This window comes from Eschrichtius robustus, chromosome 2 (assembly GCF_028021215.1).
Source record: "Eschrichtius robustus isolate mEscRob2 chromosome 2, mEscRob2.pri, whole genome shotgun sequence".
Taxonomy (NCBI): Eukaryota; Metazoa; Chordata; class Mammalia; order Artiodactyla; family Eschrichtiidae; genus Eschrichtius; species Eschrichtius robustus.
Genome location: NC_090825.1, coordinates 110,558,543 through 110,627,906, shown reverse-complemented (window position 1 = coordinate 110,627,906; position 69,364 = coordinate 110,558,543). Strand labels below are relative to the sequence as shown.

The following is a 69,364-nucleotide window of genomic DNA, read 5'->3' as shown; positions in this document are numbered from 1 at the left end:
CTCTTTCCTCCCTGGAGCGCCTCGACTCAGCTTGAAGCCCCAGGTATGTGGTACGATCTCGACCGCGGCTTCCTCTCCCCAAGTGCCGCCAGCATCCCGCGTTTCCTGACCGTGGCACAGAGCTAGAGTCTACGGAGACTCTACGTGTGGGCGGGAGCGAGCTGAGAGCAGACGCTTCGCGACGTGAGCTGTGGTGCTGACAGGCCGGGAGAATGGGGTGCCGGAGGGAACTGGGAGAGCCACGGAACTTACCAAAATGCCTGCCCTTCTAGACCTGGTCTGGAGTGGTGGAATTCAAGACACGGCCCAGGACCTAGAAACTCAGTCCGGCAGGGAGACTGCCGTGCAGGCAGCGCGGCAGTCTCCCTGCCGGACCATCCAGGAGGGGTGGCCTGGACAACCTCTCCATAAGAGAGGTCAGACGTGAGGTGGCCTTTGGGAAAGATATTATTTAATTCCTGATCATTGTTGATCATTTGAGGTTGTCTGCCTTTCTGGTCACCTTACCTGGATCTGCTTCCATTGCCTTTGTGTGATTTTACCCACTGGAAGCTGTCTTCATGGATTTCCCTAAGAACCTCTAATTAAAAACCTGGGTCTGCTTTCTTGCCTGGTCCAACCTCTCTCCTGAGGTCCAGACACACATCTCAACTTACCACCTGCTTGCCAGACTTGCCACAAACACTGCAAAGCCCACAGGCCCCAGACTGAGCACTGGATCCCTTGGCTAGTCCCCGTCTCAGCTTCCTCATTCCTGGGACCGGCACCTCCACCTCCCCAGCCCCTAGCTCTGAACACGGAAGTCATCCTTGTCTCCTTTTCCTCTCTTTCTCTTTGATTCAGGTGATAAGTTTATCGCAAATGACCCCAATACCGCATGACCTCAATCTGGTGGTTTTCTAGCAGGGATTCCACGCTGCTCCCCCTGCCCTGACGGGGCTTGGCAAAAGGTTCTTTGAGTTCTAGCCTCTGGACTTACATTCAATGCAGGCACTGGCTCTGCAGCCCAGCCCACAGCTGACACTAATGCTGATGCTAGGGCTCCTGGCGTGTGGCTACTCCCAGCCACAAGGCCTGGCTGAACTGCAAGAGGCTCCCTGCAGCCAGACAAGTGTGAAAACTCTTTGCTCTTTGGGCTGAGGCCCCAAAACACACTAAAGGAGCTGGACCCTCCTGGCATAACAGGTTCTACAAAGGGCACAGTGTGAGCATCCTGCATGGGTATCAGGTGCTTGGGTTACCACTGCAAAAGCATCCTCGAGACAAGTTAAGGTCAATAAGAAAATGTACACACATTTTAGTTATCCATTTGAGCTGTTTTTATTTGGCGAACTCAGAATCCTTTAGCAGTCAGTAACTCACAAATAAGATAGAATTTTCAAGGCCTTTTTTGAGGAAACATCTTTGTATTAGAACAGTTACCCATGCCTATAGATGCAGCGAAAGTCAAGAATGGGTGGCATGAGCCAGGGTAAACAGTGCTCCCAAGCAGGGCTCAGAAGGATAGGAAGAGAGAGAGCTATTGTCTGGGTGGCTGGGGGGGGTTACCAAGAGGAGGTGACTGTCCTCCCAGGGGCTGCTACTCAGAGCAGCTTCTTGTCTTTCTGAAGTTCAGGGAGTATAAACTACTTTGCAAAAATGGTCCCCAAGCCTGAGTGAAGACCAACCTGCAGGGCTGGCCTTAGTGGGCACAAAGATGCCTCCAGGTGTGTGATGTCAAGATGTTCTGGTACCAGGTCAGCTGAGATCCCCTCCTGGGAATGTTGGAGGTACTGCTTCGCCCTTTTAGGAAACATCATATTCTCCCACCACTAACCTCCCTACCTGCCCTATCCAGCAATCTGTAGCATCTGGGGTCTCAGGGAATGGGGTAGAGGGTGATCCTGAGCTCCAAAAAGTGTCTGGAGGCTCACATAAGTCTGTTTTTCAGTTTCCACCCAACTGTGGGCCACCCTCCTCTGCAATTCCAACCAAGCAGCTCAGGGAAGGCAAGCCCGCCCCCCACCCCACCCCCAAAGTCCCTATAGCCCATAGAGAGCCCTCAGTTCTCAAGACTCAAAGCTGCTTTCACCCCTGACCCAGGCACACCCACCTAGCTCCTCCCCTTGCTCCCCCTCCTGCCACTGGGGAAGTATTGATTTCTGGCCATTCCTGTTCCAAGCTGTGCTTGCCTGCTCTTTGATTCCTAATAACCTGAGTAACCCTGGTCAGTGTCCATGGGTGGCAACTGCCTCACCCATTCTGTCCCCTTTCTCAAAAAGACTAATAGGGAGAGAAAAGTGGGTAGAAGCAAAGAAGCCCTCAACCTTCTCCACCCAAAGCCACCCCCATCTACTCCCTGAAAGGCTGCTCCTTTCCTTGTCATTCAACAAATACTTAACATCGACTACGTGCCAGGCACCGAGGGTACAGAGATGAGTAAGTGCAGGGCCTGTCCTCAGGAAGCTCAGGGGTGGGAATGGGGAGAGGGAATCAAAGCAAGCCAACAATCACAATGCAGGGCGATGAGTGCTGTGATGCAGGAAGCTCAGGACACTGCAGGGATCCCAAAGGGTCAGGCGACCTCTAAGCTGAGCCCTATAGGAGGAGCAAGAGTGGCAGGACAAAGAGGGGGTGAGCCTGTCATTCCTAGACAAAAGGCAGAGAGTCTCCCAAGCAGGGGCCGTATTATCCTGGAATCTGCCAGTATTTTGAAGAGGTGGGGGCGATTGTTTCCCATAGTGGAGGCTGGGCTTTGTTGGAGGCTCAGGCCCCTGGGGGCTGGGGGTGAACTGGCTTTCAGCGGGGTTTGCTTCTAGGAAATTGATTCTGGCTGCAGTAAGCTTGGAGGCAGGCCCAGATTCCAGGCAGGGCTCTCTGCCTCTTACCAGCTGTGTGCCTCTGGGCAAATCATTCCCCCTTCAGAACTTCAGTGTCCTCATCTGTGAAATGCAGACAGCAGTTGTGCGGTTCAAGATAAATATTTATTCAAAGCACCCGGAACATAACTGGCCCAGAGGGAGGGAGGAAGGCTGTGAAGCTGCCCCTGCCACCTGACCTGGGTCTTTCCCCCTCCTTTCTTGTCTCCCCTGTGATCTCAGATCGTTCTTGACCATTGTTTATCAGGGAAAGATCACATGGAGAAGCTAACAAAGCAGCCAGGAAGCAGCCAGGGTGGGACAGGGTTGGGGAGGGCAGGAGCATGGGTACATTCTCAGAGCTCCAGGAGGTGCCAGGGTAGAGGCCGGGGGCTGCGGGCCAGAAGAGCCCCAGCGGGGGATGTGCTAGTCGCCAGTTCCTTCCCCTGAGCTAAGGCCCTCAATCTCCAGAGTTGTTCCCCTGGTCCTACTGCCCTTGCCATTCCAGACTAGGGAGGTGGGGGGGGCGGTGCCAGCGCTAATAAGGGTCGTGCGACTAGGGAGGGGATGTGTAAGCATGTCTGTGTTGAAGGTGCCAGAAGGTTGTCCTAACCCTAACCCGGAGCGCCTCACCCACCACCCCGTCTATGCTTTTCCAGGCCCCACAGAGCTGGCCAGCCTCCGCCCGCGTCCGCGCAGCCATGGAGGCTCTGGGTCCTGGAGGCGACTGCGCTTCGCCGGCCTCGTCCACTCGCAGCCTGGACCTGCGGCGGCTGTCCGCGCGCGCCGACTCGGCCTACAGCTCTTTCTCCGCCGCCTCCGGCGGTCCTGAGCCGCGCACGCCGTCGCCGGGGACCCACCAACTTCCCTACCTGGACTGGGACTACGTGCGCGTGGTGTGGGGCGGCCCGGCCCCCGCCGCCGGGCTTCGCACCTCCCCGCAGCCCCGGCCCGCGGCCGCCGCACGCAGTAGGCCTCGTCCCCCCGAGATCCGGGGGACCCCGGGGCCGCTCAGCCGCCAGACCACCCCGCTGCTGTACGCGCTGGCGGCCGAGGCGGAGGCCGCGGCGCGGGCAGCCGAGCCGCCCAGTCCGCCCGCGTCGCGGGCCGCCTACCGCCAGCGGCTGCAGGGCGCGCAGCGGCGAGTGCTCCGGGAGACGTCCTTCCAGCGCAAGGAGCTCCGCATGAGCCTGCCCGCCCGCCTGCGGCCCGCGGCCCCCGCGCGGCCCTCCGCCGCGCACCCGCGCTCCGCCTTGCTCAGCCACCCCGGCGGGGAAGCGGAGCCGGCGCGCCCCGGTGCTCCCGCGCCGGGAACCGCCGGCAGGGGACGCCTCGCCAACCAGCAGCGGAAGTGGTGCTTCTCAGAGCCGGGAAAGCTGGATCGCGTGGGTCGGGGCGGTGGACTGGCGGGGGAATGCTCGGGGGAGGCCTGCCCCAGCTCTGGCCTCGCCAGGCCGGAGACCCGGGAATGGCAGCAGCGGACGCTGGCAGAGTTCGAAGGTCACCAGATCAGATGGCTGCCTGCGACCCAGCCCCGAAGCATAGAGGACCCGAAACCCCGGGCCTTGAGGCTCAGCAATGCCTATAGGCCTGCCGGTCGGAGTCGGAGCGCTTCGGGGGAAGTCTTGTCCCCCTGGGGAAGTCCAGGAGGGGTCATGCCCATTGCCCAGGTATGGAAGATAGGGGCTGCAAGCTTGGCTTGGGGGCATCCAGAAGATTGAAAATTTGAGCAACATTTCATCCAACTGCTTGCCTTTCCAGGCTGTTCCCCAAGGAGCAGAAACCCCCAGACCATTGTTTCAGACCAAACTTTCCAGGTGAGAGACATGGACCACTCTGGGGACTGAAAGCTGGGGGGAGGCAGCTTTCATAGCTCTTGCTCAAGAAGGAAGAGGGCCTCCCACTCACCCTCACTTTGAGCCTTCTGTCTTTTGCAAACCACATCCCCTAATCCCACCCCCAACACCCTACTGTCCCTCTGGTGCAGAACCAGAATCTTCCTTCCTGGTCCCTGTGGTCAGTGTGGGGTCCCTGCTTCCAGGTTCCTGACTCAGAAGGAAGTTGCAGTGGTGTGTTCTGCAGAGGGCCTCCAGAGAAGTCCCTCTGACTGTGAGCAGAGGGCCTCAGAGAACTGCATCGTGTCTGCCCGGCTCCCATCCCTTCCTGATGATGAAGTTTTCCTGGAAGAAGCCCCGCTGGTCAGAATGAGATCACCTGCAGACTCCCATGCTCCCCTGGGGCTCCCAAACAGGTGAATTCCCTCAGGCTTTCAAGCAGTGAGATACCCCCTTCCTACACACATCTACAAAATGCTGGAGGGGCAGGGAACCCTCTCCTGGCTGGTGGCTGGGAGCCAGGGGGGTGAGGTGGGGGAGGTGGATGGCCCTTGGAGGCCACCACTTATCTTTGGCCAGAGCTTTTTCTGATTTAGTGTCTCTTCCACTTCCAGTGTCCATGCCTCTGACCAGCAGTACGGAGCTAGCTTGGGTCAGAGGGCTGACCAGGCTATAATCCCCTCAGAGCAGCCCCTCCATGAGCACCCAGAGACTGCAGGGGCGGATGACTGTTGGCAGGGGGTAAACGGTTCTGTGAGTGTCTCCAGGCCTACATGCTGTAGTCCCCCTGGGACTGCAAATGATGACATCGCAACCTTTGACCCCACTGGACTGCTGACCACTGATCCCCCCACAGCTGCAGAGACTGACCCCCTCAAACCTCTCCCAGGTGATGCCCTGAGACCTCCAGGCAATGATACCCCGGGGCCTTCTGACCACACTGCCCAGGCTTGGGGCACTGGCCAGACTGGCTCCAGGTCAACATGGCCCAGTCCACGCCTCGAGGAGCTGGTTCAGGAGCTGGCCAGATTGGATCCCTCTCTGAGTGACACTCTCACCTCCTATCCCAGCCCAGAGCCATCCCTGGGCCTGCTGGATGGGCTGATTCCTTTAGCCGAGGTCTGGGCTGCAATGAGGCCAGCCTGTGGAGAGGCTGGAGAGGAAGCAGCTGGTACTTCTGAGTCAGGGTGAGTGAGGGGTACCAGGGACTCAGGGGATTCTAAGCCCCTGCAGCCTGGGGCAGGACGACCCAAGGAACTCTGGTTTTGTCCCCAGCTCTTACCTACTTAACTCCACCCAGCGCCTGCCAGCTTCTCAGGAGGAGACAAGGCCTGAAAACCTTACCACCCACGCTGTGCCTGACGAGCCATGCGGCCCGGGTCTCCCCGAGCCAAATTACAGCATCCAAGCCAAGAAAGTGAGTGTGGAGGGGCTATTAGAGGCTGGGCTAAGTCAGGGCTCTGCCTCCAGACTTAAGTACCCACGCCCTCCCTGCAGGTGGAGCTGGCGGACCTTCTCCAAAAGACGCTAAGGGAGCTTCAGGCCGAGCAGGAGCAGCTGCAGGCAGCGGCCCAGGCTTGGGCCAGGCGCGGGGCTGCCCTGGAGGCCGCGGTCGGCCAGGCCTGTGCACCCCACGAGCTCGAGCGGTTCAGCCGGTTCATGGCCGACCTAGAGCGCGTGCTTGGCCTCCTGCTGCTGCTGGGCAGTCGCCTGGACCGCGTGCACCGCGCCCTGGCCCGGGCGGGCGCAGACGGCGACCCTGACGAGCAGGTAACGGGCTTGGGCTGGGGGAGGGCGGGGCGGTGAGGGGCCTGCGGGCTCCGGCTGGAAGCTTCCCGGGAGCGGCGGCGCCCTCGCCCCGCTCACGGCGCCCTCGCCCCGCGGCTCCAGGCCTCTCTGCTGCAGCGACTGGGGCTCCTGCAGCGGCAGCAGGAAGACGCCAAGGAGTTGAAGCAGCATGTGGCGCGGCGCGAGCGGGCCCTGCGCGAGGTGCTGGCGCGCGCACTGCCCGCCGACGAGCTGCGCGCCTATCGCGCCCTGTTGGTCGGCAAGGCCGCTGTTCTGGCCCAGCAGCGCAGCCTGGACGAGCGGGTCCGCCTCCTTCAGGACCAACTGGACACAGTCAGGACCGACCTTGGCCGTCGTCCTCCGACTCCCAGGCCGGCCTGGCCCCCAGGGACCCGTCCTCCGGATAAACCGCCCTTCCCCCCTCCCCTCATCTAGTTACAGGGGGTGGGGGTGAGGAGCATTGCCCCTGCCTCTCACCCACGTGAGTGGGATGACGCTGGTTTATTCGGTGCTTTTCCCTTGGGGTGGGGAAGACCCAGGCCCGGCCTTCCTGGGGTACTTTTTCCAAGTGTTCTCATGTGGCCTTACCGAAGTCTTGCGGATTATTTGGTAATTAACTTACGAATTTTAAAGTCTGCAGTATTTCCCCTTTTCCGTCAGGGTTGGTTGGAGGGAGAGGAGACAAGTCAGAGGAGCACTTCAATTTAAGATGCAAAATGGCCATTTTTTTCCCTCTCAATAAAAAGTTGATATGAGAAGTGTGCCTATCGCCTGGAGCCTGGCTTGGAGGAGGGATCTTGTTTGCAAACTACAGACGCCTGCCAGACTAGAGCAGAAGAGAGATTTGTTGGAGGACATCACTCAGGCCTGGGGATCCCTAGAAAGACTGAAGAAACAGGCTTGAAAACTGGAGGGGCCAAGCAGATGCTGTCACCAGTAGTCCCTAACTATTCTGGTGACTGCATTATTACCACGAAAGCCTAGGCCTGATTGGCTGAGGCCAGGTCTCTTTTGCTGGTTTTTACCCAAGCCTCCGACATGAGTAGTATAGTGGAAGTGGGGGACTGCCTCCCTTCAAGACTCAAGGGATAGGGAACTTCCCCAAATGGAAAATGGATTCAGATGCTTTGCTGCCTAAAAACCCTGATGAATGTCAAGTACACTTGGACATTTGGGGACATTCATTCCAAGACCCAGAAAGAACTTTCTTCCTCTTCCAATTATGTTGGATAATTGGATAAACTGAATTTATCTGCCTTTCCTTTAGAGTCCCCACTAGGTCACCCAGGCTTAAGGAGGGCAGTTGGGGGGATGGGAGCTGAAGGCGAGTCATGGGGGACCTGGAGACCTATTATTGTGGGATGGTGCTGAGGACTTGCAGAGGCAGCTTTTCTTGTGTTCTGGAGATGCCAGTTTGGGGAGGGGCTAAGGTTGGGAGTTAAGGGCTAGAGTGGTATGAAACAGGACACACACTCCCCTCTGTTTGTGTGTCAGTCCTGTGTACATAGAATCAATGTTCAGTTCTCAAATATACATTGAAAATCTGCCTTAGTATTTGTAGCTGCTAAGGCCAGGGACAAGAACATTCTTCATGTAAATGTTCAGTGTATTTTTGGAAGCTGGGCACATTAATAGGCATGTGTATGTGTATCTAAGGCCAACAGACCTCAAAGTGAGAAATCTCTGCTTCTGGGCTCGTTTTCTGATGCATATTGTCACTAAGTGCAACTGGTTGGGAATTTTAAATGGTCGTATTCATACCAAAAGCATTAGTTATAACAGTCGCGCTATTGAGCACAGAACAATGCTCACATTGTGCCTTTTTATAAAAAACATATGGGGCTCCTGCTGATTCTAACATTATGCTTTGCTTTTCTCCTTTGAACGCTGTGGGCGGGGCCTCCGCTCCAATATCCTCTGCCTAGCAGGGCAGCTTGCTTCGAGACGCGTTCTGGATGGAATCTACTTATTTCTGGCTTTTGCCCTGTACAGTCCCCATTGCATTCTCCCATTGTGATATACTTAGAAACACACTTAACGTCGTCCATTAGGCCAGTGGAAATGGTGTATTTCAGACAAAACACTCCCAGCCCGGGATGGGCATGAGAAGCAGCGTCTGCCATTGTCTGGTTAAACTGCACTTTGGTTCTTTGCTGGTTTTTGCCATGGGGAAATATGAGGCTTCTGTGCTTGTCTCTACCAGATGGAGAGGGCCCACAAAAGTAGGGCCACAACCCCTGCGCCTGTCCTTGCATTTTGCCTCCGTCTCCTTCCTGCCCCAGTTTATCTCCCTTCCACACCCCGTTATTCCTTCAGAGGGCAAGAATGAGCTCAGCATACGCGTTCGATATTGGCACCACAGACTAAGACTAGGGGTGGGGTGGGGGCCAGTACCAGAAGTCCGGTGAATTCCACCTTCCTGGACACTGCCAGCAGAGGGCACTGTTTTCCTCATGATGAAAGCTTCTAGCCACGCTTTACCACCCGCAGCCTCCCCAGCTACCAGGCCCTCTGGGCCAGCCACAGGGACGTTGCCTTGTCCTGAGCAGTGTCCCTGTTGGACGTGAAGGCTGGGGCTAAGCCTTTGTGTCTGTCGGAAAGAAATCCCGGCCCGCCAGTTATGGGAAGGTTGGCTCCCTTTCCTTTGCCACTAGGCCTTCGTTCGAAAGTCGTTGGCTAATGAGGAGTGGGAAGGGGGAGGCTGGGGGTGTTGATCTCGAGGATCAGTGTCAAAAAGAGCCTTACGTAGTTCCCCACGGTGGAAAACAGGGTTTCTTGGGTCTCTGTGGGGGTTTCTGTCCGCACCTCCCCAAGCCGCCCGCGCCCGCCGCCGCCGCCTGCTGGTCCCGCCCCCAGCCCTGAGGCCTGCAGCGCCCCGCCCCGATTGAGCAGAGCGCGGTTGTTGCCTGGCAACTGGCAGCCCCGGGACCTCCCTCCTCTCCTACTCGCCTCATCCCGCCCCACGCCGTTCCTAATATGGATGTAATTAGTGCACTTTTTACCTTCTGACTGTAAATTGGAAACAGTAGGGAAGCAAGGTTCCGTGGTGCCCAGACCGACGCGCAGTCTGGCTGGAGCAGCCTGCTCCTCACACCACGTACCTCGGCGAGCGGCTGGCGTGAACCTCAGGCATCCTCACGGGAACAAATTACCTTGCTGTTCAGTCACGTGTAATTCAGAAGCTTACGAGGACATTTAGGTCAAATGTGGTTGAGGACCGCAGAGAGAAGAGGTGAAATGCTGTAAAGCAATCCTCCCAACGACCCCGTAGCGTTACTGTCACAGCCTAGCTACAGTTTAGACGGACAGTCATGATGGGTGTTTACCTGTTGTCTTTGAAACTTAAGTCAGCACTGACTTCTCACTAGGAGGACTTTTTCCTCCCCTTCTTGAGGAGAGGTCCAGACATCTCTCTCTCTCTCCTCCTCCTCTTCCCCCTCTCCCTCTCTCTCCCTCTCTCACTATCTCTTCCTTATTTCCTCTTTCCTGTAGTAATATCTGAGGCCACCTCTGCTCCACAGGTTCAAGTCCAGGGGTGTGGCAGTTCTGGAAAGGTGACTCCAGCCACAGAGGTTCAAGGCAAAAAGCTATCTGGAGAGAGACAGAGTCTATTAAACCATTTTAAAAGGTCAAATAATTTCTTCCAGGAAAAGGCAAAGAAAAGGGGGGAAATATGGGTCCGGGGTAGGCCCAGCTTTAAAACCGTGTGTGGAGGGGTGCTTCCAGTCCAGAAGGCTGAATGACTGCTTGTTTAGGACTGGAAGTTGGGGGCAGGGATGCTAGAGGAATGTGCATTAAGAAAGGCATTGTGATATTTTAAATAAAGCGATATTTCCCTTTTGTGGGGAAACATTTTTCCTAGTAGAGTCAATGTTGTTGTTTATATATACAAATACTAACATGGTAAAAGAATGGTGATCATGTAGAACAATGTCACGAATCAGAGATATTTGGTTTTGGAATGCAGCCAGATATCCCTTTGGGACCAACTCGGCACTCCTGGTAATATTTCAGGATGGTGTTGCAGTTCACAGACGACTTTACCTACTCATTCCCTGTGTTCCTTCCTCCCCACAGCCTGTAGGATATGTACTGCCAGTTCCACAGAGAGGGAGATGGAGCTTGGAGACTTGGGTGACTTGCCTAAGGTCACTAAATGAATAAAGAGCTGAGATGAGACCACCTTGCTTTTCTGCAACTGGATACTGTAATGGAAAAGAGCAACAGGATGCCATCCTGACTGTGAGAGTTACTAGCTGTGAGGCCTGTACAAGTTACTTACAGTTTCTCTAAGCTTCAGTTTCCTCACTTTAAAAATCAAGATACTAACAGTGCATACCTTGTAAGGTGGTAGTTAATACCTGCAAAGTGTTTACAACTGTGCCTGGGACTTAGTAAACACAGGTCATATATGTGTTACCCATACCCTGGTCTCTATTAGGTTAGTAACATGTGCTCAAGAACAACCTCCAGGGACTTCCCTGGTGGTCCAGTGGGTAAGACTCCACGCTCCCAATGCAGGGGGCCCAGGTTCAATCCCTGGTCGGGGAGCTAGATCCCACATGCAGGCTGCAACTGAGAGTCTGCATGCCGCAACTAAAGATCCCGCGTGCCACAACTAAGACCCAGTGCAGCCAAAATAAATATTTTTTAAAAAAGAAAAAAGAACAGCTTCCATCCTCCTTAGAGGAAATGTACAATTGTATTAAAAAGCTTGCTGGGGCTTCCCTGGTGGCGCAGTGGTTGAGAATCTGCCTGCCAATGCAGGGGACACAGGTTCGAGCCCTGGTCTGGGAAGATCCCACATGCCACGGAGCAACTAGGCCCGTGAGCCACAACTACTGAGCCTGTGCGTCTGGAGCCTGTGCTCTGCAACAAGAGAGGCCGCGATAGTGAGAGGCCCGTGCACCGCAATGAAGAGTGGCCCCCGCTGGCCGCAACTAGAGAAAGCCCTCGCACAGAAACGAAGACCCAACACAGCCAAAAAAAAAAAAAAAATTAAAAAAAAAAAAAAAAAAGCTTGCTGTGGGGGCTTCCCTGGTGGTGCAGTGGTTAAGAATCCGCTGGCCAATGCAGGGGACACGGGTTCGAGCCCTGGTCCAGGAAGATCCCACATGCCCCGGAGCAGCTAAGCCCGTACGCCACAACTACGGAAGCCTGCGTGCCTAGAGCCCACGAGCCACAACTACCGAAGCCCGCACGCCTAGAGCCCGTGCTCCTCAACAAGAGAAGCCACCACAATGAGAAGCCCACGCACCGCAATGAAAAAGTAGCCCCCACTCACTGCAACTAGAGAAAGCCCGCGCGCAGCAACAAAGACCTGGTGCAGCCAAAGAATAAAAATAAAAATAAAAAGCTTGCTGTGGACATGACTCATACACATCTACATCAGCGATTAACTCTTGCCCCATTAAGAGGAGTGATTCTGTTCCCTGTGATAATTTTAACCAGGTAAATTACCTTAACCAATGAACAACTATTTTTTTGTCAGTTGTTGGAAATATCCTTCCACAGGTGTACCTCCTGTTAGTCAGATATTGTTCTTGAAAACTTCCCATATGCATATCAACTGTAATTTCCTACTGACTTACAGTTTCAGAAAGTTTTAGCCTGCAAGGAAAAAGCAGTGGTTTCTAACACCTGAATTTTAGGCTTATTGATCCTAAACTCTTGCCAAATGTTTTTATTTCACTGGGCAGGCTTGCAGCACACCCTCCTGAAACACAAAGATTCTTCTGGCGGTTCAAGAACCCTCCTCTGATTTAAGTGTGCCATAAACATTAGTTATTGTTATTACCACTTTGCGGGTTTACATTTTGTCTTTCTCAAAGCTGGTCATCCCTGTGTGTGTGACCTTTGTTACCCGTCTCAGTCAAGCCTCTCTTTTACCATGAAAAATCTCTAATATTTTATCCTGTCCTAGACCTTCAGCTACTGAGATTGCTTTAATTATTACTTCCTGTCTTTTTTTTTTTTTTTTTGCAGAGGGAGAAGACTTAATTTTCACTTTGAAATAATTTATGTAGCTTAGCTAGAGTTCCAAGCAAGGAAGGTGGGAGAGGTCAGATCCGGGCCTACATTTACCTACAGTTTTTGGCTACCATATCCATGTTTGGTTGACTCCTTTATTTTGCAGAGAAATCCAAATTCTTTCAATAGTAGAATGCTTGAAAGAGGCAGAAGGATGAGGAGAAAAGAAGTGAAAAGAAAAGCAAAATACAGTAGCAAGTGCTGTAGAATGTTTAAGGGAAGTACATCATCACACAAGCAGGAACAAAATGGGAGACTATTTCATTGCTTAAATCAGAACATTCCATGAAAGACTGCCTTAAATAATTTCAGAGGCCTCACTGATACATATATGGGACGGGAGCCCCAGTACCCTGTGCCACAAAAACTATTTGGTATAACTAATGACATGCAAACCCAATTTGCAAAAGCAGAGCATTATTACAATATGATATAAAAAGGTTGGTTGAGCAAATAGATTCCACATCTTTAAAATGGCAAAAGAGCCATTTTAATTACACTGTGTTGAACCTGAGAAATCTTGGCAATACTTAAAACCTTCTCAATTACAAATAGGAGCAAAGATACAGATGAATCAAGCCACCCCTCTCTAAGGTCACTGAGCAAGGAGATTCTGCATTTGCTATTTTGGAATAAGTTGTTTGCTTTCAGATGGCTTCTTAAAATGGATATCACATACCTTTTGCTTGTACGGAACTTTCATATAAAATAGTTGCTCCTTAATTGTATCTGTTACTATTTAACCAGTGATTTTTCTAGTGTTATGCTATGACATTTTTTTCTTTGAATGTTCACCTACTGCACTGAAAGGCTCAGCCGGATTTGAAAGCCACAGATTCAGAAATATGGCACAATGGTGCATTTCACAAATAAATCACACTTTAAAAAATTAAATATTCATGCCATATCAAAGTAGCCAGCCACCAGTGCCAAAGACACACGTTTATATTTCACCATAAAGACAACCACAAATTAAAAGTATTTGCCAAAGTATCTCTTTTCTCTCATTGTTAAATCACTTTTACTCCCAAGATGTACTTGTTTTCTAATATTTAGCATTCTCAGTACAACTGAAATTAATTACATTCACAATGGTCACATTCTGTGTTCAAGAGTCTCTGGAATCTTGATTGCCTAAAATGAGGTAGATAACCATTCAAGGGTTTTGTTGGTTGGGACTAATTTCCTTTAGATCTTGATCATCTTTTTTTTTTTTTTAGAATTCCAAAATATTTAGCAAAAGATTGAAAATGTCTGAGCATTTTGGAAAAATATACTTTCAAAAGGTTTTTTTATGAAAGTTGTTTTACCTCATTTCAATTTAAAAACAGGATAAAAGCATCAAATTACAAAAGCACTACATATCTTAAAGCTGACAATCCATCATCACACAAAGCTCTAATTCTGGCTTGGGAGTATATAGATGCAGAGGCATCGGGTTAAATCATTCAGGGGCCAGACCAGCTGCTGCCCCTTAACCTTTGATACTATATTTCAAATTTCCTCTAAAGTTCAATCCTGACTTCTGTAGTTCTTCATAGGAGGCTCTCACTGAGATCTTGAACCCCATCTCTGGAGAAAGATCAAGCTTCAGACAGAAGCTGGAGGCGTAGGCCCACTTGGGTAAAACAGGCTGCAGTGGACAAAGTTGGAAACAAGATGGAGCCGAAGGTGTCGGACCGCCGTCTTGCGCAGGCTTAGACTGTGAGAGGCAGGCCCGATTAGAGCAACTAAGCCGTAGCCTCGGGAACCGTCAGGTTGCTGGGGGTAGGCTGGGCACTAGACCAGCCAAGGGCCCCGGAGTGGGTCGACGGGAGATTTCTGAAAAGACCTGCAGACTACTGCGGGTTTTTGTCTTTTTACGAGGAGCCATGGGCGAGGCACCCAAGAATTTGCTTAAGGAGCCCGACTTCCTCATGCCTCGAGCCAGATCCTGGAGCATCAGGTCGTCGGCCAGGACGCCCAGAAACGCGCTGGTGGTGGAACTGAGGATGGTGGCGGCCACCTGCACCGGGCGCCGGGCCGCAGAACTGCCACTACCACCACCGGTCGCATCGGGCTCGGTAGAGCTTCGCAGGCCGGGGTCGCCAAGTAGGCGGCGCAGAGCATACGAGGCGCCGGACGGCAGGTACTGGTAAGCGCGCCTCCCGCTGTGGTCACGCACGTGCACCTGCGCACCTAATCGGACCACCAGCAGCACCGCTGCATCCTCGTGGCCATGCAGAGCCGCCAGGTGCAGCGGCGTGTAGCCACCGTGTGAGCGCGCGTTCACGTCGACCCGCGCGCCTCCACGCCGCGCGATCTCCACCAGCTGCTGCACCATCTCGAGGTCGCCACTCTTGGCGGCCCAATGCAGGGCCGTGAAACCAGACATGAAGTCGCGTTTGGCCGCCAGGCCGAGGTCGCGCAGCAGCAGCCCGTGCAGCTGGTGGGTCCAACGGCCCCCGGCAGCCCGCACTAGCCACTCGTGTTCGGCCGGCTCCAGAGGTACGGCGGACGGCGGCGGTGCGGCGGGCACCTCCTCGGTGTCGGGGCTCAGCAGGCGAGGGCCGGCGCGCGACAGGCGCCTCAGGTGCGGGGAGCGGCCGGGGCCCAGGCTGAGGCCCAGGCCGGACTCCTCTACTGAGAGCCGCCGCAGCAGCAGAGGGGAGCTCCGTGGGCTGGGCTCCTCCGACAGCTGCCGACGCAGGCCCTGCTCCTCCGCCCGGATCCGGAGCGCCGCGGGGCCCGGGACGCAGCGCACCGGCAGCATGCAGGGCTTTTGCGGCAGCGCGCGCGGAGGGGGTGGTGGCGGCCCTTTTGAAAGCCCAGGCGCAGGTTCCGGGTCTGGCGGTTCTGCATGGGGCAAAGCTGCCTCCGACGGTGCCATGGACGGTGGGGCCACGTCTGCAGAGAGTCCCTCGGAGGGCTGGGCCAGCTCAAAGGCTGTAATCTGGGGGTCCGAGGGCAACCCTGACTGCCGGGCTGGGGCTAACAGCAGCCCCTTAGTCAGCTGAGTGGGCTCAGAGGCCGGAGTCCCGGGGGTGTCCTGTGGCACTGATGGCGGAGCCGGGTCCTCAGGTGGTTCCACCGCCCTCTGCGCCGAGGCCAAGGATGGAGCCCCCGAAGCAGCGGTTTCCCCCTGTGAGACGGTGGTGATCTTCGACGGCGGGGCTGATGCCCCCGGGGTGCTCGGGAAGCAGGAGGGAAGGGGCTCTGGTCCCTCCCGGGGCCGCGGCTTCTTCCTCAGCACCACAAATTTGACGCCGTCGAGCTCCTTCACCACGGCCACGTCGTTGACAAACTGCTTGAAACGGTCCCTGCGGGCGGCGCGGCCGCGTGGGTCGCCGGCATCCAGCAGCGGCTTGAAGCGGCTCAGCAGCTCAGAGTTGCGCACCTTTCCGCCGTTCTCCTGCAGAAAGCCCAGCACTGCCGCCTGGCTCACCCCGGCGGCCGCAGCGGCCGCGGCCGCGGCCAGCGCCATGGTCGGTCCGGTCCCGCAGGGGAGGCGGGGCCTCCCCCTCCCACCGACCAGCTGCTCCCGGTTGCTGGGCAGGTGGACGTCGCGGCGCCAGCTGGGACGCACTGGAGCTGGGGTTCCAGGAGTCACGTCCGCCTCGGCCAGGCTCACCTGATCGTTTTCAGCGAGGCGTAACGGGCGTGTCCCTGACGCTGGACCTCGGTCATGCCTGCGCCGCGGGGCCCGGCAGTCTCCTGGAAAAAGGAGCTGGGGGCCGCGGCGCGCGCTCCCCGCCGCCGCCCCGCGGGGCTCCCAGTCTTCGGGGGTAGGTTTCTGCCTTTATATTCTGTCCAATGGGCGCTGGGCTCCATCCCCCGTGCGCGGTGCTCGCCTTACCGGTGACAGCTGCCACCAGGGACGCGGTGGGAGTGGGGGAGCGGAAATTCTCCACCGCCCCTCCCAACTCGGGAATTAAAGGCGCAGTGCCAGGCTCGGCTCCGGGTTGCTAGGTGGGTGTGTTCCCCAGGGATGCCGCGGTCGACCGGCGAGGCAAGGATTTTTATTCCTTTCAGAAATATTTAACCACCACAAAATACCGGGCGATTGCTTAAAAGCAATAATTTATTTAAAGATCATCAATACCTCTTGAATTGTTGATTGCGTTTCACATAGGAAAACGGCTTCATGCAACTTGCAGTAAAGACAATTTGCTGTGCGTGGCAATGCATGTCACCCGAGGTTTAGCATTTTCTTATGATAAAATAATACATTTTCACATTGAGTTTGGGGAATAAAACCACAGGAAAACGTAAAGAAGGAAAAATATCACTTGAAATCACCATTAACATTGTGACTATTTTTCTTCTCCCTCCCCCATACACATGCATATACATGTTTATGCTTTAAAATATGAAAGTAAAATTGGAATCATGCTATGTTTTTAAAAGTTCACTTACTCCACAAGTATTTGTTGCTCACCTAGTTTGTGCCAGTACTTTTTCAGACTGTGATACATCGATTAGCAAGACAGATAAAAACCCCTGACCTAATGGAGCTCCCATAGCGGGCTGGGGGGAAGGTGGGGAGGGACAAAGAGAAGTGATATGGTAATCTGAAAATTGTATAATATGCTAGAGAAATACTATGGAAAAAATAAAGCAGAGTAAAATAGAGGGGCAGGTTGCAAGTTTGAACCCTGTGTTTAGGGGGTAGGACTCACTGTGAAGGCCACAATTAAGCAAGGACTTGAAGAGATCAGGGACTTAAGTAGCTACGTAGGAGAAGAAGCTTTTTCAGCAGAGAGACCAGCCAGGGCAAAGGTGGGATCAATTTCTTAATTTACAAACACAGTACTACAAATATATAATCAGAGGCACCGTAGTACTTAAAGAGAGCAAGACTCTGGAATCTTGCTCTCTTGCACTTTTTTTTTTAATTAATTTTTATTGGCGTATGGTTGCTTCACAATGTTGTGTTAGTTTCTACTGTACAGCAAAGTGAATCAGCTATACGTACACATATATCCCCTCTTTTCTGAATTTCCTTCCCATTTAGGTCACCACAGAGCACTGAGTAGAGTTCTCTGTGCTATACAATAGGTTCTCATTAGTTATCTAGTTTATGCATAGTATCAGGAGTGTATATATGTCAATCCCAATCTCCCAATTCATTCCACCCAAAATGCCACACTTGAGTGTTAGCTCTACATTGAGCTACTTGCTTGACCTCTCCGTGCCTCAATTTTCTTATCTGTGAAGGGGGAGAATGACAATAATTACACTTACCTCAACAAGTTGTTGTGAGGATTCTGTGAGAAAGTAAACATAAAGCACTTAGAACAATGCTTGGCCCACAGTAAACATTCAAATTATTGGTAGTAGTATAGCCACTACTATTATTCTTACTCATTGAAAAAAAAAAAGAGAGAGAACGGTCTTCCCACGTGACGCAGTGGTTAAGAATCTGCCTGCCAATGCAGGGGACACGGGTTTGAGCCCTGCTCGGGGAAGATCCCACAAGCCGTGGAGCAACTAAGCCCGTGTGCCACAACTACTGAGCCTGCGCTCTAGAGCCTGCGAGCCACAACTACTGAAGCCCGCGCGCCTAGAGCCCGTGCTCTGCAACAAGAGAAGCCACCCAATGAGAAGTCCGCACACCACAACGAAGAGTAGCCCCCGCTCGCCGCAACTAGAGAAAAGCCCCCGCGCAGCAACAAAGACCAAAAGCAGTGAGCGGGGGCTACTCTTCGTTGTGGTGTGCAGGCTTCTCATTGTGGTGGCTTCTCTGGTTGCAGAGCACAGGCTCTAGGCGCGTGGGTTTCGGTAGATGTGGTGTGGGCTCAGTAGTTGTGGCTCATGGGCTGTAGAGCGCAGGCTCAGTAGTTGTGGCACCCGGGCTTTGTTGCTTAGCGGCATGTGGGATCTTCCTGGACCAGGGCTCGAACCCTTGTGCCCTGCATTGGCAGGCGGATTCTTAACCACTGCGCCAGCAGGGAAGCCCAATTTCTGTCTTCAGTTCTGTTTCCAGAATGCATTCAATTTAATCTTCTTTGCAACCTCGTTTTATACTATATTGTGAGCATTTGCCCTAATGACAGTAACTATTCTTTAAAAAATATATGATTTTTTTAATGACAGCATCACGTATATATACTAATACACTTTAATTGTTTTCTTACATTTAATAGTCTACATTGTTTCTGGTTTTTAATTCTTATGGATGATGTTGCTTATATATAAAACTTTGTGCACATTTCTGATTATTTCCTTAGGATAGAATCCTACAAGTAGAATTACTAGGTCAAAGGGAATTAATTATTTTTAAAACTCTTGGAAACTTTTCACTAAGTTGTTTTCCAGAAAAGTTACAGCCCCATGAAATTCCCTTGTCTTTCCCTCACTGGCATTGAGTAGTATCTTTTCGTTTGTCATTTTGAAAGTCAAAAAATTTGTATCTCATTCTAATTTCCATTTATTTTATTACTAATGAAGTTAAACTTTTCCCCTCGTATTTATTGTCTTTGATTTGTTCTTTTGTGACTTGCCCTTTTCCCCATTTACCCATATTTTCTTGTTGATATGTAGTTATTAACCCTTTATTATATATGTTGTAAATATTTTCCCATTTTGTCGTTTGTCCTTTAATTTTGTTTTCTGATGACACTTTCATTTTTAGACAACTAGTTTTTAATTGCAAATATTGTATCCTTTTAGCTTAAGACTATAAGTGAAAAATACGAAGGTACATCTCCCTTTTAAAGAACTTTTAGCACCAGTTTACCCTGTAGCATCAAGCAGTCTACAACAGAATGACAACAGTATCCTTGGGGAAAGTCCTTGTGTTTTTACCATAGAATTATAAATGTAATCAGCTATCATTTCTCTTTAAATATTACCCCTTCTTTAAACCCAGCTCAAATCCCACCTCGGTCAGGTCTTCTGCAACTGCCCCAGGTGTATCATCCTCTTCACTCTTCTGTAATTTATTTCAATGAACATCTATTGGCTATCTTTGGGTGCAAGGCAGTGAGCCAAGTCTTCTGGGAAGAAGACACAACCTTCCTTTGAACAGCTTACTGCTTAGTGGAGAGAAAAACATAACTAATTGTGTTACATGTCCAAATGAAATGAATGCTCTTTGTGCTTTCTAGCAGGTAGATTCTAAGAGAGGCACCTGAGAAAACCTTCAAGAGACAGGCTGTGAGAACAAGATGGGGAGGGCTTGGAAGTTGGACTGTGAAGGCTGAATTCAGGGTAAAGAGTGTCTAGTGTGTTTTCTATTTAGGGTATGTGTCAGAGACACAGAAGAAGATAATGTTTGAAAAGTAATCTGGGGTCATAGATGGAGGACCTTATATGCTAGTTTGGACTTTATCCTGTTTGCAGTAGAATGCCATGGAAACCTTTCTTCTTTTTTCTTTTTAAAAAGTAGCTTTAATTATTTCCTGATTATAACATTAATAATGATGTTTTCCCAATTCTCAGTAGTTTCCAAAATATGGAAAGAACAGATCACATGTTAGAGAGAACCACTCTTAATATTTTTTGGTTTATTCTCTGAGGTTTTCTATTTACATCCATAGATATATAAACAGCCATATATACTGTTCTACACAGATAGAATTAGACCACTAATTGTTCCATAACCAATGCTCCCTTAGCCTGTTGTAACCAGTGCTGATGTGGTGAATGGGTGGAGGAGGGGGCTCTGGAGAGGTGATGACAGGGTCCCTGTGAGAGATGGTGAGGGCCATCCAGCTAGGGCAGAAAGACAGGGATGGGTGACAAAGGAGTTTCAGGAGGAGAACTTGCATTATATTGCCTGTTTTCATTTTTAAAGTCACATTTCCTTCGTTGCCATTTTCATGTCAATAGCTACTTTTTATATTTTATTTTCTTAGCTTTTTCAGGACAAATTGTTGGGTCCCTTGGAAAAATCATTTCCATGATCTCATAGGTAGTGGAGCCTCAATGAACTTGGAATTTGTTACTGCCCCCTCTCCCCAAGGGGAGGAGGGAGAAGATTCCCCTGTTAAAGATCATTATTGATTTTTGTGGTTTGAGCTCCTTCTGACTATGATCACTAAGAATAGGCAAGAGATTAAATACTTTGCTTGTACTGAATTGCTGGTACAAGCAAAGTTTACTGACAATGCTTAACAGGCTTCAGGCTCTGAGCTATACAAAGAAATGTGCCCAAGGTCACAGTTAATAATTGGCTGAGCCCAAACTCAGACCCCAACCTGTCTGATTCCAAAGCTCATGCTCATTCACTGTGCAAAATTGGATCACCAGTACTTAAGACTGATGTTCTGTATGTTTAATAAATAAAGTAGGGAAGAAGTCGTCAAATAAAAATCTAGCTTAAACCTTTATACTTGTGCATCTGAACGTACTCTGCTTTAATATTTTAAATGATTAGTTTATAGTTTGAGGAGACATTAGGATGAGGATGCCAATGACATCCAGTTCCCCAGGCTGCTTTTAAATTTTGGTGCCTTGCTGCCAGTGAGGCCATCGAATCAATTCTTCCAGTGACCCAGAAGTTTGCCAGTAAACATTAGGAAAATCAAACATAAAATGTATATTTATAGCAAGGGTAAAATTCTATAATGTGTTTTGAACATGGGAGAAAGCAACAAGGACATTTTTTTCCTATCTCAGTAACTTAAATTTGGAGGAGGTCAGGGAAGACGGCCCTTTGCATTTTTAAAGGCACATTTAAAAAAATATATAAAATTAAAACCCTTCATAACTGTATTATATTGTGTTATGTTACATTGTTATATTATGTTATATTGCATTGCCTCTTCCAACCCACAATCTGCTCTGAACCCCATGCCTGAGCCCCATAGAGAGCCGTAGTGGAGGCTTTATGTTTCCAACTGTCTTGTCCCTGTCATGGTGGTGTGAATAGGCCCCTTCCATTAGGCTTAGTCCACCACAGCCTGTCTCTTCTGCCCCCGGCAGGCTCACCAATGCCTGTAAGGAAGAGGAGTGTCTGGGTCCCCACCAGGCAGGAGCACCAGGGACAGAGGGGGATGGGCTACCCAGAATGGCTGTAAAGGGACTTTGTCCGGATATCAAGCTTTTGCAGTCCTGACTTCAGGAACAAATCATGTTTTGTTCTTGCTTACCAGCCCAGGGGAAGCAAGAGGGCCTCTTTTTTCTCATGCCTGTGACTTGTTAAGCCAGTCCTCTCTGAGGTCAAAGGGACTTTTTTTATGTCTAAATCTTGGTGACAAGTGTCAGATCCTTTGCCTCTGCTATAAACTGAGTTTTCATATCTGTGATTCATTTTTCAGGCTTCTTATCTGACTCCTCAGACTGTTGCTTGGTTGCTTGATAGGGAATGGGAGACTTGGTCCGTGAAGACTTGGAGAGCTGTGTCCTGGTCAGGTGTAGCACAAGAGGATGCCCTTTGCTGCCTTTAGTCATCCCTTCTTGGCCTGTTTTATTCTCATAGACAAGTTTTGACTTAAAAAATTATATATATTTTTAAACCCCCGGAGAGACCTTTTGGGGCTTTCACCTGGGTCAATGTCTACATTAGGACGGCTTAGTTTGAGAGGCCTGCAAAATGTTGTTTTAAACATTTCCTTAATTGTAAAGTAGAGTCCCTGCTTGGGTCAGGGTGGACAAATCAGCAACCCAGAGGCCGGCCTTCCATTCTATTATGGTTACCCATTCAGATGGGCTTGGAGATGACAGCACCAAATGTTTGGATATGTGAAATCTACCAAGAGCATCTGGCTTTAGAGATGGACAGGTGGAAATAGCTCAACTCTTCCCTAAACTCTTGTTGCACTAGCATACCGTGTTTATCTTGCCTTCCATGTGGCAACATGGGTAAAGGGAGAAAGAATCCTTAGATATCAACTTATCCAACTTCCTATTCAACGTTTCTAAGAGCTCATTACCAGAGAGCTCAAAATACAATAATTTGAAGTAAGTTATACGAAAAGACTGAGAGTTATATGTTGATGGAGACCCTCCCTTCTAGAGGGAATGTGTTGGGGGGAGGAGTCTAGCTGAGGTCTGTGTAACAGAGGGAACAGCAAGAGGTGATGTGGGCAGGCAGTAAAGGGCTAGTTCCAGGTCCTCAGAAGATCTGCTTGCTTGCCACTTTGAGACTATCAGCTAAGTAAATATTGAACAGTTTTATTAACAGCCCTCAGAGTAATAATTAGTGACACTGACTGAACAACGAGCAAGAAACAGGAAGATGAACTGTACCTCTGAGGCTGTGTGGTCTGGGGAAGAAGTCATTAGCAGTACTGGTTTTACCTATTTGATTAAGCGTCAATAAAATACTAGCAGCGCTAACTGAAAACAAGGATGATATAGGTCTCTTTTCATCTACCTATTCCCACAATGGCTCAAGCTCCCAGGAGCAAGATGCTGTGTCCTCATCAGTTAGGATATAGCTCTATGTTCAATTAATATTGATAATGATAAAATGTCAGCAGTTTGTCACTAATAGTGACTTTCATTGCTTTGATTTTTCTTTTTCAGAATGGGCTAGAGGGCACTGTCTACAGTAACTATTCAGTAGTTATTCGATATGTTCAATAACTACTGATAATGACAAAACAGTAACAATTTGTCATGTGGTAGTGACTCTCATCACTTTGTTCCTTCTCAAAAATGGTGTCAGTAAACAGCTTGGATATGTTACAACAGGTTACCGTGGTTCAATAGCCCCACAATTTCAGGAGCTAAGAGTGAGGCCATGGAGAGGTCTGCCTTCCTGGACTTTTCTAAATGTACACTTCTGGTTACCTTCTCAGATGTTGATCAAATGGAGGTGAGCACAGCATAGTAAGCAACAGAAACATCTATGCTGACCCTGCAGGACTTCAATTCCACATAGAATGGCTGGAGCAAAAGCAAGGAACAAAAATACAGAGGAGCGTGGGGCGCTCAGCCAGAGGAAAGCTTCTGCTTTCCCAACCAGTCTCTGAAACACAAACTATTGAGAGTTTCTCTCTCAGTGGAAAAAGGATGGAGTCTGCAACTTGGCTCTTCATACATGGCGCCGTGTTCCTTCCTCTCTTCTTCCTCTTCCATCTTCTCTTCTTTGGCAGAGATGATAGAATTTCCTGGACAAAATAATCCTTTCCTTTTTAAGTGGAAAATTTTTGGCAAAATGTCACAATGTCCTAATGTCCTCAGAGCTCAACATACTGGGCCTTAGAAAGTTTCCAGGGCAGAGACAATAAGACCACAGTCTGCACAGAGCCTTCTGTGTGGCTGCGACAGCGAAGACAAAAACAGTCATGTTCATGTTGTTGTTTAGGATTGGGCTTTTTTGCTGCTGCTTCTCCGTGGTAGTGTTTCACTATTCAGTCTAAATTTTTAAAGAACATTGTGTATGTCTCCATTAAGACAAATTGTTTACATCTCAAAGTTGACAAATTCTATGTCCCCTTTGTTATTTTCCATTCAGAAGATGTAGTGGGTTGAATAGTGGACCCCACCCCCGCCCCAAAGATATGTCTACATCCCAGAACCCGTGAATGTGACTGTATTTGGAAAAAGTGTCTTCGCAGATGTAATTAAATTAAGGATCCCAAGATGAGAACATCCTGGATTATCCAGGTAGGTGTTAAATCCAGTGACAAGTGTCCTTATAAGAGACAGAAGTCACAGAAGAGGAGAAGGCTATGTGAAGACCGAAGCAGAGATTGGAGTGATGCAGCCAAGGAAGCCAAGGAATGCCTGCAGCCCCCAGAAGCTGGAAGAGTCAAGGAAGGATTGTCAAGTCAAGGCTCCCCTAGAGCCTTTGGGGGGCTACAGACTAATGACACCTTGATTTTATTTATTTTTTTATTTTTTATTTTATTTGGCCACGCCACACAGCTTGTGGGATCTTAGTTCCCCGACCAGAGACTGAACCTGTGCCCTCAGCAGTGAAAGCGTGGAGGCCTAACCGCTGGACCAGACCACTGGAGAATTCCCGACACCTTGATTTTTAGACTTCTGGTCTCCAGAGCTGTGAGAGAACAAACTTCTGCAGTTTTAAGCTACCCAGTTCGTGATAATTTGTTATGGCAGCTCCAGAAAACTAATACAGAAGGATAGGAGGACATGGGACATTTATCCAAATATTACTGGAATGGAAGATTCCATCCTGAAGTAGCATTCCTCAGGTCCCTAGGTCTCAGATAACCCAAGGCTATGACAAGATCTGGCCTAGGCACGTCTCAACTAAAACCCATGGCTGTAGCTGCGTGTTGGAGAGTCCTGATGTGTACATCAAATTTTGGGAGCAAAAACTCCTTGACAGTATAAACGTATCCAGACCCAGAGGAAGGCTCCTCATTCTGTGAGGTATTTTATGTGGCAAGATGGTAGACCAGCAGGGTATTTTCACTCTGCTGGGGAGGTGTGTTTCTTGTTAGTTCATTCACTGAACTCCTGGTTTCTGTCTCCTCCACCCATGACAGACTTTCACTTTCCCAGAACCCGCCACCACCTTGCAGTGCCTGCATCCCTTTGGAGTCATCTGCAGTGTGGCATTCCATGTCGTTATCACCAAGCTAAGAGTGCTGGCAAACAAGACGAAATATCTTCATACTTCTAGTTTAAGAGATAAAAATATAAAGATAATAAGTGACAGTTCCTCTCTACTATAAACTGTAGCCTGGTGGGGAAGATAGACATATAAACAGACATATAAACGGAGATCTATGGGAGGATGTGCTTAGGGCCAGACAGAGATCTCCTAGCCTCCTGGGGCACCCAGGGGAGGGAGCACTTCTCCTTGGGAGAAGCTAAAACCTTTCTGAGAAGACAAGATATTTGAGCTAATGACCAGGAACTCTGCAGGCTGAGAAGGGAGAGGTAGGCATTCTCAGAGGAGGCATCAGCATAAGCAAAGGCATATAGTATGTTTGTGAAATAGCAGGAAGCTCAGGGTGTCCAGAGAATGGGGCCGGTGGTGGTGAGAATGGAGGTGAATGAGCGCAGACACAGACTGGAGAAGGTGATTGGGGCCAGACTATTAAGGGCCTCACACAACCCCAATAACTCAAACCAATATGTCTAAGCTGAACTGGTTATCTTCTTCCCTAACCCTCCTGTCCCTCCCCCATAAAAGGGACCATCAACCACCCCGCCGGGCATGCAGCGTGATTCTTCCTCACCCTCTTTAGTACTTCTTCAATCCATCCAGCTTTCTCCATTCCTATGCCAGGCTGCCACCATCTCCAGCCTAGATGTCTGCAACGGTCCTCTCATCCCCTTGCACTCAATGTCCTTGCTCCCAGTCGGCCTCATCTCCATTCCATTCTCTATCTGCAGCCAGAGCAAGCCATTTAGAACACGGATCTAATCACATCACTTGGCTGTCTTTGTAAAACGCTAAACTATTTTAAATGGCTTGCAAGACCCTCTACGATATAGCTTCTAATCAATGCAACACATGCACAGAGGAGCTTATAATGGGAAGCACTTGTACCCTGACAAGGCATTCCCCATCCCCAGGCCCTCTCCCTACAGAAACTCTTTCGGCTAGTTCTGGGTTTTGGTACTTCTGATGGTTACATCCACATCCCAAGTATTATGCTTGTACTGAAGTCTCCTGATTTATCAGTCTTGAATGTCTTAATATAATAAATAAGGGTTTAATTGACTTCTATTACTTTTTTTCTCCCTTCTCCATCCCCAGATTATTCCTAGTTCCTTCTCAGGTCTGTTCTGAAACCTCAAAAAATATACTTAAGCCCTAATTTCTTTCTTTATCAATCTAGGGCAGATTTACCCCTAACTTACCACTTTTTGTAAGATGGGAACATTAGCGCTCCCACCCTACCATCCGCCTTCCATTGCCCAGCCATTCCTTGCCTATACCTTGACTTATACATTTGCACTTTGATGACATTTATATTCCATTTAACCATAGTGAAATCTTCCATAAGTGCTTTCTAAGTTGATTCTAAAAGGCAAAACACTTTTTATTTTATAATAACCCTGAAAACCCATTCACTGCAACTCACCTCTGTGCTATGTTTTATTTTGCTTCATATTTGAGTCCTGCCTTTTTGTCTATTTTTATTTGTTTGTTTGTTTTCCTGGGAGTATAATTGCCTTTCTTCTTCTTCTTTTTTTTTTTTTTTTAATTTTGCATTCTGTGGGTTTCCCAGGGCATCAGTCATACTCTCTATCCTATTGGATCACTCCCCGCAAACTCTCTCTGAGAGCCCTCTGATCAGCCTGGCTGGTGGCTCCAGGCTTGCTGCACAGCTGTCAGCCCGTATCCTGGGACTCTCCTCGACTGCTGTCCTGGCTTGGATGCACTGTTTCTGACTGTCATATCTTTCTCTTTCTCTTGGTACCTGCTGAAGCATGCTATCAAGTAACTTTCTAAGAAAAGATGCTTAAGCAGTAATTTTTTCTTACCTTTTTGTTGTGGAAAACTTCAAACACGTATAAAAGGAGAGAAAATAAAATAATGAACCCTCATATACCCATCAACCAGCTCCAGTAATTGTCAACTGATGGTCAATCTTATTTCACCTATATTCTTAGTTACTTCCTACCACTCCCAGATTATTTTGAAGCAAATTCCAGGTATCATATCACCAGTAAATATTTAAGTATATATCTTGAAAGGTAAGGGTTCTTTTTTTTTTTTTTTCCCAGCCATGTCACGCGGCTTGTGGGATCCTAGTTCCCTGACCAGGGATGAAACCCGGGCCCTCAGCAGTCAGAGTGCGGAGTCCTAACCACTGGACTGCCAGGTAATTCCCAGGTAAGGGCTCTTTTAAAAACCATAATCACTATACCATTAACACACCTAAAAATTAGCTATAATTTCTTAGCATCATCAAATAATCAGTCAGTGTTCAAATTTCCCTGATGTTTGCTGGTTTGAATTGAATCCAATTACAGTTGTTTGATATGTCTGTCTCTTGAGTCTTGTTTAATCTACAGTTCCCCTGTCTCTTTTTTCCTTACAATTTATTTGTTGAAACAGAACTTTTTTTGTTTTTCTTGTAAAGTTTCCCACAATCTGGATTTTGCTCCTTGCATTCCTGTTGTGACATTCGACATAGTCCTTTACCTCCTGTACTTCCTGTGGATTAGTAATTAAATCTAGAGTCTTGAGCAGATTCAAGCTTGATTATTGTGGATGCACCTTCATGGGTGGTAGCCTGTGCTTCCGAAAGGAGGCACATCATGTCTGCCTTTCTCTCTTTTATAGCATGAGTGAGCAGCCATTAATGATCCTTGCCTAGATCCATTATTTTATTGGGGATTACAACATGGTGATATTTTGTCACTCCTTCATTTACTAGCTGGAAGGTTTCTATATTAGAGAGAAATTTCCCCCCATTTACTATTTAGTTACCCTGAGGTTTCTATGGGAAAGGTTGAATAAATTCCCTTTCTTTACCATTTGTCAAAATAATGGGTCCCTAGCATCTTCCAAAGACAACCTGTGAGCTTTACAATTTTTACTCATGAATTTAAATGTATTTGATGAGTTTCAATTCATTCCAGTTATTATAGTTAACAATGCTCACATTGTCTCTTATTTGCCAGTGGAAACTTTGTTCAGTTGGCTCCTAACCCTCTTGACTTCATTCTTCCTTGATATCTGAAATAAGATGTTTCAGTTTCATCTTGTATATTTCCTATCCTAGACCTGGAGTAAACAATTTCTCATTGTTACTGGATTGGTCATTTTTCTAGCTCTTTTCAGTAGACAGGGCTGGAAATACATTTTTTAAAGAGAAAAAATACTTCATAAATTCATACTAAAACTTCTAAATCAAATTGAAGACTGAGGAATTTTACTTAACCTCATGGATCTTATATCTCCTTTCTCTCACACTCAACACGAGGTAAACATTATACCTTTTAAAATGTCTGAACACTTCTTTATTCTCCCTTTCATTGAATTGACAGCTTCGCTTGTTATAGAATTCTGGGTTGAAAATAGTTCTCCCTGAGAACTATTGTTCCATTTTGTTCTAAGCAACCAATGTTGCTAATGAGATGTCTAATACCATTCTGACATTTTTCTTGTGTGTGGTCTCCTCCTCCTCCCCCCTCCTCCTCAAGGAGAAATCCTTTCTTTGCAGATATCTTCTCCTCTTCTTTTCTGTAATGTAGCAGAAAGAAATATACATAAAAAATTTCCTTACAATTATTGTAAATTGGAAAGAGATGGTAAACACGGAGTGGGAGGCTCGGCATTGTCCCTCAGCACTCTTCTTCCGAGCTTTAGCTCCTCTCAGTTCCTGGAATGGGTCTCTCTTTCTCTAAATTCTCTTTCATAATCTTGGGATATTCTCCTTCCCCACCTCACAGTCCACACGGACTTTGTGCCTGGTTAACTCCTGTTCATCTTCCATCTCGACCCCTTCCTCGACATGGTCTCCTCGGATCCTTTGCTAGATCAGGTGCCCTCTTACTTGTTCCCCTCACAGTCTGTACTTTCCCCATCACCACACATCCCTATCTACAGTCATTGCTTGTTCAGTGCCTGTCTTCAGACTCTGAGCCCCTTGAAGGCAGGAGCTCATCTGCCTTGTTCAGGGTTGTAATGCTGTTTCAGAGAAGTTCTCTGTGGGCAGCCAGGAGTCAATGTGTGGCCAACGTGGCTCCTAGCAAGCTATCTGGTGGCAATGTGGGTGATGAGCTGGAGAGAGCCGGGTCAGGGAGACCAACGAGGAAGCCACTGCGAGAGCCCACAGGAGATGAAAAGCTCTGGACTAGGGCAGTGACAGAAGGGTGGAGAAGAGAGCTTGGTTGAGGAGATGTTTCTAAGGCAAAATCAGGATTTGGTGACCCTACAAACAGAGATGAAGGAATATGAGTATTCAAAGATCATTCCACAGTTTCTGTCTTGTGAGAAGAGGAAAACAGTGTCACTGTTTGTTGCGACAGGAAGATTAAAGAAGGGGAAGGTGCAAGTTGAGTTTGGACAAGTTGAGGTTTTAAGTTAAGAAGTGTTTGTGTGTCACTTGGAAGGTAGCTGCGAATGAGGATCTGGAGCTCAAGAGGATGTCTGGGCTGGAGACACAGGAGTGAGTCATGAGCTTCTAGATGATGGATGACGTGAGGGTGTGGGTGAGCCCATCTAGGGAGAAGGTGTAGAAGAGCAGGAACGAGCGGGTGGAACCCTGGGGAATCTCAGTCCTGAAGGGGCAGGTAAAGAGCAATCCATGGAGGGGAAGAGGAAAGAATGGACAGAGAGGCAGGAGGAGAGGCAGGAAAGCCAAGAGAGGAAAGGGTTTCAAGAAATAAGGACATAAGGAAATGGCTAAATTGTAGTGTGGCCATCCCTTTGGAACACGAATGAAGAAGAGATGTATGCACTGACCAGGAGCAAACTGCATGCGTGATATTTGTTAAATGAACCCAGCCACTTTGTTCATTCAACCAACATTTATTGAGGAACTACTAAGTGTCCAGGGACTGTTCCAGGCACTGGGGATTCATTAGTGAGCAAAACAGTCAAAAATCCCTGTCCTCGGGCTTCCCTGGTGGCGCAGTGGTTGAGAATCTGCCTGCCAATGCAGGGGACACGGGTTCAAGCCCTGGTCTGGGAAGATCCCACATGCCGCGGAGCAAATGGGCCCGTGAGCCACAGCTACTGAGCCTGCGCGTCTGGAGCCTGTACTCCGCAACATGAGGCCGTGACAGTGAGAGGCCCGCGCACCGCGATGAAGAGTGGCCCCTGCTTGCCGCAACTAGAGAAAGCCCTCGCACAGAGACGAAGACCCAACACACCCAAAAATAAAATAAATAAATAAATTAATTAATTAAAAAAAAATCCCTGTCCTCATGGAGCTCACAGTATATGGGGAATACAGATGACAAATAAGAAAAATGAAATACATGGTATATTAGGAGGTGGCAAAAGAGAGAGGAGAAAAAACAAAGCAGGGAAGAGAGATATGAAATATAGGAAGTGCTGAGATTTCACATAAGGTGGCCAGGGAAGCATCACTGAGAAAAGACTCAAAGAATAAGGAAACAAGCCACATAGGTATCTGGGGGAGGAGCATACCAGGTAGGGAAAGGAATGGGCTAGGCGTGCTCTAGGGATGATGAGGAGTCTAGTGTGAATGGCGCACAGAGAGCAAGAGAAGAGGGCAGAAAAGTAGTGGGGGGCTTATATCACATACAACCTTGCAGGCCATGATAAGGACTTGGGCTTTTACTCTGAGGGAGGTGGGAGCCATTGCAGGTTGATGAGCATAGCAGTGACAGGATCTAACTTGTGCTTCAACAGGATCACCCATTAAGCAAGAGAACTTGCATGGAGAGTTCATGCTTTGAAGCCCAACGCAATGATAGATAAGGTGCAGGAGGAGAAAATTCAGAAGTTGGAGCTGCACTGAAACAAGATAAACCTTTCCATGGACCAGAAACAGAACATAAACCCAGAGACTCAAGCCACAGACCTGATGGATTCAAAGTCCAGATGCAGGGGAGATACCCAGGAGCTTGGCTCTTGTGAAGTGCCAAGGGGTAAAAATAAAACTTCTTACAAGTTTGTGGGGCTAGAGCCAGGCCCACTGTGGGAAATCAGTGCTGGGATGGAGCTTGTAGACTGAGACATAACAGTTTCTCATGGGTTTTTTTGTTGTTTGTCTTTTTTAAAATCCAAACTCTAAATGTGCATGAATTCTACTTTTGTTTATACCTGGGCAAATATTTGGAAAGCCGTGAGTCAACCCAGGGAGTGGAGTGGGAGGCTGGGACAGGGGCCTCCCACTCTTTCCTTTTTATGTACTTCTGATATATTTGGCTCTTTTTCTCCATGAGAATATACAATATCACAGAGAAAGTAACAGGAGCCCAGCGCAGTGGGGGAAGAGTAAGATCAGAATTGAAAAGAAGCCACTGGGTTTGGCCATTAAGAGGTCAGTGGTGGCCTCGACAAGAACAGTTTCCTTGGAGATGTGGAGACGAAACACAGACTGACAGGAGACAAAAGACACAAGAGTGAGTTGAAAAGTAGACTGTTCCTTCAAGATGTTGGTCAGGAAAGGGAAGGAGAGAGTAAGCAGGGGGCACGAGGCGGGAGGGGGGTCAAGACAGGCGTTTTTATTTTATTTTATTTTTTTATAAATTTATTTATTTGTTTTTATATTTGGCTGCGTTGGGTCTTCGTTGCTGCACGTGAGCTTTCTCTAGTTGCGGTGAGCGGGGCTATTCTTCATTGTGGTGTGCAGGCTTCTCACTGTGGTGGCTTCTCTTGTCGTGGAGCACGGGCTCTAGAGCACACGGGCTTCAGTAGTTGTGGCTCGCGGGCTCTAGAGCGCAGGCTCAGTAGTTGTGGCCCACGGGCTTAGTTGCTCCGCGGCATGTGGGATCTTCCCGGCCCAGGGCTTGAACCCTTGTCCCCTGCATTGGCAGGCGGATTCTTAACCACTGTGCCACCAGGGAAGCCCCAAGACAGGCTTTTTTAGATGAGGAGACTTCTGGGTGTTGGCCGGAAAAGAGGGTAGGAGAAGGGAGGGAGGAGAGATTTAAGATGTGAGAAAAAGAAGGAATAGCTGACACTATAAAAGGGAATGCCCCACGGAAGAGTTGGGGCCCTACTTTCTTGGATCCCAGAGGGAAGGTGGTCCAGGCATGACTGGCAGATGTGTGTGTTGGGCTGGGTGAGTGCTGGAGGCTGGGGCTGCGGTAGGGCCTTGGAACTGGCCAGTAGCCTCCCTTGCGTGGTAGCCTGTCGTCTGCCCCTGTGTTTCTCTGACTCCACTGTCCTGAGAGGGCAGGAACCACACCTGATTAGTCCCCATGGCTCTAGCACACTGTAGACCTTTAGTTAATGTTTGTTGACTGAATAAATGGTTTTGCTTTGTAAAGAAAAGGTCACAGTGTCAGCTGAGTGTGAAGGGGGATGGAGTGGGGAAGAGTGATTGCTATTTGGAGCAGCTGCCATGGGGAATGGGCCAGGGTGGTGACTAGGTACAAGCACAGGATTTCTAAGCAACTCTGGGCGGTCTGCTGAGCATGGAACCATCAGGAGCTAGTGCTGTCAGGCAGCGAGGCTTGCGATACTTTTTTCCTCTTGTACAATTCCAAGCAGTGCAGGAGCATGCCGAGCAAGCAGATGGGTGTTTTGCTGTCATCCTCTCAGTGGAGACCTGGAAGAGCTAATGTAGCTCCCCAAGGCCCTAGCTTCATTCCTAGAGAGTGTGCTTGTCTAGGGTGGGCTCATTCTTTGTGTTAGTAGCTGCCGTGACCAGAGCAAATTCGTGTGTCTGAATGTCATCCCTGGAAGACTTCTCCTTCCCTCTTCGTCCTCGCATCCTCCTCTGGATCCCTGGCTTGGGGTACCGCGAGTCCCACTAGGAAGCCTGGGCTGAGGGTGCAGTATCTGCCCAGGCAGAGAGCATGCTGGGAGGGCAGGAGCCAGACTGAGGCATCAGGTGTCCACTAGCAGGCCTTCAGTAGGATTGTCAAGCCAAGGAGAGCAGGAACAATGGCGTTAGCCAGGACACAGTGTTCTGGAGGACAACAGAAAACTAACGCGCACGTCACAACGGGCAAGCCAGGTGAGTGAGACAAATGTAAATGGGAACAAGGCGGAGGTTGGCAGTGAGAAACTGGAGCATGTTGCTGGCACGAGGTGGCACAGGCTTTGGGCTTCATGATGCTGGTGCTTGTGCCATTTATTGGACTCCCAACACGTTTTGCTTTGCTGAGGGCAGATTCTTAAAGGGGTGGCCAAGTTCGGCTGTATATTATTTTCATAAACACTTTTTATGTTTGCTTTCCTATTGAACTCTGAACTCCGGGAGGCAGTAATTGTGCCTTATTATCCTCATGCCCATGGCACACAGGAAGTGCTCAGGGAATCTTTATTGTGTGAATGATGAAATGACCTCAGTATTTAGCCAGTCTAGGAACTTATAAAATCGTAATAGCCTGGACCAGCAGGACCCTGAGAAGTAAACCAGTCCTTCCCTCCAAGAGGATTTCATAGATGACAATAAATTATAAAGGCCCCGTATCTGCAATTTATCAGAAAAATGGACTCTATCTCAAATGAACTCAGTGTATCTGACCTGGAGTCAGAAGGCCAGACTAAGTGAACTCTTGTGACTTCAGACACCTGACTTTAGCCATTCTCCCCTTCTTTCTAACAGGACTACAATTTTGTTTAGATAGCAATGCACCCAGCACTAGGGGATGAATCATTATTGTTTGTCACATGGGAAATTATCTTGACTCTGTGTAGCTTCCAAGTGCTCTATTGGGCAAGCTGTCCAGAGGTCATGAACAGAAGAGCTCATAGACCGATTTAAGATGGTCAAATTACCCAGCTTAAGGATGCAATTTAAAGCTTGCAGTAATAAACAAGGGGAAAGAAGTGGGGTAGGTGAAGTCACTTAGGGTACGGTGTATGCGGAGTGGAAGGAGCACACTGTCTGAATCCTGTGTTCCACAGTGTTCACATCTTCTCTCTCTCTCTCTCTCTCTCCCCCAGCATCCTTCCCCACTGACAGTGTGGTTATGAGAACCAGAGTTGAGATTGGACAAAGGTGCCTGGAGCCAACACATGCTCTACCAGAGAAACACAGGCAAGTACCCCTGGCTACAACCATAGCACGTGGATGACCCTCTGGGCAGCCGGGGAAGAGCACACGGGGAGCCAGAATGGGATCATAATGGGCGTCACCAAGGGGGCTAATTTGGGGATGACAGCTGTCAATCTGGAATTAACATGATCCTTACCTTATAACTGGCTTTTTCCATCCCTTTCTATCTACAAATAACACTCTTGTGTTCTTGTATCCTTCTTATCTATGTTCAACATCCATGTTTCATTTATTCTATGTCTAGCATGTCTCACAAGTTACCAACTTACTATCTGTACTTAACAGATCTTATGAATTTTGCATGGTTTTTTTTGTTGTTGTTGTTTTTCTTGCCTTCTACTGCAGATTTAAATATTCTCAACAATACAGCCAACACATATTACATTAGTGTGAGCCAACCTTTGGCAATCTCAAAACCTCTGTGTGGCTATGTGACTCATTTCTGGGGTCAATGAGACCCCAGGGGGAGTTTTTAGGGGGCCATCTGGGAAAGATTTTCTTCCTGATGAAAGACAAGAGCAATGGAATGGATTGGAGGAGTATCCCCTTAAACCTTTGCCTGCTTTCTTAAAATCTTGTCTTGTCTCCTCCCCCCACCCCCACCTGCCCCGCCCCCCGCAAGCAGGGTATGAATACCTAGTAAAACAGCAGTGGAACCAAACAGCTGAGTTATGGGGCCTTGGCCTCTTGGTCATCGGTTCATCTGGATTAGGTTCTATGCATTAATCAAGTCCTTTGTCCTCTCTATTTTCATTCCTCAGTCAGCTGGCCCCATCCTTCTGTGTGTGTTTTGTTTATTGCTAATTTACTCTTATTTCTACTCCTAATTCAAGTTATAGTAATTTCTCTCAGCTCCTTTGGATTCATTTTTCCAATCTCCCTGGCCAACCCCTTGGTTCCAGGTAAAACTCTACTTCTCAGCTATCTTAACTCATACTCAATTGTTTCCTTGGATCCCACCACCAGCAGCCTTTTCTAGACCCATTTTGTCTGTCTGAATAAATTCCCCCCAGAGATGTGGTTTTCAGACTTATTTTTAGCTGCAGAAGAATCCTTTGTTGAATCGAAAACCCAATATATAAACCAGATAGAATGGAGCCATTTAGGGGAGGGGCTAGAGCCCTTCTCTTCCCCACTTTCCTCATGGTCCCTCTGGGCCCAGTTTGAAAACTATTGCTCTGCAGACCTCTCCCACTTTAAGCCATGCCCTGCCATTTGCTTCTCCTGAGTTAACTGTCTCCTTTCCTGAAGGCTTCCTTTGGCACCTTGGCCAGAGTGAAGCATTCGTTCTCTCTCCACTTCCCACATGGTCTTTGAATGTCATATTTTTCCAAAACAGCAAAACATTTTAACTTCCTCATCTCTGCCTAGCTTGTCACCATGTGGAGCTGCCTCTCACCTGCTTGTATCCAGCCTGTTCATGGCTGCAGGGATGGAGGACATGCTGAAATGGTCTGGCCACCAGCTGCACATCACCTGGCCTCTCCATCTGTGAGCATCTTAAGTCTTCCATTTGTATAGATTGTACCTCTCTAGTTACTGGACAGTCCACATATTTTTTCCCCAGAGAATTCTTTTTGATCACAACCACCTGGGAGGAGCTGAAATCCTACCACCGTAGGGCGACCTGTGCCTATTGGGGGAATGGGGTGGGCTGGGGGCAGAGCCAAGGGCAGGATCTTCTGACAAGTCACATGGAGTCCCTTGTAAAGTTGGTATCAACCCCTTTCCTTGGGCCCTCCAGGCCAGGTTTGGAGTGGGGTTTCCTCTGCATTGGGCAGCTCTGGGCCATGGGGGTTGCTTCAGAAGTCCCTGTAGACTCAGGGACTAGGCACCCATGGGTGTCTCTGTGGCCCATTTACTAAGGACACCCTGGACCTCCTGAAACACATGAAGCTTAAGATTCCAGGCCTCTCACTTGCATGGGTACCTTACAAGTCCTGTTCTTTTCTCATTCTAAATAAATAATTACTTCCATACCCAGTCTTGTATTTATAATTGTGTATTCTTTTTCTCAAAGAAAGCCTTCCAAATTCTATAAGCTTCAGGCTCTACAAAACCTCCCAGGATGTGTTCCTGGGAGCCATGGTCTTGGGGCTCTCTCAGGGGACACAGGGACTCATGTGCTGCGGGAGGCTCTTCTGTTTTAAAAGGCAGAGAGTCCCATCTCCAGGGCTATCCAAGGCATTCCTAGTACTTTGTGTATGAGACATCCATGCCACATGCTCTGGTGGAAGGCAGGGAGGCCTAAGTTTTGACCTGCTTCCTGTCCCATCTGCAGCATGCAGTCTCCACTGTGGAACTTGAGGCAGGGGACAGCCGGAAGCCCATGAGGCCAGGGAAGGGCTGCTTTCTGCTGGGTGTTCTCCCTGCGCCACACAGCTCCTGCATCCAGCCTCGGTGCAAACTCTGACCGGTCTCCTAGGAGAAATTGGAACATGGTTCCTTCTCTCTGGGACAGCTTTTCCATCAGGCCAGGACTCCTGGTCTAGGCCTCAACCTGGCAGTACTGCCATTTGACTATAATTCCTAAATCTGGCTTTTAAGAGTCATGTTTTGCAAAATGGGAGAGTTTGCCTGCCTGATTAGGACACCTTGGGACTTGTGAACTCAGTGCCTAGGACCCAGGAGGCTCCTCGGATGCTCTTGCTTTGGATCATTTCACAGACCTTGATAACAAGTCAGATATGAAAGCCAGAGATGGCCAATGCTGCTTTAAAAATGTGTAGGGGCACTTCTAGATGCAGACAGTGAATGAAATCTTCCCTACAGGATTTCTCTTTCTCAATTCCTAACAAAATAAAATAAAGTAGATAAAAATCACAGGGGAAATTTACTATCAGCATCCATACAGTAAACTTCAAATTTGGCATCCAAAGAAAAATACAGAAGTTTTTGGAGTGGCAAGGAGTGGCACAGCACACCTCTGCTCTCTACCCTGTCCTCAACGCTCAGAGATTGACAAAATCTTGAACATCCTCCCCAGTGCTCCTGAATCTGAAAAGAAACAGATATGAGTCATGTGCTTATATTCTTCCTTTTTTGAATGAGCAGTATTACAAAATGTGCTGGGGAGAAATGAGGGAAACTTAGAGCATGATCCATGGAGCTGACTCAGCCAGTGGAAATAAAGTCTCCAGAATAACACTCCAACTTGAGAAATTGATCCAAAGCCTGAGTTATCTTCCTTCCTTGTAAAAGGTGTATGGTGTCCCCCTCTCCATCCCCAATCAGGTGACATGAGCCTTGTGCTGGACATTAATCAGAACCTCAGGACAGGAGCATGCACAGCTATTCCAGCAAAGACTGCGCCCTGCTTTGGCTGAGTGCTCCTCTTTCCCCTCCTCCCATTCAGACTGCCAAAAAGTGTACAAGCTCTAAATCCCCAGCTTAGGTCAGAGGGAAAAACAGACTGGTCTCAAACCTGGGTAGATGGTCAGTAAGCACCCCTCTCCAGACATCATGTTATAGCAGCATAAAGAAGTTCTGGACAGAGCCAGCACACCAAGATGAAAAGAAATGGATGCAAACACACGGCAGCAAATTATAAATGATAAATAGAGGGAAAACAGTGGGCAAAAGACAAGGGCTCCTCCCCTCCCCCACAAAAGGTAATTTCTTACAACTGCTTCATATATAAAGCAACTTAATAAGAACATGAATTTATTAAATTGGAGGCTCAAAGATGGGATGATAAAACAAGAGAATTGATGGAAAGGAAACAAACTGAGGACAAAAACAACATCATTATAGAACAAATAAATAAATAAGAACTAACAAGAAAGAGAACTGACCCCACTGAAGCTCAAATTACTGAATTGGGGCAGCTAAACAAGGTAAAGAGATTTAAGAAATAGAATTAATAGAAATGGAATACAGACAAAGATGATCCAATATAAGGATTAATTGATATCCCTGAAGAAGAGATACCAAAAATAGAGCTAAGAAAGATGTTTAATGCAGAAAAAGCAAAACTAAAACTGCAGGTTGAAAGACATTATGTTCCAGAAAAGCTTTGTTCAGAATGCTTATTACTAAGCTATGTTTTAGTTAAGTTATTGAACTGAAAAAAAAAAAAAAAAAAGATGAAGAGTGACTTCTTTAGACATACAAGTACGAAAAAAGGCCACCCACAATGGGGAAAATTTAGGCTGGCCTCAGACTTCTTCCCAGAAGAAAAAGGAGCAAAACCTACTACATTCTATGGGAAAGAAGGTGAGACCCAAGTATATTTTATCCAGCCAAGATATGGTTCCAGTGTAAAAGCAACAGACAGACGTGCTTAAACATCCAAAACGCTTCTTGAGAAAACAGCTTAACAATGAAATTCAGCCCATTAGAGAAGAATTGAAATAAAGACCTCGCAAAGGGAGAATCCTTGATAGAAGGACCAGAGATGAGCATCGAATTTATTAAGCCTAGAATGTATACCAAGAAACTAGAACAGAATATGATTATTTTCTTTTTCTTTTAACATTTATTTTATTTATTTTTGGCTGTGTTGGGTCTTCGTTGCTGCGCATGGGCCCTCTCTAGTTGTGGTGAGTGGGGGGCCACTCCCTGCTGCAGTGTGCGGATCTCTCATTGCGGTGGCTTCTCTTGTTGTGGAGCACGGGCTCTAGGGACACGGGCTTCAGTAGTTGTGGCGCCGACTCTAGAACACAGGCTCTGTAGTTGTGGCACACGGGCTTAGTTGCTCTGCGGAACGTGGGATCCTCCCGGACCAGGGATTGAACCTGTGTCCCCTGAACTGGCAGACACATTCTCAACCACTGCGCCACAGGGGAAGCCCCTGATTATTTTCTTTTAATGTTTATTTATTTATTTGGCTGAGCTGAGTCTTAGTTGCGGTGTGCAGGACCTTCATTGCGGCATGTGGGACCTTTAGTTGCGGCATGCGGGATCTAGGTCCCTGACCAGGGATGGAACCCGGGCCCCCTGCATTGGGAGTGCGGAGTCTTAACTGCTGAACCACCAGGGAACTCCCCCAGAATATGATTATCATAAATTTGGACAATGTAACAGTAATAAGTAACAAAAGTGAGGAGGCAGGGTCAAGGCGGGTGGAAAGATGGAAGGAATCATGAGAGCTAATGCACACACACATACCCAAACATGCAATTAAAATGCATAATTTTAAAAAATTTACTCCAACTTCATGTTTTTCACAATTTTTGTTTACCCTCAGAGGTATCTTTTAGGAAGTAATATCTCTTGTGGTCAAGAAGCATTACTTGAAGTTCAACTATTCCTTCAGTTTCACTTCAACTTTTAAATTCAAGTAAAATTAAATTTAATACTTTTAATTAAAATGGCACCTGTATTATTGTCCAATTCTTACAAAATATCTCTATGATATTTTCTCCTGTCTATAAATATGCATAGAGAGCTTTCTGGAATGATGTAATGTAATGGTCATTTCTGTGGTTGATTCTGAAAGGTGTATATAGCTGATTATTTTCTTGCTTGTCATTTTTTAATATTTTAATTTTCTAGTAAATAAATTAAAAAATTAAAGCATTAGAAAAAAAATTTCCGGCATCTTACTGAACAGAATAAATTGTTCAAAAACAGACTATAGCAGAGATTGCTACTATCTCCCAATGTCTACTCTTCTAACATTTTATGGAATTTTTAGCTTTTCACATGATGGCCAAAATAAAGACCCCATTTCTCAGCTGTGGCCAATAGGATATAAGCAGACGTGCCATGTGGCAGTTTCTGGAACCATCTGAGAGTGTTTGCTCATTTTCTCTTTATTACCTTCATTCCCTCCTGCTGTCTGGAATGCTGATTTCACCACATGGGACCATGAGGTCAGGGCTTTTCAAAGCAAAGCAACATAGGAGGTGTGGACACAATGTCACATCACCGAGACTGCCTATCTGGATAATGTGCGAAAGAAAGAAGCTTCTATCTTGTTGAAGCAACTAAATCTTATCCTAACTGAGCCACAGGCCTACACACACACACATAGAAATTTAGCCTCTGATACTATTTGCATTGTATATCAGTGTTGATGAAACAATTGTTTGGCATGCACATAAACAAATCACTGATGGGCCTAAACGTGAAAAAAATTTTTCAACGTTTTATAAGAAGATACAAAGAGAATATCTTTATGAATCTGAGACAGGGAAGGATTTTTTTAAAGGAGATTTTATGGTGAAAACCATAAAGGAAATAACAGGTAAACTTTACAACATCAACATTTTGAACTTTTGCATGACAAAAGAAACTATAAACAAAAGTAGAAGACAAGCAACAGTGAGGCCTGTCAAGTTCAGTTTCGGTGTGATGCTAGGTGTGTATGTGGGGTGCGGGCAGGGGGGTGGTCAACTAAGTTTGAGGAAGGCTGCATATTCCCTTTACCTCTCAGACAGTGACAATGCGTATTACCTTATCAAAAGCTCTGAGAACTTCTACAGAAACCTTTTCCTGTATGGAACTAAGTCTTCCATAATACAGTTATCTAACTACGGGACCACTGTGTGTGTGTGTAACAGCTATGAAGTCCTCCTAAGTGTATAAGGAACACTAGGAAATGCTGCCATGAGAAATAACACTTTGCCTCCTGTGAGAAATGATTGTTGTATGCACCTTTGTGTCCCCACAGGTAACTCTCCCTACTTCAGTAATTCTGACCAGCAGCAGCATTGGAGAAGATGGGGGCAGAGAGGAGGAGAAGAGGAAGAAGAAGGAGAGGGAGAGGGAGAAAAAGAGAAGAAGGGGGGAGGAGAAGAAGGAGGAGCAGAAGAGGAAGAGGAAGAAGAGGAGGAGGAAGGAGAAGAAGAGGAACAGGAAGGAGATGGAGATGGAGAAGAGGAAGAAAGAAAAAGAAATTTGGGGTTTCAGGAGTAGATGTAAATTTTCCTAGTAGAGTGAACATATCCAAAGAGAAGGAAGTCCGCTGTAATCTGGGCTTTTCCTTCTCACAGCCAGCAGCTGGGGCTGCTAGAAGTAGATCATTTTGAAATATGTCCAACTAGGGGGGAAAAGACCATTTTAAAGATAATTTAGGGCAGATCCCAGAGAGTTGTGATGCAGAAAATGGTAGTTGGGACAGATTTCTTGCCAGTTACAGGAAAGAAAAAGGAAACAGCAGATCTGGTCTAGGACAATCAACTCAACATTGATTGACCACACACATACACCCTCTCTCCCTCTCTCTGGGTTCTGACATTGGGGCCTTTGTAGTCTAGAGAGGGAGATTTTATTAAGCATTTTATTTCAAGTATAGTTTAAAGCCTTTTGCTTATTTTATTGTGTTTAATCCTGTGGCAGAGGTACTATAATTATTCTCAATTTTAGGATGAAGAAAGGGAGGCACAGGTAAGTAAATTGCCTAAGGTTAAAAAGCTAGCAAGGGATGGAGGCAGGGTTCTAACCCAGGTGGTCTGCAGTAGGCTCAGCTCCATTAACCACAGCTTTGCCCATTTCTTGTAGATAACCACAGTACAACGTGTGAAACACCACGATAGGGAGGAACAAAGTGAACACACTGAGTCAGAAAGGACCAGTGGGACGTCAGTTCACCTTAGTGAGTGTTTGCCCTGGAGAGAAGGGAGGGGAAAGCCACTTCAGGGTGAAAAGCCAGGTGTGCCAAGTCCAGATATGGTCTATGGGCACCTTCAGCCAGGACAATTTCCTGAGTCAGAGGGATAGGCTGGGTTGTTTCAGAGAGAAAGGCAGAGGGAAGGGAAAGAAAAAGAGGGTTTCAGAGGATTTGGGGCTGGATTTGATATAGTCAGTGAAAAGGACTAGAGCCCCCTGAGGCCTTTGGCTTGGGCAGAGGTATTCGTTTTCTAAGTTTTGTGCACGTTTTGAGTAGTGAGATTAGCAGAGAGAATGTGCATGCATTGGGAGCCGTAGTCTTCTATGCACAGTGCCCAGACTCCGTTAAGACATCGCCCCAAACCCTTGGGGGCAGGCAGGGTGACGGTCACTTGCAATCTGATGTCTTGACTGCCGAGCTCGGCTTTTATTGCACGAATCCCGAGTCTGAACTTCGCATCCTGAGCATTTGTTGCGCAAGAATCCGAAGGCTGGTCCCTGGCCCGGGAAGGTCGCCCGGCCGGACGCGCGGGTCCCGCCTTGGGTGCCGCCCTGGCTCGGACCAGAGCATCAGGTGGGGCCCGGGGTACGGTCACCCGAGGCTGAGGCGGCCTCTCCTGGACCCGACGGGCCGCATGCAGTCCGTCGACACTCTGGCGGGTGGTCCCAGTGCATTTACAGGCTCCGACCGGGTGGAGGCGGCTTGGTGGGGGAGACCCCTAGGGCGCACGCAGCACTCCAATCTCCTCCGCACGGAGCAGACTTCCTAGCGCGCGGGAGCGGGACACTCCCTCCTGAGCTTGGCTCCAGCCTCCCAGGGACACGCGGCAGGCCGGCAGGCACCGGCCCCGGCTCCCCGGGCACTGCCCTCCCGGTCCCCCAACTCGGGGACTACAAGTCCCAGCAGTCCCCGCAGCCGGCACCTCCCGCCTCGCAGCGGAGACCCCCGGTCATCCCAGCGGAGGGGCTCGGGCTGCGCTCGTGGCCGGGCCGGGCGGAGAGGCCGGTCCCGCGGGCGGGGGCGGGGGCGGCTCCGCGGCTTCTCCCGCCGCCGCCGCCGCCAAGGGGAGTTTCCAGGAAGTGGCCATATTGGATCCATTCAGCCGCAGCCGCCCGGGCGGAGCGCGTCCCGCAGCCGGCTTGTCCCCATCGCGGCCCGGGTGCTCGCCCTGGCTCGCCCGCCCGGTGCGGAGCTCGTCATGGCGGCCACTGACCTGGAACGCTTCTCGGTGAGGGCCCTGCTGGGCCGCGGCGCGCGCGGGAGGCGCTGGACGCGGGGAGGGGGCCGCCCTGCAGCTGGCTGGGGTCGCGAGCCGGACTGTCAGCGCCGCGCGGCCAGGCCTTGACGCCGGGCGGGACGGGGGACACCGGAGCGGGCTCTTCGCAGCGCTAGACCCGGGTCCCAGGGCGTCGGGCGGGGGCGCCTTGCCGGGAGGCTGGCGGGGTCGCCCCCCTTGGGCGAAGAAGAGCAGACCTCTTTCGCGGAAAGGAGCAGATAAACACCCGCCTGGTCCTGGCCAGGTCTGAGGACAGACTGGGGCCCCGCGGGCCAGAGGGGAGGATCCAGGATACTCCGGACCCGCTTCTCCCTAGTGTTTCTGCACGGCTGGGGAGATTCCTAGCCGCGCAGGTGCTGTTGGATGGGTACAGCCGGTGAGGATGAAGCCCTAGGGATCCTAGGAGTCCCTCAAATGAGCCCAGGGCAGTTGCAGACCTGGGTCCTGAAGACCACGGCCTTCTTCTTCCCGCTCCACTCCCCACCCCCCCACCCAAGCTCCCGGATCCTGGGTGCGATTCCAGGCAGGTCTGGCCTCAGTGGTCGGGTCTGAAGCAGCCATTCCCCAGGAACTGGAGGGATTCCAGATTCAGCCCAGTGGATGTTTGGGCCCCAATCCAGGTATGCCTTCTGCAGGGCTAACGTCTCTGGTGGTCCCTGTAGAGGTCTCTCTGGGCCTAAGCCAGCCAATAGCCAACTTCCCAAAGGCTTTAATAATTCACCCGGGGGAGAGGGGCCTTTTGGGGATTGTGTCTGCATGTCCCCTGATGTCTAAGGCTGGATTTGGGTGTGTCTGGGAGGTTGGGCTGTGACAGTGAAGGAAGCTGTGTCCTCTTGCCGGCATGTGAGGCCCTGATCAGTGGTAAGGGGGAAGGAGGGCCCAGGGACGTTGGGGGTAGGGGGGAAATGAATGCTAAATATGTGACTGATAAGGAATTGGTTCTGGGGCTAAATAAGGGACTCTGGACTTATGTAATTAATGCTATAAATATTGTCATCTGAACTTATATATGTAAATTTTCTCTTTAATCTAAAAATGTTGGTCTACTTTGGAAATATGCGTAATTAAAGCAGGAACTCTTGGTTTCATAATTTTTAGACTTGGGTGTTTTATTCCCATTGGAGAGGGGCCTGCGAGTCAGTTCAGTAAGTTTAAATACAGGAGGAGCAGATTCAGAGGTTGGGCAAATCAGAGATTCACCCTACCCCTGCACTGTAAATGGGAATGTATGTACCCCAGGAGGGCTGTGCATGAATCCCAACAGATCTGCTGGTTAGCTGGAGGCCGAGAGAGCTGTGTGTGTTTGTACATCTCTGCCTGCGTGCCTGTGTGCATTTTCTGTGCCCAGCTGACCAGAAAGTTATGTCTGGGTCTTGTCTGTCTGTGGCCAGAGGTTACTCTAACAGTTGGTCTTGCAGGTGGGAGCAGTATGTAGAGTAACTAGAATCAGACTGCCTGATGTGAATCCTAGATTACTGCTTGTTGGCCTTGTGACCCTGGGCAAGTTGTTTAACCCCTCAATGTTCTCATCTGTATAATGGAATAAAAATACTACCTCCCTCATAGGGTTATTGGAAGGATTTAATGAGTATCCAGGCGAGGTGCTTAGAGCAGTGTCTGGCACATGGTAAAGACACAATAAATAATACATGTTACTTAGTGCCCATGTGGATGTGAAGACTGGCCCTGTGTGTAAGAAGGCAGCAGAGAATGAGCTTGCTCCATTACACGATACCCTCCCTAGGGGCTCCCATCACTACACTCGTCCAGAGATTATCCTCAGAGGCTGAGCTGAGAGGCCTAGCTGCAGTGCCAGGCATTGGGCTGGAAAGGCTCTTCCCCTCAGATTCCTGTGTTTGCTCTTAAACCACATCTGCAAGGATTTCAGGTATTATCGCCATGGTGGGCTGAGGCACAGAGAGAGGATTGACTCAAATAAGGATGTACAGCCTGAGCTCAGGGGCCTTGGTTACTGTGCCAGGTTAAGCTGGATGGATGGACACCTTCCACACCCTTCACACTCTGAGCTGTCAGCCTATTGGGAGGACATGGACACGGTTGAATTTGGGTGGAGACCTTGGGTTGGGTTTGGCCTGAATTTAGGAGTTTGGACTCCATTCTCCTCTCCTGCCTCGTCATCCTGGGAAAATCATTTCTTCCTTTATCTTGCTATAAAGTGGCAATAACCATGCTGATATTCTTCAAAGAGTTTGTGGAAGATAATTGCAGTCTATGGCATGTTTGGAGATATGTTTATGTGTCTCACTTGCTGCAGGGTTGAACTGGGTGATGAGCAGTGGCGATGAGGCTATAATCTGGTTGAGCTGTGATAGGTTGACACTACCCCTCAGGCTAGCTCGGTGGTCAGACCAGCCCAGGAGGGCCTGGGAACTGTCCCAACCTGGAGCTTAGATGAGCATATGGAATGGTACTTTGAGGTCAGTGTGTGCTGGGTTCCTATTCTCCATGTAGCATGATATAAAGACTGCAGGCTCAGCAACCTTTACATTTCGGCTGGGCCTCGCTCAATCCTAGATCAGCCATGGGGTTATGGTCGAAATCTCCTAGGATGTGCATGTCTGGGACAGCCCTCTGGGGAGTCTGTTGCCTCTTGCCCTCCTTGGGCAGCCAGACTCCTGTCCATTCTTGCTCTGCCCCTCCTCCTTAATTGGTCCCAGACTCTGGGCCTTACTCTTTGTCTGCCCCAGGGACCATCTCCTGTGTTTTTCCTGTCCGAATCTCATGGGGCAGGGTTCAAACTCTATAGCAAGGGAGGATTGAGGGCCCAGGGAAAGTGGAGATCTGAGGGGGAGAGGGAAGAAGCATGCAGCATGGCAGCCTCGTGCCTGGCACTCCTCCCAGCCCATCACTCCCCCCACCCCCATCTCCGCTTTATCCCCAGCACCATCTGTCACTTCCGTTGTCACCCCTGTAATCTTGACACTTCCCCAAGAAGCAGGCTATCCAGAGAGTGCCTACTCTGTCCCTGAGGCAAGAGCTGGTGGGAAGGAATGTGGGAGGCATCCCAGTGGGCCTGTCACAGAGTGGTGTCTCCCTGTCCTGTAAAAATGACCAGTAACCTCCTTGTTGAGCTGTTCTGAAGGAGAAGTAGGAGCTGAGCAAGGCACATCTGTGCAGCTCTCAGTGCCTGGTGGTGTGGAGGGGTCATAAGCGAGCGCCAACCTGCAAAGCTGCAGCTCCACCCCCTCCCCTTGGGAGGTGGGTCTGCCCTGCCCTGCCCCCCTCATGGGCATCATACCATTGCTATGGGTGCTCACTTTAGAAAGGTCTGCCTGGGATCTGGACTGGAATGGGTCAGAGCAGGGAGACTGATGGGGAGGCATTGGTGATCCAGGGGAGCACATGAAAAGGGACTGACCAGAGCAGGAACAGAGAATGTGGCAAAAAGGAGACTGACCACAATGCCAACGATGCAGGAGAAATGATGGAGGCTTGGAGCACAGGGCCAGATATTTGTCAAAAGCTTTGGATGGCAGGGAGGGCACTGGATGCTGTGTCCATCATCTTGTTGATGCCAGCAGCCCACGGTTGGGTGAGATGCAGACTCTGGTCATTGGCAGGTTTGGGCCTGAGACCCAGCCTCAGCCCCCAGTACCCCTTGAGATGACAGAGAGGGTGGAGCCCTCTGAGTTTTGAACCCTAAGATGCGCTAGGTGGAGGTACATATTTGGGGCAGTAACTAGCACGAACGTTTCTGTGGCTCCGGTCCAGCTACCAGAAGGAAGCCACTGCAGGATGACAGAGCAAAGGGCCTGAGGACTGGCTGGTCTCTATGTGTCCCCTGCAGCCTCTCCAGTCTTCCTGCCTCTGTGCTGCTAGGTTGGGTCTCAGAATCCCCAGTCATGGCCCCCAAGGCACAAGCTTTGCCAGACAACTAGATATGGAGCTATGCAGGCAGGAGGGAGACACATCTGCCAGGGGAAAGGATGCCTCCCAAGGTCAACATGCCCTCGTGATAGAGGTGTTCTTTGCTAGAGCCATCTGCATCCTCAGGGCTCACGTGAGGAACCATGGCTGGGAAGAGGTGGTGGAGGACAGGGCAAGGGGCATCTAGGCTGTAACATCAGTTGCCCTGGGTGGTATTGGGGCAAATTAGATATTCTCCTCCTCAGAACACATGGCTTCTAGATAGTTCTTGACCCTTATCTTGGAAGCCACATCAGAGGGACAGACCAGGGGAGGAAGGAATAAGAGCCTATTTCAGATCATAGGTGCTGGCCACTCTCTGAGGGACCTCCTGGCCTTGGGCCACCTGAGGGCCGGGGTTCAGGAGGGGCTGTGGGCCATGGACCTAAGTCCACTCACCAGACCTGGCTGTGGGGCCTGGGTACGAGTCTGACACTCTGCCTGGTGCTGGGGTGAATGGTGCAAGCAACAGAGAAGTACAGCAGTGCTGCCCCGAGCCTCTGCTGGCCCATGTTGGTGCCCATGTATTTCTCTGCCCCTTCCCAGTACCGGCATCCATTCTGGGGTAGGAGGGGGCCATGACCACCTTTGCTGCCCACATTCTTCTTTCCAAAGGTGGGGTCTCACTCACTGTGGAAAATAGATTGCCTCCATCCTGCGGTGTCCAGACAGCTGTGGCTTTCCCTGCTGTGGGGAAGTAGGGGGCTGCTGCTGGAGCCCCTGAGCCAAGTGGGAAAGTATGAACACCTGGGGTTCCAGTACCTTCTGTGGCCCAGAGTGCCTTCCCTATCTGCTCTCTGGTGGGATGGACCGTTCCCTCCCACGGGAGGGATGACATGACATCCCTGTGTCCTAGGCCTGGGGCAAGGTGGGTGGGCCAGGAGACCAGTAACTGTGCTCTTGGCTTCTTGGAAACCTGATTTTGACATGAGAAGTGTGAGATAAATCATCCCAAATTACTGAGTGGCAGTCCTGCTGTTTGTGTGCAGAAAGAGGCAGAAAAGTGCCTCTTAGTGAGACAGGGAAGCAGAGAGACTGGAGTATTGAGGTCAGGGCATGGGGTGGCCTCAGTCTCCTCGGGGTACTTTTGCTCCCAAAGTCCCTTCGCTTCCCAGGATGGGGGAGAGGATGACTGGCCTTGAGAGAGTGACAGGTGGTCTCCTCCTGGGGCCCAACTGCCATCTTGCCATTATTACCTCATCTGCCACCATGCTGGCACCATGAAGGCTGATCCTGGCTTGCGTCTTCTCCCCAAGTTTGTTGCCACCTTAGGAGAGAGACACTTTGGTTGTCAGGTGCCCTCTTGATTGGGGACAGGTATATTCTGCCTCTGTTCTTCCCTCCTGGCCCAGGGTAGCAGCATTCCCACCCCCACCCTCCCATGTACATCCCTGTAGTTATTTCCCGTAACCTTTGACCTGGGCTTAGAGGCTTGCTGTGGAATCCTGGGACCAGAGCCTAAGCCTTTCCTGGGAAAATTCCTAGGATTCCTCTCGGACTCAAGGACAGTTGTGCTATGACCATGGGTTCTGGCCAGGGGCCTCTGCTCTGGCTATTTAAGGCCCAGGCTGCTGAGAGTAGCTAGAGCCAGGGGTAGGGTGGTTTGTGCCAGGAACACAGGCGGAGAAGGCTCCCAGTGGCGCAATGACTCCTGGGTCCACTGCACAAGGACTTTATAGGGCCCCCCAGAGCTGGAGCTCTCCTGGGGTAAAGGCTTCCTGTCTGCCTGCTGGGTGCTCAGGACAGTGGGTACTAGGCATGGGAGCCTGGGGGGAGAAAAGCATCTGAAGTCCAAGGCACTTGGAGAGGACTCTGTGGAAGACCTGGGGTAGGGGCTGCTCTTTGCCTGGGATTCAGGAGCCAAGTACACTAATGGTGGGGTGCCACCTCTACTCCCACCCCAACAGCCAACCTCGTTTGGGAGGTTTGATCTCGGGGGCTTTTTTCACCCATAGCTTCCTTGGCTCTATTGGTACAGACGTTCAGCAGATTTCCACTTTCTTTTGGATAAAATCCTGTTTTTGTGGGCAAGTGCGAGACATGGTTTCCCCCCAAATCCCACCTCTCTTCTTGGTAAAAGGGGCAGCTCCTTTTGTCTGGTGTTTGGGGCTGCTCCAGAAGGCTCAGACAGCATTTCCTGGTCAGGAAAAGGATGTCCTATTTATCCACTGGGCTGCATAACAAAATGCCATTCTCTACTTTGTTCTGGACGACTGGGCATGGAGGAACGCAGTCAGCCTGAGCAGTTATTATTTTGGTTGTTGTCTTTGATGTGCCAAAGAAATGATGACATAGAAGCCCAGAGCCTGGCTTAGGAGCCAAAGGCTTGTTAGTGATTAGAGAGGGGCCCTGTGGAGTTTCCCATTGTGTGTGTAGAGCTCAGAGCGGCCAACTCTCTATCCTGGAGATTTGAGGACACTTTGAGCCTCCTGAGCTGGCACCCCTGGGAGCTGGGTATGTGGAAAGGGCCAGAAGCAGCTGGGTCTGCCTCTCACCAGGGTCCGAGTTAAGTTGTCCAGCCTGAAGGCTCCTCCCGCAGAGCAGTCTCCTGTGGGGCTCCATGCCCAAGAGTGCAGACTGGGTGTTTTGTCCTTCCAGGTCACCATTCTGCCAGACCCGGGGTTGCAGACTGTCAGGCCATTGGTCAGGTCCAACCCCCAGAGACATTGAGTTGGACCCTCATGGTATTCTCCGTTGGTAGTTGTTGTCAACCTTTGAAAACTAGTGGGTTTCGCAAAAAAATCTGGATTTCTAGATTCTCTTTAAAAAATTGGAAGATTTAGTAATGCTAGGTCTGCATTCCCACAGTTGGCTGGCGTCACAAAACCATAGCCATCATGGACCGAGCACAGCCTCTGCAGTTCCCCACTCTTCCTGCCTCTCCCTGAGGGACCCCACACTCAGCCAAGTCACCGGGTCTTTCATCCAATAGGCGGCAAAGTGATGTGGCTGGAAGTGTGGGTTTTACAGTCACATCATCTCCATTTAGATCCTGGCTTCACCCTCCTGAGCAGTGTCATCTTGGGAAGATTACTTAGTCTCTTGGTGCCTCCATTGTCTATTTCTGTACAGTGGGGATGATACACAGCCTACCTCATAGGGCTGATGTGTGGACTAAATGAGATTAAATTAGAGTCACATCTGGTAAGCCCTTGATAACTGTTAGGTGTGGTGGTTATTATTGTTGTTACTATCCTGCTCCCCTTCATCCATTTACGTTGCCTGCCTGGCCGTCACAGCCGTTTGAGTTTAGACTGAATTAGACTGAGCCCCTGAGGTTAAGAATCTGGTGTCTTCATCTTTTCATTAGCGGCTGTCCCAATGCCTGGCACACAGTAGATGTGCCCAGCAAGCCTGTGCTGAGTGGCTGAATGAATGAGTTGGGAGCATAGTAAGAGTAGGGGGTGCAGTGCAGCTGAGTGGTTTGGGGCATGGGCTTGGCTGCTCTCAAATCCCTACTCTACCCTGATTAATTCTTTAGCTTCTGTGCACCTCAGTTTCCTTACCTGTAAAATGGGCATAATGTCTCTGCCACACAGCGTGGGAAAGGGCTGCGTAGGAGACTGTGTAAATCACTTGGTTTAGTCTGCACAGGTGGACCTTGGTGAGGTGTTGGTGTCATCATTTGACATCCATTCCTTCCTGTGGTTGTAACACCACTTTTTCCTTCCCTGTCCTTACTCTCCTTGCTTTCTCCCTGTTCCTCTGCATTCAGAGTTTCACTTTGGGGACTGTAGCAGTCAAGATGCTTTCAGTTGCAGGTAATAGATAGCCCCATTCAGCTAGCTTAAACAGTAAAGGGGAGATGTGGCCGGGGTAAAGGGAAAAGCTCAGAGGTAGGGCAGACACTGGCTCTCTCTCCTCTGTGATTTTCTTGGCTCAGCCATCCTCTGTGAGTGGGCTTCAGTCTTAGGCTGGCTCCCCTAATGGTTACAAGATGGTCATAAAGGCTCAGTCTGGGTCGCTTGCCTGTGCCTGCACCAATCGTGCGATCATGCTGATTGGCTCAGGACTATTAGGACCCAGCCCTGGAACTGGAGCTGAGGTCTTACCTGACAAATTGCAAGTAACCAGTGAGAGACCTGAAGTTCCTTTCTGAGTTGTGGTAGCTGAGATATGCCAGTGGTGCTTTGTAGGCTGCTGGCTCCTCCTAGGCTGAGACCCAACACAGGTCAACGGAGACACCTGGGCGGGCACCTTGGAGGGAGTGTCTCACCTTGGATCACATGTTGTTGATGCCAAATATAGGATCGGGGAGGTTGGCATTAGTAACAGTCACACCTCAATAGAGCTGGGAGGTCAGGTCAGTCTCCTGAGACCAGGGAACAACACTCTGTCCCCGTGAGGACCAGCGGCCATTCTTCTGTGTGTGGATGTGTGTGCGTGCACGCGTGCTCTGGAGATTGACACTCCTGTGGCCCCCGAGGCTCCTGAGCAGGATCCATTGCCCCAGGTCTGTGGCCCTTGGAGTGACAGAGTGTAGCCTGGGCAACAACTTGGGGACGAAGACCTCCCTGTATGTACACACTTCTCCAGAGAGAGCCCAGCTGTGTGAGTGAAGGCAGGCAGGGCTCGCTGAGCGCGGGTTGGGTGGGCTTGTGTGAGACCCCTGAGCGCTGCTCTTAGCCTTTGGAGCCTGGGACTGTAAGAGAGTTGGGGAAAATCAGGAATAGGATGGCCTCTGATTCTGTGTAAGGACTCTGAAGCCAAGTGTGTGTGTGCGCGTGCGTGGCTTCCAGACAGCTGACTGGGTGGGTTTTGGCGGCAGACTACAGGATGTTGGATTGCATCCTGATTGTGTCACCCTTGGAAGAAGAGGATGAATAAACACATAGCCTTCTCTGCAGGCACAGCACGCCTTAAATTTTGGAGATTTTCGTTCTCGCCTGAAAAAAAAGCCCTAGACTGACTGTTCTGTCCTCCATTTGATCCTCAAGCTGCCACGAGCAGGTGGAACAGAGACCGAATAATGAAGCTCTGTGTAAGGTGGGCAGATACCCCTGATGCTGTGGCAGTGAAGACAGTGTTCAGTAATTTATAAGTGGTAGTGTTGTCTAGCACATTGGACATAGTGGTGGGAGGGTGGGAAGTGGGAAAGCCGACCTCCCGCAGCCTGCAGCCCACTTCAAGGGGCTCATGGAACAGTTGGAGAATCACGATGCATAGAAAAAGGACAACTAATAGTGCAAGGAAATGGGGTCACAGCCAAGTGAGGGGTATGGAATGTGAGTACTTAGGGGCCAGGTCAAAGCAGGTGCCAGGGAAATGTAGAGTGAGCTCTGGAGCCTGGGGAAGGTGTCAAGTTTGAAAAGTATATCCAGAGATAACCAACTGGGCAGGAACCAAGCCTGTGAAAAAGGCCTCAGATGGTAAAGGGCCTGGAATGCCATGCTAGGGGGTTTGAACCAGACCCAGCACTTCCTATGCTCCATTTACTGGTTTTGATGTGGCTACCAGTGAGAGGAAACTGCCTTGGGGCCTCTTTGTTGTTATGTTTGCAGCCCTGGGGGGACCTGGGCTTGACTGGGAAGGTTGTGACTCAGTCCCCTGGGGATGGGGGCAGGGAGAAAGGGTCAGCTATAAGAGCAGAGGCTCTGTTGAAAGAGGGTCATTGGAGGGAACCGCTTAGGGGTAACTCTGACTTGTTCAAGGGGATAGTACAGCTGCCCGGAGGGGCCACGTGGGGTCTAGGCTGCCCACACACACACTTGGGAGTCTTTGATGCAGGGATGCCGTGACTGAGCTGGGGGAGGGGCCTGGGGGAAGGGGCAGGTAGGCATAATTAATGAAGAAGAGAGGGTTGGGTTTGAGTGCCAAGGGGCTCACTGTGGTTGGGAGGAAAGAATGGTCAGAGAGTTCAGGCTGAGGCAACAGGCTGCGGCTGCAGAGAGGTCAGGGGGAGCGCAGATGCTCGGGAGATCCCTGTGCTGGAGGGCAGGGAGCCAGGGCCCTACTCTCTGGTCCTCAGCCCCCTCTGCTCACTGTGCCTGTACCCACACAAGGGCTGCCACTGTCCTAATCAGTGCTTCTGGGACTGTCTTCAATTGGGCCTGTTTCCTCCCCTCTGGAGCTGTGAGCTGGATGGCAGGATGAGACTCAGACCCACTGTCCTGTCCTGTCCTGTCCTTGCTCTGTCTAGCTGGCAGTCAGGGCAGAGGGGCTTGGGAACAGAGGAGGCATGCTTCTGCCCTACACGGAGCTGTCTGAGGCCTGCCCTTGAGAGGACCCAAACCTGGGAAGGATGAGCCTGGGAACCTTCCGTCAGAGGACAGCATTCCACCCCCATTCCCAGGAAAGCAAAGAATCCACACAAATTGGAGCCTGACCTTGACCCTCTGCTTTGGGTCCCGGTGGGTTCTTTTTATAGTGCTGTGGGCCAGCTCACTGGCCCCTGCCTGCTCAGGACCTGCTGCCCGCCTCTCTGGGCAGGCCTCCACATTCTCATCCAGAATCCTCTGTCTAAGCAACTAGGACTGGGGTGGGGCTGGGAGGATGGCAGGAGCCAGAGCCTGGGAGTCCCTACAGAGTACCACTGAGGCCTCAAAGTCACAATGCCCCAGAGACCGGTCCTGAGACCCAGCGGTGGGTCCGAGTGAGCGCCGGCCCCTTCAGCAGGGCCCACGTGTGCATTCCATGCTTGGGTGTGTGAGGAGCAAGGGGTGCCCCTGGAGGACTGTGAGCCCAGCCTGATGGGAGAGGCCCCCCCGATGGCGAGTGTGAGGGGGTCAGGCCAGACCTGCCTCTGCTTGAGTCCTGCTTCAGTAGGAAGGGGCCGCAGGAACATACACACCCTCTAATCTTGGCCTTTTGAAATCTTTGTTTAAGATCCAGGGACCATCCGGGGCCTCCTCCTGGGCAGGAGGGCAGGTGAACCCTCAGGTAGCAGCCATAGGTCTTGGGGCCACCTGCCAGGAGACACCTCAGGCCCTCAGGTAGACATTCCTCGCCAGCCCAGGAGGAGCAAAGCCACAGGTGAAAGGGCCTTTTCCCAGATAGAGTCATGGGTCCTGAGGCCCTGGGGCTCCCTCTGTGGAAACTTGGCCTGGAATTGGAGCTCTGATGCACTCACGATGCGTCCTGAGATGTGCTGAGAATTGAGACAAGGTTGGCGGCGGTGGCGGGGGGGGGGGTGGCGATGACTCAGGTTTAGCCTCCCCGCTACTTGGCCCCTCTTCCCTAGTGGGCTCACTGCCTCTCTCCTCTCTCTTGGCAGAATGCAGAGCCAGAGCCCCGGAGCCTCTCCCTGGGTGGCCATGTGGGTTTCGACAGCCTCCCCGACCAGCTGGTCAGCAAGTCGGTCACTCAGGGCTTCAGCTTCAACATCCTCTGTGTGGGTGAGTGTCATGCCTGGCCAGGGGGCAGCCTCAGACAGAGGACGGACGCGGGTCTTCTGGGAGATGGGGCGCTGCTGCCCTGACCACCTGTTGAGCTGCAAGGGGACCTCCCAGGCAGAGTGACACTTTGGGGGGTCAGGACGAGGCTTTGGTGGGTGTCTCCGCCAGGGTCAAAGATAGAGGTGGAGCCAGGGCCTGATTCAGGGTTGCCATGAAGAGTAAACTTGGAAAGAGTAAAAAGCTTGGAAGTGCTTTGAGTGTTTATCACAGTGGTTGGGATCCATTTGTTCGTTTGTTTATTTAAAAAACAGTCGTTGTTCCTACTATGTGTCAAGGACACTATGGTAAACCAGACTGTCCCTGCATTACAGTGTTATGTAGTAAGAGCTCCAGTACACATCTAAACAAATACAGCCCCCAACAGGGAGGCTCTGTAAGGTTCCATGAGCCTCAGGGCCTGGGGCTCCCAGAGGGGGACAAAAAGCTCTGCCAGACCCTCTACAAGTGCCCAAGCCCTGGCATCTGCCAGGCTGTGGGTGCCCCTTGGAAAGTAGCATTTCCTGAACCTCCCCCCTCCCATTAAAGCTTCATGAAGTTGGGGCCACCCGCAGCAGGTGGGCTGAGCCACTGGTGGCTTCAGACCGTGACCCTGCTGGCCCCATGACCTTCCTGGGCCCAGGAGGGATGGCGTGCAGAGCAGGTGACCGGGTCCCGTTGGTGCCAGCAGAAGCCATTGTCTAGTGGTATCTCACAGCTGCCTGGCTTTGTCTCTTCCCCACGCTCTGAGGAAACACCTACACACCCCACGTAGCCACGTCTTATGTCCAAGTCAGCCTTTTGGGTCTTCCTTCCACGTATTATTTCTGAGGCCACTGAGAAGGGATGGTTCATGGGGTTGGGGACAGTGGGGGATGGAGTGGGAGACCTGCCCCCCTCTCTTGTACGGAGGCCGAGGGTGCCTGAGCCCCACCTGGCTTACCCAACAGCCAGGGACAGCCCCAGTTCCAGCCTTTGACATCCCCTCCGCCCACTCCTTGCCCCCCAGGGGAGACCGGCATTGGCAAGTCCACACTGATGAACACGCTCTTCAACACCACCTTTGAGACCGAGGAAGCTAGTCACCATGAGGAGTGTGTGCGCCTGCGGCCCCAGACCTACGACCTCCAGGAGAGCAACGTGCAGCTCAAGCTGACCATCGTGGATGCCGTGGGCTTCGGGGATCAGATCAATAAGGATGAGAGGCAAGCAGCGGGAAGGGCGGCCCGCCTGGTCTCTTCCCTGTCCCTCCACGTTGGCCGTGGTTCTAACTCTCTGCCCGAGTGCTCTGCACTCCCCGCTGCCCCAGACAAGTGACCAAGCCCGCACTCCATGGGGGCCAGGGGAGGCCCGTTAGGAGAATATCTAAGGTCCTGAGGACCCCTTGGGGGACCAGGAGAAGGGGTCAGCCACCTGTACCCAGACAGGGATCCCCAGGTAGAAGCTGTTCATCCCCACAGAGAGGAGGCTGGTGGGCAGCCTGGCTGGGCTCCAGGCCTTGCACCGCGGCTCTGCTGCCTGCCTTCCAGTGACGGAGCCGTCTGTAGTTACAGGCCCATAGTCGACTACATCGACGCGCAGTTTGAAAACTACCTGCAGGAGGAGCTGAAGATCCGCCGTTCGCTCTTCGACTACCATGACACGAGGATCCACGTCTGCCTCTACTTCATCACGCCCACGGGGCACTCCCTCAAGTCCCTGGATCTGGTGACCATGAAGAAACTAGACAGCAAGGTCTGGCCCCCCTCCAGCTGATTCCGTGGGCTCCCCATCTTCCACAGAGGCAGGGTGTGGTTGGGGGCTTGCAGACAGCCCCCTGGGCTTGGTCCTCTCTGTATCTTCTCTTGCATCTGTCCCTACGGCTCCAGCCAGCCCCCATTGCTCTGGGCTCTTTCTCCAGATCTCTGTCCCCTGCGTCTGGCCCTGAGCCCATTCCTTCCAGCTGAGTTGATTCTTATTCTCAGCCTGCTAGCTCCTGGCATCCTCCCCATCCCCCTAGAGTTACCTCCCCACCTCGCCCCTGTCCCTCTGCCCCTCTGACCCCACCTCCCCAGAGCATCCCAATTCTCTGCTCGTTTTCTCTCTCTCAATTCCTAGTTCCTCTGCTGCCTTCACTTCCCCTGTCCTTCCTGCCGTGGCTTTCCCTTGGGGTCCTCCCGAGCACAGTAGAGACAGGAGAGTTAAGCCCCAGAATTAGAGTAGGAATGAGGAGTGGGTATTAAAAGGGCAGCTTCATGGGAATGACAGGAATGGCATGGGGTCCTGGAGGGTGTGCAGCCCCAGAGTCACCTGTCAGCTCTCACGTGACTGCTCCCCCCTCTCAGGAGTTAATTTTCACTGTGAACAATGGGATGACCTTGGCCTGGGAGATTTTGAGGTCTTCCTGTGGCTACTGCTAATGGGTCATCTAACCTGCTTTGGGGGCGCTCAGCCCCCTACTGCTGGTCCTGTCAGGCCCCACGCCGGTTAAGACCTTCAGAGCACTCTGGGTCAAAGCTGGGTATGCCCAAGGGACTAATTTGGGGCTGGGTGGAGGTTTGGGGCAGCCAGGGCTGTAAGAAACACTGTAGCCAATTGTTACAACCCATCAGAATGGCCCCAGCTGGCTGGGTTCAGGCCAGGACACCCCTTAGGAGCAGCTCCATCTCTCTGGCTTCCTGCCCGCCTGCCCAGGGGTGTGGCCTGACCAGGGCTCTCCACAGTCAAGGAGCAACTCACCTGCTGACCCCTTTCCTCGATCCCGGCAGGTGAACATTATTCCCATCATCGCCAAAGCGGACACCATTTCCAAGAGTGAGCTCCACAAGTTCAAGATCAAGATCATGGGTGAGCTGGTCAGCAATGGGGTCCAGATCTACCAGTTTCCCACGGATGATGAAGCTGTTGCAGAGATTAATGCGGTCATGAATGTGAGTGTTGGGCAAAGGGCCTTGGGGCTCTGGGGCCAGAGGGCTTGGAGCCGGCCCCAGGCCACTCTCTTTTCCTTGGGTTTCAACCTTAGCTCTCCAGGAAAGATGGGTGGGCATCTGGGAGCTGGCCAGTCCTGCATCCTCTGGACAGGGGATGGGAAGAATTGGGTATTGGGTTGGTACCGGGGCTTCCCCAGGTTTAAGTTTCCCAAGGTACGAACTCAGGGCTGGGATCTGAAACCTGCAGGAGCAAGCAGGCGGGATGCCAGGGCTTGGGAACTTGGAAGAGAGCCAGGCCCACAGGTCGTTTGAGGGAGCTTCTAGTGGCCCCTGGGCTGAAAGAACACCCTAGAACAAGAGGAAAGGGGTTGCGGGTTCAGCCCACTCCCTTGTGTAGAGGTTCCAGGATACTTCTCCAAAGGAAAGCCGGCAAGTGAGCATCTGGCCAGGCCTTGTTCAGGTCTGGGCAACCCCTCCCTGGGGCCCAGGGGCAGTGAGGGTGGGTCTGTCCATTAGCCTGTGTCAGCTCAGTGCTCATGCACACTTGGGCCCCTTTCCAGGCACACCTGCCCTTTGCCGTGGTGGGCAGCACCGAGGAGGTGAAGGTGGGGAACAAGCTGGTGCGAGCGCGGCAGTACCCTTGGGGCGTGGTGCAGGGTGAGTGTGGTGGTGAGAGCACAGCCCCGGCTGGGGACACGGACTCAGTCCCCTGTCCTGTGTCCTCCCCGTGACCATCTGCTGCCTGTCCTCCCTCTGGAGTCTACCTCTAACACCCTAACCACTGTCCTGTGCCCCGTCCTTCCTGTGCTGGTGGCTGGGTGCCTGCCTGATGCCCACGTGCCCTCTGCTTTCAGTGGAGAACGAAAATCACTGCGACTTCGTGAAGCTCCGGGAGATGTTGATCCGGGTGAACATGGAGGACCTCCGCGAGCAGACCCACAGTCGGCACTACGAGCTCTACCGGCGCTGCAAGTTGGAGGAGATGGGCTTCCAGGACAGCGATGGTGACAGCCAGCCTTTCAGGTGAACAGCCTGTCTCCCCAGCCACAGCCAGACTTACCACGTCAGCATCTGTTCTGGGGGCTTGTGAGCTGGGGAGAGAGGCTGTTGGGACCCCAGCATCCTCTCCCCCCGACCCCCCATGCCCACGTGATTTCGCTTCTCTGGCTCTGCCCACTCCGTTCCACCATAATCCCCGCCTTGGCCTCTTTTCTCTGGGTCTCCACAGCCTACAGGAGACATACGAGGCCAAGAGGAAAGAATTCCTGAGCGAGCTGCAGAGGAAGGAGGAGGAGATGAGGCAGATGTTCGTCAACAAAGTGAAGGAGACGGAGCTGGAGTTGAAGGAGAAGGAGAGAGAGGTGTGTGTGGGGCTTGAGGGCTGTGGTGAGGCCAGGCCAGGGAGGGCCCGGGCTCCTTCTGGGCCCACATGAAGCCCGGCCTCCCCGCCTTCTGCTCCCAGCTCCACGAGAAGTTCGAACACCTCAAGCGGGTCCACCAGGAAGAGAAGCGCAAGGTGGAGGAGAAGCGCCGGGAACTGGAGGAGGAGACCAACGCCTTCAACCGCAGGAAGGCGGCGGTGGAGGCCCTGCAGTCTCAGGCCCTGCACGCCACCTCGCAGCAGCCTCTGAGGAAGGACAAGGACAAGAAGAAGTAGGTGGCGGGCTCCCTGCCCTGCGCTGGCTCACTCTCTCTCGCTCTCGCTGGTTCACCATTTTGCTCTCTCCTTTCACTTGCTCTCCCACCTCATTCTTGCTCACCTTTCTTCTTCTTTCACTAGTGATCTTCATATCTCAAGATATCAAGCATTCATGCCCACTCTTGTGTTTGTGCATGAGTGGCCCCTCTCTCCCTCTTCTACCCCACACCCCATTTCTCTCTCTCTCTCTCTGTGTCTTTCTCTCTATCTTTCTCCTGCAGCCCCCTCAAGAGCTGGGTGGAGAAGGCTGGGCCACACAGGCAGGGAGTGGCCCCTGAGAGGGTGTAGGGTCTCAGGGAAAGTCTTTCAGGCCAGGAGACGGTCAGGGCCTGGGAATGTTAGCATTTCTGGGCAGATTCCAAAAGCTCCTGTGGTTTCTGCTTGGACAGCCATGGTGCCTCCCCCTCAGTCCTGAAGCTGTGGACGTGGGCCCCATGTTGGCAGGCAGGTGGTGACTGAGGACAGTGGAGACTTGAGCCCAGCCGGCACTGACCCCCTGGACACTATGATCTTGACCTGCTAAAGGAAGGACAGCAGCTCCCTGTAGGGGCCGTGTGAGTCCTACTGGAGAGGGGGCTGCCCCTCAAGTAGAGGCTGGAGTTGTTCCTCCGAGAGTCCTCAGAGGAGAGAGAATTATGGGGGATGGGGAGGAGGCTTTTCCCAGCCTCGAGGAGTGCAGTCAACTTTTGGTCAGGTGGGGGCCACTCTAAGTCCCTTCTCCTTGGTGTTTTTCATAGCCTGTTTCCACACGCACATCTGGAGTCCAGATGCCCTGGCTCCCGGGGAGTCTCCCTCTCCCGCCCCACTTCATTCAGTGTCCCACACAGCATCACACCGTGGGGATCTCGTCTGTCCTGCTTCTCCCTGCCCCTGGTCTGTGTCAGGTACCTTCCTTCTCTTGCCAGGTGTACCCATCTTGGTCCTCATTCTTGTTCTTCTTGGAATTCCATTTCCTCCTGGAGTGTTTGGGAATGTGTGTGTCCAGGCACTTCCTTCCTTGGTGGCAGTGGAGCCTTGTGGTTAGGGCCATGCAGCGCATGGCTAGCTGTGGCCCTGGGATGCTGCTGGTGGCCTTAGCCCTCCACCTGCCCCCCAATATTGTGCTCCCTAACACACACACACGCATGACACATGTACACTGTCTTACTGTCTCCTGCCCCATCACATACATAGACTCAGACACATATCTACTAAACACACAGTCCCCAAGGCACACAGCACAGAGGCACAGACACATCTAAGGAAAATAAACTTAACGAGCTTCTGGGGAAGACCAGGGGGACAAACCCAGGCGTTTAGGAACTGGATGCCAGTTCTCATTCCCGAGGCCTGTCTTCTGCTTTGGAATAGACCCTGTAGTTTCCCCCATCCTGCTGACTGGTGGCTCCACCCCAGCTGCTGGCACGGCTGCGACAGATAAGCCCCTGCTCATCCCCAGGGAGGACCCCAGCCCCACAGTCCCCTCAGCCATGTAAATTTCCCTTCTGATTTGCATTTGCTTCCAGCCCTGGTCCCATGTCCGGGTCTTGGTGAGCTCGGTGAGTGTGGTGGGGGCTCTGTGAATTGGAACCTGTGTGGATTTCAAGCTAATGGCTCAGAAATCTGGTTTTTCCTGGGAGGGGGTATGCCACTCTATGAACCACCTGCTGGCTCCTGAATTGACTTTGCCGTGCTCCCTGCCAGCTTATCCCAGGCCATCTCGTTAAAAAAAAGGCAGGCAGAATCCCCTAGGAAATAAGCTATGGAGAAACCCCTCAAAAACAGAAGATCAAGGACCCGTGGCCGGGTCAGGGGATGAGGGCCAATGGGGTGGGGTGCAGGCTGGCTGCAAGGGCACCAGCACAGCTCAGGGTGGGGCTCATCACTGGTGTCAGGTCTCCCTGCTTTTTTCATGTGACCTGGGCCTGGAAAACAGGTCTTTTCTGTTTGCTGGACATTCGAGAAAGCTTCAGTCAGTTTGGCCTCTGGGAGAGAGCCCTCTCCTCCAATGCTGGCCTTGTGGAGGCCAGGAGTGGGGTAGGTGGGGTGGCTGGGAGCACCCCTTCCCCCTGCCCTGGTCAGGGGAATGGGATGAGTCAGGAGTGCATTTGGGGGGACATTTGTTTGGTGACCATTTAGTTGAATGGCTTTGATTGACTGTACTTATTCTTCAAATTTTAATTCATCTTTGCAAAATTACTTCCCTATCAGACCCTCAGCCTGGGATGCCATAAACTGAAGCGAATTCTCTGCTTTGCTTGTTACAAATGCCAAACTGACAGTCCTTTCCCAGTGTTCATCTTGCTGTCTTTTGCTTCTGTTTGATTTGGTCGTCTGTGTACCTTTTAATGTGTCTGTTTTTGTTCTGTTTGTTTTATTTTTATTTTTCAGTTAACGCACGCACAGACTTACATGTCAAGAGTGGACTTTAGACTTTCATGTGTTAAGTTGCTTGAGTTACACCTTGTGACCCTTCTCCCATAACATGGTGTGAGGACGGACTGGGAGCTGGTACAGACTCCAGTGTTTACAGCCTTGCTTTGTCCCCCCACCCCACCCCGCCATCCCCCAGGCTGCCTGGGCCTGGCGGGCCGCCCTCTCTATGCAAACTCGTTAAAGCCATGAATGCTGGAATCCAAAACTGATGAGGTTTATTTTTTTCAGAGCCAGTGGCTGGTCTTCCATTTACAGTGTCACTATTCCTTGACGGAGCAGTTATGTGCCACTCTAGCGAAGGCCCCAGCCAGCGATGCTCGGCCTAATTGTTCAGCGTCAAGATGGCAACTCATGCAGTGCCCTAGATGTGGCCACGTGGTGTGGTATACATGCTGCAAATTCGCCTGATTCCCCTTCATTTTAATTTTTCTAACCTAGAGCTTAATTTCAATAATAACTTTTAAAGCACTTCTAAATTTTTATTTTGGCACGGGCATAAAGACAAATAATACCCTCTCCCGTTATTTTCATAAGTAACAGATTCCCTGATTTTTAAAAACTAAAAATATCTCTAAACCTTTCTTATGTATAAAGTATCCCTATAAACTATAGGGAGAGGTGGGTAATAAACATCCTGTAATGACAGTGTTTGGAATTTCTTTATGGATGAAAGTGGATCATGAACAAGACCACATCCAGTGTTTTTACTGTGAATGTAAATGGAACAGCAGCCCAAAGCCATTGTCTCTGTGCCCCAGAGGTGCTACCTGTAAACAGGGACCAACCCCATGTGTGCGTGTTAAGTGTTTGACTCTAACTAAGACCCCCAAACCAATCCTGCATATTCCAAATGCAAAGAGTGTTCAGCGGGAACAGATTTTTCTCCAGGTCATTGTTTCCTTTTTCTTGGCTGAGTCACAGGGAAAGAGGTGACAGTGTCTGATGTATGTGAACAATTTAAGAAAAAATACCAGCAGAGGAGCTTTTCCCCTTTACCAGCATTCTTAAAAAGAACATTCTAAGAAAGTACAAGCATTCTTCTATGTTCCTGTTGGTTTGCAAGCCATTGAGAATATCAGGGTTGAAAATATGGGCTGATAATATGGTACACAAGAAATGAATGGATGAGAGGAAGGATTTCATTTAATGTTGATGAAGCACTGTGCTGGGCATTGGCTACCCAGAGTAACGCGCAGCTCTGTCCTCAAGGAGCTTACAGTCTAGTGCACTCCCTAGTTGGAAGACTTAGGAAGCTGCGCTAATATATTGTTGGATTGGCATTTTGTTTTTTACGTCCTTCATCTTCCCTCCCATCATTGTTTCCCTCTTTCTGCCTTGGCCTGCTTTACTGATTTCCAGGACCAGGTCCTGGCTCCTTCTTGCCCTTCTGAGACCATGTTCCATTCAGAGAGGGGTGGAGGGTGAGCTGTGTGTATCCACTGAGGCGTGACCAGGAAAAGGTGGTCTTTTTCTCCTCGCCAGGAGCAGAGCAGGTTTTATTGATGCTCAAAGTGAAAATTCTCCAAAGTTATGCCATGACCAGGGGTGGATACAGGTTTTTGAGGGGCTCGAAGCTTGAACTACTTGAGAAACCTTCTTTAAAAAAAAAAAAAAGGAAGGATATGAGTATAAAATTAGGTACAGGGCCTTGGAAAGGGCACTGAGAATTAAGCTTCATTAGCTTCAGAGTAAATCCACCTCTGGCTATAACTGATGCTTCATTGTGGGTGTCCAAAAAGGTAAATCAGCATATCTAAGGCAGATGTGGACTGCGAGTGGCTTAACTTTAGGGTAATTATGTCTGAAAGTGTATTTAGTTGGGTGGAAGTATGACCTTTAAGATAGCCTCTGTCAGCTAATGTACTTCTGAAGACGAGGCTCAATGACCCAGCAGGTTCACTGGTTATATAAGAGATGAGGACTCCTGATTCATGGGCTAATCTGGGGACTCTTGGAGTGGGCAGATTCTGCCACCCATCCACTGCCGCCTGCGGGCTGCACCCAGGGCATACTTGGGAGGCCAGAATTATGGCTGGTTATCTGCCTGCGGGCCCAAGCCTTCCCAGAATCTCGGGGAGACCTGTCATTGTTACATTTTCTGGGGTCTGAGCTGCCTCCACAGGACCCATTGACTTTAGTGAGCCTTACTGCACTTTTCTCCCATGCTGTTTATGTTTGGAATTTTGTCATTTTTAGCTGAGACCAAATTAATCCTTGGTGCCCAAGGTGGGCTTAGAACTTGCCATTATTTAACAAGCTCCCCATCACAGAATGTGCCCCCTGTCTGCAGGATCTGATTACCCCTCCTTTTCTGTCTCAGTATCATCCGTTGGCATTATTACGACAGTCAGTGGGATCATGCTGGCATTTACTATCATGTCTTTCATGAACCAAGTTGGTTTTGGGTAGAATCACCGTATAATTTATTGACCAAACTGAGACTTTTGAGAGTGAAAGGAAATGCTGTTAATAATTATGCCAAGTCAACAAGCATAAGCCATGACTGTCTCAGGCAAACTGGGATGTATGGTCACCCAAGTTATGGGTAACCTGAGTCTAGGTGGTCTGCACTTGTGCAGACTAACTCCATGTATGTTTGTGTGTATGTCTTTGTGTGGGTTCCCTGTTAAGTGGGGCTCGTATTACTGGATAAGAGGCCCGAGGGAAGTGTGGCTTGCTAGTCTGTTATATTAACATGCTTTTCTAAAACTGCTTCACTTGTTAATTCATTTACTCCTTCATTCATTGACAATTTTTGTTCCTTTCCATTCACTTTGTACTCATTTTTTTTTCATTAAATTTTGCATTTATTTTGAGTTTTTGTGGTGTCTTTTTTGGCCAGTGGCTTTTCTGATTTAATGTTTCCTAGCCTATTAATCTGCTACACCTGTGGTAAAATACAGCTTGTCTTTTCCATGAACTTTGTGGGGTTGATCAGCTTCTATAGGAGTTGTGTTTTAATAGTGAATCCTGCCATGGGCATCTGTGAAAGGCTCTTGAATGGGTGTGGGATGGAGGAAACATAGTTAGGAAGGAGAAGATGCAGCCTGTGGTTAATGAATCTTTATCAGGTGACTTTATCCAGCAGGACATGAGAGAAGGAAGACCCTGCCCTTGAAAAGTTTACCTCCTTGTTGAGGAGGCTTGACATATGACAACTAACATTTGAGTTCTTATTGTGTGCTAAATTGGTCTAAAGTGCATTACATGTATTAATTCCTCTAATCTTCACAATAATCCTATGGTTAGGTACCATTTCCCCCATTTTATAGGCAAGGCACAGAGAGGTTAAGTAATTACCCAAGGTCACACAGCTCGTAAGTGGAGGAATTGAGGTTTCAATATTGGTATCCTGGACCCTTAATTCCTGCGCAGCTTGACAGTGTAGGTTGGTGGACCTGAGATGGTTTTGTAGAGATGGGATGCCCTGGTAAGTAGGCAAATATTTGGTTGAGGAAGGGCAGACTGGTAGTTGAAGGAAGTGATGGCAATCTCCTGGGCCCATTGTTGAGGTGCTTTCTCTGTTGGACACTAGGCTAATTTCTGGGAAGACCAAAATGAGGAGATGGGGGACTAAGGTGGGGAAGCTGACAGCCCAGCAGGGAGACTGGCATGCAGGCATCCCTAGTGAAGGTACAGCACTACTCTCCCCACAGGGAGGCAGGTAGCAGGGAGGCAAAGTCTTCTTCAAGCTTTGAAGGACAGAGACTCTCTAGGAAGCCATGGGTAATAGGGCCACACTGATGGAAGGACCTTGGCTCACCCAATTGGGGGAGGTAATATTCGGACGAATTTAGGACAGGTCTATGATGCTCATCCACTGTGCTCCTCTCTTAGCCCATCTGCCTCTGAGCTCTCTCCCATCTCTGTTTTCTGCAGCCACAGTCCTTTACCAATCCCTGCCCTCTGCCGATGGGGACAAATGGAAGATGGATGTGTCTTTATTTCTCCCACCACAGTGATCCCCAATCTCTAATCTGAGGTGGGATATGAGTTGCTAACTGCAGGAAAAAAATGTTAAAGGAGAGTAGGATAGGACCTAGGATTCCAAGGCAAGCTTGAACAGCATAAAACTTTAAAAACAAAAAACAAAAAATCTCACAAGTGGTATTTTGGCAATACAGAAGTTTGCGTCCCCAAAGAAGGGGAATATTATTTACAGAAAGATGAAGCAGCAAGGCTGTCCCTTACCCCCATACTGTGGCTCACAGGTCTACCTTCTCCTTTTTCCAAGAGACTGAGAGTTGGTTTAGCTCTGGGGATGCAGCTTACTTGGTTAAGGGGGTCCAGATACCTCTCAGCAGTTTCCTGAAGTCAGAGACAGCGTGAGCTGGTGTGGGCTCTCAGGATGAGCCCCTGCCCCACCAGTGACAGTGCCCACTCCCCATGGAAGGAAGGAGGCAGAGGGAGCTGTGGCCATGAGCAGCAGGCTGCCCCTCAGCATGCCCCTCTGTGCTGGACTAGAGGACAGTTACTGACGGGGCTCGAGAGATGTATTTCAAGTGTATTTGACTCTATCAACTCTAAATGCAAGGTATGTAATACATATAAAATAAGACTCAGACAGGGTTGAAAGGAATTAAAGTGTATTTTAACAAAAGCTCCAACAAGCAAATTTGTTTCAACAAGAGGTAGAGATTTGTGCTGACTGCAGTACAGACACTATTATAGTATATCTGGTCCTCGGCTATTTTGCAGCTGGTAGCAGATCACACTCCGCATAGCTTAGCACGTTTACACAAAACTGTTCACAGTGGAAGGACTTCACAAATTACCTCTAAATGTGTGGCTCAGTCATTCATAGCCCCAACACTACTTACACAGCCCCAGTGGGCATCGCTGCCAGCTGGACTCCACTGCCTAGAGAATGGCTCTATAGTGTCACCTCCCTCAGCCACGCTAGCGATCTCTCCCTCCTCCTGGCAGTGGTGGAGGCAGCCTCAGCCTCAGCACCTGCTCACCTCACCCAAAAGCTCTGGGAGCTGTCTCTCCCCATCACAAGGGTCACCTTGAAGTGTTCTGCTTTAACACAAGAATCCCTCTAGTTAAGCTAATAAACTACTTTGCTTAAGAGTAACAAAGGAGAAATATGCCTAAAGCTTGATCAAGTTGCTATACATTAAATAAAGCATACTTTATAAATTGAGTCCTTATGAAGAAAAGACTTAAATCCTGGCCAAGTCAAGGTAAATCTATCTGGAGAGACTATCCCATTTCTGCAGGGGTGGGCAGAGTACTTGGGACTTGAAACCTGCACATGTTCTTGGTACAAGCCTGGGAAGCTGGAAGGACCTGGCCAGCTCTGGCAGGTGGAGCAGCAAGAACTTGTCTGTCAGCACCAGCCCAGCCCTTCGGCCCTGAGCAAGGCCTGCCTCTGGCCTCATGGTCCAGCTGCCTTAGGGGCTGATACAGCCCTTGCTGGAGAAGGAAGAAAAAGCAAGCTGCAGTATGAGCATTTACTCCTTCTCCCTGGTCTCGGGCCCAGGGTTCAGAGGGAGGCAGGGGTTCAGTTTGTCAGATTGCCCTTCCCTTTAGGGACCCTGACCTGTCTTTTATGCCCCCTTATTTTTTTCTGAAGACAGGAATGTTTTCTCAGTTGCTCTTTCAGGGCCTTCTTCCTTTCTTGTTATAGGATCCATAAAGCCTACAATATAGAGGAGTCCAAGCAAGGAGGGATTGCCATTATGCTCTAAAGGGCACCGGGATAGGGGCACAGAGGCTGGCAGGTGAACCAGATAGTTGTCTGTGCGGGAGGATGACTAAAAACTTGTCAGCTGCTGCTTTACAAGTTCTTTGCAGTGGTTCCACTGCCTAATACCAACCTGTAATTAAAACAGAGTGGTCATCTTTGAGGCAGAATCATTTTACATTCTAAAGAATGAGCAATTCAGTGCCGAAATATTAGCACGGAGCAATTTCAGGAAGGTCCAACCACCCAACTTAAGAACATTAACCCCACCATCTCAGGAACACCCGTCTTCAACCTCAGCAAAAACTGTCATTATTCTAACTGCATTCCATCTTACCCTGTCCATCCTGAGTGATTCTGACCTCCCAGTGCCTACTCAGGGTATCCTGGTGCCTGGTACCATATAGAGGGTGAGGGGTCTGAAATTTACACTCCCCAATACTAAGCTCAGGTTTGCTTCCTCCTGAGCTAGACATGTCCCCACATCCTCTTGACTACAAGGGCTGCTACTGAGATAAAGCTTCACTGTCTGTCAGAGAAACCCACTCTGGTGAAGGGAATGTGTATCTAATACTCAAGTCCAGAGGATATGCCATGTGTGGAAAGCCTAGCCCTTAGGAAGACTCTTCAGAGTCATCATGGCCAGAGCATCTTCTGGAGCCCACAAGGGCCAAGAAGGGCCACAGGTACCCTTTTGGGGGCAGAGTGCATTAGCTGAAGGGGCAAAACTGAGAGCCTGGTCTGGGGCAAAGTTGATGTCTACCTGTGCTTTCTTTAGCAGATCAGATATAGGAGTACAGCAGTCGGGCATGAGCCTCTCCAACTCTAAGGTGATGATGACCAAGGCCAGTGTGGAGCCCTTGAACTGCAGCAGCTGGTGGCCCGCCATACAGTGCTGCAGCTGCCTGGTCAGGGACGCGACGTGGAGGGAAGGATTCCTCTGAGGCGGCAGCTCCTTCACGTGGGGCCAGCCCAGGACCACCAGGGCGTGGAACTGGAGACCGTGGTTTTTAATGTTAGAACAGAAAACCCCATACTTTTCATATATCAATGACCAAAAGTGCAAACAATTTAAATTTTCATCAGGGAATATCAAATGTTGCCCAACCCTTTTCATTCCCATTCATGGCCCCCCAAGGGGCTTGAGGCTTAAAACCCACTCTGTGGCCAAGCTCAGCTTCAACCCTGGAGAGAAAAAGACAGTCTGCTTTGTGACATGCTCATTAAGAGCCTAAAGTACCCAGATGACAGTGTTTCAATTCTGAAAAACAGAAGCATATGATTCAAGATTAAAGTAGCAGAAAAGTTACTTGTATCTGCTTGACATGAGAGGAGACTCTGCAGCTTGGCAACAGTGGCCAGTTTTCATACTGATAACAGCCCTTAGTGATTTAATCTTCATGCTTCATAACAGACCAAAACCCCATGACATTTCCACATTGCATAATTTTGCCTTACTAACAGAATCATATTCTAAAGGATGACCATCATTCTCTAACTAAAACAAATACAAACAAATACGACATTTTTAAGTGCCAGATCAATATGGTCTAAAGCCTCAATAAGGATAGTGTGTAGGTGAATAAAGACAGCTAAGTGAATGTGTGTAAAGTGTAGCAAAAGCAGACAGATTTTTATGTACAGTATTCATAGAATGGAAAGTTAAATATTTTTGCAGTGTGTATTTAAAAGAGAAACTCACCATAATAGTGCCGTCTAAATATCTTTGTAAAGTTAATTTAATGTCCTTTAGAAGTGGGAGTCTGGTGGAACTGTGTTGGATTTAAGACAACATTTCACTCTTCCGTATGTTGTGAGCCTTGTGGGTCACCTCACTGTGCTGCATGTGCAAGGACGTGTGCTTTGCCATCCTACGTTGTGAACAGCTGTTCTAAAGGCACAATGAGTCCAGGGTAGACTCGTACTTACTATGGTCAAGAAGTCCAGCGGTGTCCCACTGTAGAGGTCCCAGTGAAGTTTGTCCAAAATAGCCAGCTCCATCCTCAGCAGCTCATTCGGGGAATAGCCAGAGCCGTAGTGCTTTATGAAGTCTTTTATGCGTGGAATTAACTGTAAAAAGAAAATAAAGAGGCCAAAGCCCTACACCATGTCATGGTAGCTTTTGTTTTCTTATCCCTGGGGGCTGGGCATCCATGACCCTAGTAGAGTTGTCTTCCAGTGACCCACCACAGAAAATGCTTCTGAAAGAAAAACCAAACCAGATCTTGGCTATCTGTCAAGTCCCCAGGTATTGTGACAATATGTAGTGAATGTCACATGGTCACCTGCTGCCAACAGGTCTTGATCCCCAACTGCACTCCAGCTCATACCTGAAGGTGCTTTGGAGGCTGGGGCTGTGCCGTCTCCCCCATTCAGCTGTAAGAACGCACTCAAAGCTTTCCAGCTGTGGGCTCTACCCATTCCCTGTTCCCAATCCCTACCATGATTCCTTGTCATAGAGAGGAGTATGCCTTTGAGCTTCCTGGTCTGCATCAGACAGATTCATTGATAAAACCTCCCAT

General features: G+C 50.0%; 3 protein-coding genes across 10 annotated transcripts in view; 2 read left to right on the top strand and 1 right to left on the bottom strand.

The window, feature by feature from the left end:
• SHROOM1 (shroom family member 1) overlaps positions 1-10,673 on the top strand; it is an 11,303-nt gene extending 630 nt beyond the window's left edge. The window contains exons 1-8 of one of the 2 annotated variants that reach the window (XM_068534419.1): positions 1-43; positions 3,497-4,507; positions 4,599-4,654; positions 4,879-5,088; positions 5,287-5,859; positions 5,948-6,089; positions 6,170-6,442; positions 10,538-10,673. The exon at positions 1-43 is cut by the window's left edge and continues 85 nt beyond it. In XM_068534419.1, coding sequence (XP_068390520.1) covers positions 3,539-4,507; positions 4,599-4,654; positions 4,879-5,088; positions 5,287-5,859; positions 5,948-6,089; positions 6,170-6,442; positions 10,538-10,624 — 2,310 coding nt within the window. In that variant the 5' untranslated portion in view covers positions 1-43; positions 3,497-3,538 and the 3' untranslated portion in view covers positions 10,625-10,673. Of the gene's footprint in view, positions 44-3,496; positions 4,508-4,598; positions 4,655-4,878; positions 5,089-5,286; positions 5,860-5,947; positions 6,090-6,169; positions 6,443-6,562; positions 7,744-10,537 lie in introns of those variants that run through there. The other variant, XM_068534418.1, reaches the window with a different exon arrangement.
• Positions 10,674-14,119: 3,446 nt separating this feature from the next.
• On the bottom strand, positions 14,120-15,953 carry SOWAHA (sosondowah ankyrin repeat domain family member A). Its single transcript, XM_068534417.1, has one exon. It carries the CDS (start codon positions 15,951-15,953, stop codon positions 14,244-14,246), a length of 1,710 nt encoding a protein of 569 aa, XP_068390518.1. The 3' UTR covers positions 14,120-14,243.
• A 26,715-nt stretch (positions 15,954-42,668) lies between these two features.
• SEPTIN8 (septin 8) lies at positions 42,669-68,945 on the top strand. Of its 7 annotated transcripts, none has more exons than XM_068535859.1 (10): positions 42,669-42,785; positions 53,974-54,094; positions 55,140-55,335; positions 55,684-55,864; positions 56,878-57,039; positions 57,600-57,696; positions 57,894-58,062; positions 58,268-58,400; positions 58,502-58,692; positions 67,621-68,945. In XM_068535859.1, the coding sequence occupies exons 1-10, from the start codon at positions 42,756-42,758 to the stop codon at positions 67,784-67,786; spliced, it is 1,446 nt and encodes a 481-aa protein (XP_068391960.1). In that variant the 5' UTR covers positions 42,669-42,755; the 3' UTR covers positions 67,787-68,945. The 7 variants fall into 7 exon arrangements, with proteins under 7 accessions (XP_068391960.1, XP_068391959.1, XP_068391958.1 ...); XM_068535858.1 differs by having other exon boundaries at positions 55,678-55,864; positions 67,624-68,945; XM_068535857.1 differs by having other exon boundaries at positions 55,678-55,864.
• The last annotated feature ends 419 nt before the right edge of the window (positions 68,946-69,364 follow it).

Bases quoted from the DNA above. Each gene is read 5' to 3' on its own strand.
- SOWAHA (XM_068534417.1), bottom strand. From the start codon at position 15,953: ATGGCGCTGGCCGCGGCCGCGGCCGCTGCGGCCGCCGGGGTGAGCCAG.
- SEPTIN8 (XM_068535857.1), top strand. From the start codon at position 42,756: ATGGCGGCCACTGACCTGGAACGCTTCTCG. The intron at 57,040-57,599 runs GTGAGTGTTGGG...GCCCCTTTCCAG, and splicing joins AGATTAATGCGGTCATGAAT to GCACACCTGCCCTTTGCCGT. The intron at 57,697-57,893 runs GTGAGTGTGGTG...CTCTGCTTTCAG, and splicing joins CCCTTGGGGCGTGGTGCAGG to TGGAGAACGAAAATCACTGC.